The sequence below is a fragment of the Asterias amurensis genome, chromosome 17, assembly GCF_032118995.1.
Source record: "Asterias amurensis chromosome 17, ASM3211899v1".
In the NCBI taxonomy this organism is placed as follows: Eukaryota; Metazoa; Echinodermata; class Asteroidea; order Forcipulatida; family Asteriidae; genus Asterias; species Asterias amurensis.
In genome coordinates, this window is record NC_092664.1 from 12,578,261 (window position 1) to 12,647,564 (window position 69,304).

The 69,304-nt window shown below is 38.6% G+C and overlaps 7 protein-coding genes and 1 long non-coding RNA gene across 14 annotated transcripts in view; 6 read left to right on the forward strand and 2 right to left on the reverse strand.

The window, feature by feature from the left end:
• The window catches only part of LOC139949755 (perivitellin-2 31 kDa subunit-like), a 17,155-nt gene extending 14,328 nt beyond the window's left edge, over window positions 1-2,827 (forward strand). The window contains exon 3 of the mRNA XM_071948290.1: window positions 1-2,827. This exon is cut by the window's left edge and continues 574 nt beyond it. Within this exon, the coding sequence (XP_071804391.1) occupies window positions 1-252 (252 nt within the window). The 3' untranslated portion in view covers window positions 253-2,827.
• Window positions 2,828-7,705: 4,878 nt separating this feature from the next.
• Window positions 7,706-13,139, forward strand: LOC139949770 (uncharacterized). Its single transcript, XR_011787571.1, has 3 exons — window positions 7,706-7,791; window positions 11,245-11,508; window positions 12,361-13,139. It is a non-coding gene; the product is annotated as an uncharacterized lncRNA (long non-coding RNA).
• A 2,712-nt stretch (window positions 13,140-15,851) lies between these two features.
• On the forward strand, window positions 15,852-17,275 carry LOC139950128 (uncharacterized). Its single transcript, XM_071948755.1, has one exon. The coding sequence runs from the start codon at window positions 15,852-15,854 to the stop codon at window positions 16,686-16,688; it is 837 nt and encodes a 278-aa protein (XP_071804856.1). The 3' UTR covers window positions 16,689-17,275.
• A 7,251-nt stretch (window positions 17,276-24,526) lies between these two features.
• Window positions 24,527-28,690, forward strand: LOC139949752 (uncharacterized). 2 transcript variants are annotated; one of them, XM_071948285.1, is made up of 3 exons: window positions 24,527-24,651; window positions 25,897-25,999; window positions 26,806-28,690. In XM_071948285.1, exons 2-3 carry the CDS (start codon window positions 25,980-25,982, stop codon window positions 27,653-27,655), a joined length of 870 nt encoding a protein of 289 aa, XP_071804386.1. In that variant the 5' UTR covers window positions 24,527-24,651; window positions 25,897-25,979; the 3' UTR covers window positions 27,656-28,690. The 2 variants fall into 2 exon arrangements, with proteins under 2 accessions (XP_071804386.1, XP_071804388.1); XM_071948287.1 differs by lacking the exon at window positions 24,527-24,651 and having other exon boundaries at window positions 25,688-25,999.
• A 199-nt stretch (window positions 28,691-28,889) lies between these two features.
• On the reverse strand, window positions 28,890-40,251 carry LOC139949749 (ubiquinol-cytochrome-c reductase complex assembly factor 1-like). 2 transcript variants are annotated; one of them, XM_071948280.1, is made up of 10 exons: window positions 40,146-40,251; window positions 39,731-39,788; window positions 37,688-37,879; window positions 36,161-36,265; window positions 35,386-35,458; window positions 34,356-34,413; window positions 33,378-33,486; window positions 32,079-32,156; window positions 31,445-31,558; window positions 28,890-30,645 (listed from the first exon to the last, which is right to left on the reverse strand). In XM_071948280.1, exons 1-10 carry the CDS (start codon window positions 40,244-40,246, stop codon window positions 30,481-30,483), a joined length of 1,053 nt encoding a protein of 350 aa, XP_071804381.1. In that variant the 5' UTR covers window positions 40,247-40,251; the 3' UTR covers window positions 28,890-30,480. The 2 variants fall into 2 exon arrangements, with proteins under 2 accessions (XP_071804381.1, XP_071804382.1); XM_071948281.1 differs by lacking the exon at window positions 40,146-40,251 and having other exon boundaries at window positions 39,731-39,928.
• Window positions 40,062-46,805, forward strand: LOC139949751 (lipid droplet-associated hydrolase-like). Of its 3 annotated transcripts, none has more exons than XM_071948282.1 (6): window positions 40,062-40,210; window positions 42,349-42,550; window positions 42,979-43,116; window positions 43,737-43,835; window positions 44,473-44,702; window positions 45,119-46,805. In XM_071948282.1, exons 2-6 carry the CDS (start codon window positions 42,394-42,396, stop codon window positions 45,452-45,454), a joined length of 960 nt encoding a protein of 319 aa, XP_071804383.1. In that variant the 5' UTR covers window positions 40,062-40,210; window positions 42,349-42,393; the 3' UTR covers window positions 45,455-46,805. The 3 variants fall into 3 exon arrangements, with proteins under 3 accessions (XP_071804383.1, XP_071804384.1, XP_071804385.1); XM_071948283.1 differs by lacking the exon at window positions 40,062-40,210 and adding an exon at window positions 40,325-40,469; XM_071948284.1 differs by lacking the exon at window positions 40,062-40,210 and adding an exon at window positions 40,325-40,465.
• A 717-nt stretch (window positions 46,806-47,522) lies between these two features.
• On the forward strand, window positions 47,523-51,714 carry LOC139949918 (carbohydrate sulfotransferase 11-like). 2 transcript variants are annotated; one of them, XM_071948491.1, is made up of 4 exons: window positions 47,523-47,656; window positions 48,715-48,884; window positions 49,699-49,748; window positions 50,788-51,714. In XM_071948491.1, exons 2-4 carry the CDS (start codon window positions 48,776-48,778, stop codon window positions 51,706-51,708), a joined length of 1,080 nt encoding a protein of 359 aa, XP_071804592.1. In that variant the 5' UTR covers window positions 47,523-47,656; window positions 48,715-48,775; the 3' UTR covers window positions 51,709-51,714. The 2 variants fall into 2 exon arrangements, with proteins under 2 accessions (XP_071804592.1, XP_071804593.1); XM_071948492.1 differs by having other exon boundaries at window positions 48,755-48,884.
• A 195-nt stretch (window positions 51,715-51,909) lies between these two features.
• On the reverse strand, window positions 51,910-59,799 carry LOC139949919 (mediator of RNA polymerase II transcription subunit 30-like). 2 transcript variants are annotated; one of them, XM_071948495.1, is made up of 5 exons: window positions 58,463-58,562; window positions 57,975-58,173; window positions 57,160-57,309; window positions 55,515-55,622; window positions 51,910-54,773 (listed from the first exon to the last, which is right to left on the reverse strand). In XM_071948495.1, the coding sequence occupies exons 2-5, from the start codon at window positions 58,155-58,157 to the stop codon at window positions 54,666-54,668; spliced, it is 549 nt and encodes a 182-aa protein (XP_071804596.1). In that variant the 5' UTR covers window positions 58,158-58,173; window positions 58,463-58,562; the 3' UTR covers window positions 51,910-54,665. The 2 variants fall into 2 exon arrangements, with proteins under 2 accessions (XP_071804596.1, XP_071804594.1); XM_071948493.1 differs by lacking the exon at window positions 58,463-58,562 and adding an exon at window positions 59,699-59,799 and having other exon boundaries at window positions 51,920-54,773.
• Window positions 59,800-69,304: the final 9,505 nt, after the last annotated feature.

Below are 69,304 nucleotides of genomic sequence, written 5' to 3' on the forward strand. Positions count from 1 at the left end.
GACTCGGATACCAATGGGTCTGGCTGGACACACGTAAGTGGACTGCTGAAGTACATCAGTTCTTCGGATATGATCTACGGAGTTAATTCTGACGATGACATCTTCTATCGTCAAGGAGTATCTGCCTGTACACCGACAGGTACGGGGTGGCAGACCATACCGGGGGCATTGAAGCAGGTCGAATCCCTGTCACTTGCTGTGTGGGGGGTCAACGCTGCAGACAACATTTTTGTGAAAGAGAACGATGATTAGAAATGAGTCTGGGGGAATTCTGTAAGATGTCTCAGCAAAACCACTGAATTAATAATTTAATAATCAAGTTCCATTCCATTGCAGTTCACATCAGATGATCATATTGAAAGCACCACTCTCATAATTGACAGTCGACAATAACACATGGTTGTTGAAATAAGTGTAATAGCCAAACGCATACAATGTAGTAGTCTTAAGATACCTTAATATTGGATATTGTTACCTTTCTGTGAACTGATCAATTCTTGTATTGTACTATTATTTTTACAGCAAGAGTATGGAATAAACGTCTAAGAACTGAATTGAAATGAAAAAAAAAACATGTTACGATTTTAAAGGGTCCATGTAACTTTTGTAGGACAAAAAACACAATGTCCACAGATTTACACTAAACTTACACAGTTTGAAGATAATTATAATAGAAAGCTTCCTTGAAAATATTACGTGCTGAGGTGTTGTAGTTTTTGGGAAATGAGTAAAACAATGTCATGAAAATAATTTTCGTCTCATGAGACGAAAATTATTTAAATCATTCACAAACCTATTTTCATTACATTTTTTTACTCATTTCTCAAAAACTACAGCACCTCAGTAAGTAATATTTGAAGGGAAGCTTTCCACTATCATTATCTTCAAACCCTGTAAGTTTAGTGTAAATCTATGGACATTTTGAAAAAGTACTCAAATCCTCTTATACTGCATTCAACGTATACCCTGCGCGTGTTTCTTCACTATAGATTTCTGATTTGATTCATTCTCCAAAGTATATACCAAACGGGATATTTTGGAACGCTAGGTGGCAGCAGACATACCAGGTAAATTTTCATCGGATACATACTTGAGTGAGAATAGACCTTTCTTTTGCAACGTCAAATCAGTCTGCTGCCATCTAGTGTCTCCGAAATCCTTTCATTTAGATCACACACATTTAATTATTGGTTTGATTGGGTTTTCGGTCCATTTTAAATTTTGCGCTTACTTGTTACAACTTTAAGAAACTTGCAAAATTATTATACTCCATTTGTGAATAGGCTTCGACTTTGATTCGCATTGTTATCATATTACTTTGTTTTTTTACAAGAATCTTGCGACACGGGCGGTGTTCTTGCAAGACTGCTGGCCCCAGCGAGACAGCTTTTAGGACGACGCGTTTTGATAGAATGGTTTTTACGCAATATTATGCTCAAATTAGTAGTAAAACGCCCACTTTATTAAAATGAGTTAATATTGTTTAGTGTTAAAGTTTGCTTTACTAATAAACGATCAAATAAATGCATTACCGAAAAGTGAAAGGTCTTAATCATTTACAGTTGCAAAGGTTTTGGGTTCGAATCCAACCTGAGTAAAAAAACGTGTGAGAAGGCACACCATTTCGTACAAAATGGTGGAAACCAAGTGAATGGGCCAATACTGGTTTTGTAGCGGCACACCATTTTTGGCAAACCTTTTCTGGCTGTAGGCAGTTTGTAATGTGTGCTTATCTAGTAATAGAATCACGTGTATTTAAGGGTCCAATTAGTTATAGATTTAATATTTTGGAGGGTACAAACCAAAACGAATATTCCTCATCACCGATGCATATTAAGCTTACCATCTATCAGATATAACTAATTAATGTACTAATTACACATGTCATTGAATAATCTGGCCAATAACGGGCCAATTCTGGGCCAAGTGGCATACTGTGTTGGCCGAATATGTGCCATCATCATTGAACGTTACTGGGCCTGTAATGCGTGAGTTATGACAACTGTAATGGGCTGATTAAGTGCCGATGTGCAAAAAGTATGTTGGCCAACCTTCTGCCAGCTGTGGGGCATTTGGCCAGTAGCTGGCCAATTTATTCTGTGCCAAAAAGTGGCAAGCTATAATAGTCCAATACAGAAGTGCCAGCATCGGCACGAGCAATATTCATGGGTCTGTACTGGGTGCTTAATGTAAACCTGGGCCAATTAAATGCCAATGTGCAAAGAGTATTGCATGCTGGGCCAACCAATTCTGCCAGCAGTGAACCATATCTGGACAGATAACAGGCCAATTCTGGACCAATGGTGATGTATGGCTGTATACAGTGCCAGCATCGGCATAAACGTTATTGGGACTGTACTTGGGTGAGTTATGGCAATGGACCCTTCCCATGAAATATGCTAATCACATTCACGCATGCGTACATACACTGTTGGTTGGCAAATGCCATAGAGTTGTGCACTAAGCAGACGCGCAATTGCGTCTGCGTCACGCACCCATTAGCCGTGTACAAAACAGCGCGATGTTCCCTCATTTTGCCAACCAAAACGTTAGTGCGCACGCGCTATGTGCAATTTACATATTTCATGGGAAGGGTCTATTGTACTGGGCAGATATGTGCAAATGTAAATTAGCCAACCTTCGATCAGTAACAGCCAATACAAAACACAGTACTATTACGGTACTCGCCATGTATCGGGCCAATACAGTATGTTTGATGGGTGTCACTGCCCGCAACTATTTGTTAGCAAAGAAAACAAAAACAATTCTGTATAATTCGTTTAACTTGTTCGCTGGGGAGTGTCGCCATCGTATCGGGATAAAACAAATAGGTTACTACAATAAAAATGTAAAACACATATAAAATAAATTAAACTTATCTGAAATTACTTTGCAATTATAAAGTACATTACAATTAAGTTTAGTTGTCCATGATAAAAAAAAACAATAAATAGATGAAGAATACAGGTGTTAATGAAAACACATTTTTTAGAGTGCTGTATGTAAAACCAATCAAAATTTAAGCACCAAATAAAAATAAATTAGTACTATTCGGTTTCTCAAAATGCCGGTACCGTCAAAGTCAATAACTTGCATGTAATTCCTTTTTAAATATCAAGTCGGCTTAGTAGTTTTCTTCTTTTCTCCTTATTTATTTTACCTCAAAGGCATTTATTTTAATATATCGTCCGAAACTGCAACTAAAGTAAATCAAAATACATATCAGCTAAATGGCATAAGATACTTGAACGCGAATGAAAAACACCTGCTTATGCCCACCAATACGTCCCTTTGGGTGGTAAATTGTTTGCAACGGCTAGTTCTATTATCCAATTATAATATATTAAGTTGTATAAACTCGTTGTAACGTTTATGAGATTATCGAAAAACTGACGAGTTCAATTTTCGTCTGATAATGAAAGTTTTACTTACTGACATTTGTCTACTGGTTTTGTAGCGGCACACAATTTCGGCAAACTGGTATAGAAAACCTTTTCTGGGCCAATACTGGTTGTGTAGCGGCGCACCATTGGCCCGGCATTGAACCGACTCATGGTCATGTCAATTCCAAGGCAGGGTGTCAAAGCTGTGCCAAAAGATGGCTTAAGATTGTGACACATTTTAAAAACTGACAATTTGTAACATCATTTGTAGGGATTTGTTTACCTCCAACAAATTGTATATATTTTTGGACGAGCCTTTTTTTATATTCTGATTGCAATAATGTAATAATTTGGAATAATTGATAATCAATATCACATGTCACAACCGTGGGTACAAATTAATAATAATAATACACAAGCATTTCTATTGCGCCCTCACGAAGAACGGATCTCTTAACAAAGAAGAGGAACAAAGAAAACAGCGAATCACAGAAACAAATGAGTTTTCAATTTCCGCTTGAATACAGACAAAGACGGCGGTTCACGAAGACGAGCCGCGGTAGATGTGAAAGTCATGTCACCAGCTTTCGTGTACGATCTTTGGACAACAAGCCGGGTCCGATCAGTGGAGGAGCGCAGTCTTGGTCCGTGTTCAGCGGAACCAGTGTTCTGGAGTCGAAGGATAAGATAACTAGGGCCAAGGTTCTTGATGGCCTTGTAGACATACAGCATGAGTTTGAAAGCAGTTCTTTGTCTGACATGGAGCCAATGAAGTTCCCTCAGTAAGTCGATAGAGGGCACGTCCTGTCCACCAGCCATAACTAACCGCGCTGTTTTGTTCTGCAGGCGTTGCAGACGAGTAAAGATCGGCCTCGCGCACCCCCATTAAAGGAACACGTTGCCTTGGATCGGTCGAGTTGGTCTTGTGAAAAGCGTTTGTAACCGTTTGTTTCATGAAGTTTCGTTTTCACGAAGTAGCACTTAACTTCTGTTTTACCATTGTAATGTACGGCACGCACTCGATCGAGTCACAGAGAGGTAAAACAAAAGTGAGGTAAAGTACCACGCAACTGCGAGCGAGCGCGCGCGCTGACCTAGTTTCTGAAACACAAAATGCTGTGTTGTAGCATAGGCGAGTGCTACTTTGTGAAAACGCACAAAGACCTGTTTCGTGGTCACGAAGTAGTAGGGATCTTCTCTCGTGTCTAGTTTCATAATTAAATATTATGCAAATAAATCAAAATAAGATTAGTTTCTAAGTTCAAGTCATCAACTATCTACATTGAGAAATTTAAATGGAAATACCTCGTTTTGAAGGAAAGCGGGTTTTTCCAAAAAATGTTCAACTTCAGAGGCCGTTTTTCTTGATTGGTTTTTTTTTGCTGGTACAGCAGTGCGTGCTTATACTTCGTGAAAACGCTGAAGATTAAATGTCTACTGGTTTTGTAGCGGCACACCATTTCGGCGTAATGGTCATAGAAAACCTTTTCTGTGCCAAATTGTTGTGAAGTGGCACACCATTGGCCCGGCATTAAACCTACGCTGGTCAAATTATGTCAAGTCCAAGGCAGAGTGCAAAAGCTGTGCCAAAAGATGGCTTAAGATTGTGACAAATTTTGATAACTGACAATTTGTAGTTTCATTTGTAGGGATTTGTTTACCCCCTCAAATATTGGTAATAACTGTCAAAACACCAGTCGTCTCACTTGGTGTATCTCAACATTTGCATAGTAAACCTGTCAAAATTTGAGCTCAATTCGTCGTCGAAGTTTCGAGATAATAATGAAAGAAAAACACCCTTGCCATACGCAGTTGTGTGCTTTCAGATGCTTGAATTCGAGACCTCAAAATCTAATTCTGCGGTCCCGAAAACAATTCAATGGAAAATACATTCTTTCTCGAAAACTATGTTACTTCAGAGGGAGTTGTTTCTCACAATGTTTAATACTATCAACAGGTCTCCGTTACCCTTTACCACGTGAGGTTTTATGATACTCCAAAGGCAGTGGACACTATCGGTAATTACTCAAAACAATCATTAGCATAAAACTTTTCTTGATTACGAGTAATGGGGAGAGGTTGATGGTATAAAACATCGTGAGAAACTGCTCCCTCTGAAGGGACGTAGTTTTTCGAGAAAGAATTAATTTTCTACGAATTTGATTTCGAGACCTCAGATTTAGAATTTGAGGTCTTGAAATCAAGCATCTGAAAGTGCACAACTTCGTGTGAACATGATGCGACAACTTTTGTTCTTTCTTTCATTAATATCACACAACTTCGACGACCGATTGAGCTCAAATTTTCACAGGTTTGTTATTTTATGCATATTTTGAGTTACACCAATTGTGAAGTCGTTGACAATTACCACTAGTGTCCAGTTTTTTGTTTTGTTTTTTGAGTAAATACCAATAGCCTGCCTTTAATGTCAACTATACTGGGACTATTAAATGCCAAGTGCAAAGAGTATTGAGCCAACCTTATGCCAGCAGTGGGCCATACCTGGCCATATAACGGGCCAATTCTGGACCAAAAGTGACATACTGTAATAGCCCAAAACAGAAGTGCCAGCATCAGCATGAACGTTATTGGGCCTGTAGGCCTACTGGTTGAGTGGCAACTGTAATGGACTGACTAAATGCCAAAGTGCAAATGTAAGTGAGCCAACCTTCGATCAGTAACAGCCAATACAAAACACAGTACTATTACGGTACTCGCCATGTATCGGGCCAATACAGTATGTTTGATGGGTAAAACTGCCAGCAACTGTTTGTTAGCAAAGAAAAACAAAACAATTCTGTATAATTTTTTAAGTTGTGCGATAGGGAGTGTTGCCAACGTATCGGAATAAAAAACAAATAAGTTAATACAATAAAAATGCAAAACATATATAAAATAAATTAAACTTATCTGAAATTACTTTGCAATAAAAAACTACATTACAATTAAGTTTAGTTGTCCGTGATAACAAAAACAAGAAATAAATGAGGAATACAGCAGTCATGAAAACATTAATTGAAACAAAATCATTAAAATGCTCAGTAATTCCAATAAAAAAATAATGGAGGTATACATTTTAGCACAAAATAAAAACAAATTAATACTATTCGGTGTCTCAAATTGCCGGCACCGTCAAACCGTCAAACTCAATAACTCGCATGTAATTCCTTTTTAAATATCAAGTAGGCTTCGTATAGTTTCTTCGTTTCTCCTAATTCATTTAACCTCAACCTCAAAGGCTTTTTTTTTTTTTTTTTTTTATATTGTTCGAAACTGCAACTCTCGTAAATCAATATTATACAAATCAGCTAGATGACTGTACTTGACTGATAAAATGCCAACGTGCAAAACTGAGCCAACCCTCGAGTCAGTATTGAGCCAATACAAAACACAGTATTAATATGGTACTCACCAGTATCGGGCCAATACAGATAAATGTTTCTTTAACAACACTCTTGAGGCTATAAGAGATATTCACATGGTGTTACGCAAAGCAAGTTCTTGATAATTTTACCGAGACGAAGTAAATTATCAAGAACCAGGCCTCGGCGGGTTTAAACCACTATAGTTGAAAACCGATTCAACACACATTGAAAAGGTAAGGCCCTTGGGTAAACAATTCTACATTAGGAGATTGCTGTGCGCGTCGCACGTATCGCGTGATGTGGCACAACTGTTTCAGCCGTTGCTCTCGACCAATAGCAATGAAGAAACTGTCCCGCTCACAACCGGTCATAAACACTTGTCATTACGTGACACGCTCTCCACCAATAGGAACAGCGAAACTGTCTGAGGTACTTATGGATCAGTTTTAAACCATTGTCTTACGATCCACAAAAGATTTTTTTTAGCATTTAACTTTGAATGCCTTTTCTTCTTGGAGATTGCCTGGAACTGGTTGCCCGTAAATTGCCTCGTGTGACATGCCCTAAGGATACAGACAGGTATGCCTACTTGCTTTTCAGAACCAGTGAATTAATTGGAGATAATGATTTCATTTGATAAACGTGCAATGACATCAGCTTTCCATATCTGTGTTTTGATTGGTCCGAGGTGATTTGGGTGCAGCTATGACAAACATCATCTCGCTCAGATCAATCAAAACACACAGATAGAAAGCTTAGGCCATGTTCGAATTGGACGCACGTGCAGGGCCAGAGGGCCAATCAAAGTGGTCCATGCCAAAGTTGTCGACGTCATACCAAATATTGTGCGTGATTGGCTGAAATCGGTTGGTGTGGATTCATGCAAACATTATTAACGACTGAGAGGTGTGTTTATATAGAGCTTTCTTGCACAGTGGATCGGCATTCTGACTTGAGCTACCATTCTAGCTAACACCATAGAGCTAGGCCTGCGAGTAGTTAGAATCTGCTGATGTAAAAACGTCCGACCTTTTTCAATATCGGTGAGTAGTTTATTATCTATTATTTATTATAAATAAATTTTGAGAAAACGGTAAAACAATATAAATTCTCGTTAGCGAGAATTACGGATTTGTTATAAACACATGTCATGACACGGCGAAACGCGCGAAAACAGGAGTGGGGTTTCCCGTTATTTTCTCCCGTCTCCGATGTCCGATTGAGCCTAAATTTTCACAGGATTGTTATTTTATATATAAGTTGTGATACACGAAGTGTGGGACTTGGACAATACTGTTTACCGAAAGCGTATAATGGCTTTAAGCGAAATTGTTTGCTTAAGCAGCTCTATAAAATTGGGCCCGGGTCTTTAAATCTCCCTTACAACACAAACAACCTACAGCGTAATGCACTACTAATACAGTATAACATACACCGAGTGTTATAATGCAGTTCAACTTCCGATGAATTCGTACTCACGAATGTGATATTGATTAGCAACTGTTCTATAATATTACATTATTGCAATCAAAATATATAAACTATTGCACTTCAAAAATTATCTAAACTATTCTTCTATAATTTATACAACAAAAATCCCAACAGATTGTATTACTTTGTCAGATTACATATTATATTTGCCACATTTATTAGCCCATTATTTGGAACAGTTTTGACACCCTGCCTTCAAATTTGCATAATCAATGACGGTCCAATGCCGAGCCAACGTCGGCATACTATGCTGTGACATTATGTCAAAACGAACGTCGGCAACACGTCCACATCAAGCACCAATGCTAGGATAAAACTTGCAGCACAGCCATCCCTAAATTGTGTACATTTAGTCAAATTACCTAAACTTTACTGATAAACATTACTCACATGTATTTCTAAAAACAAATTTACAATGATTTCTGTAATCTCGTTCTACAGGTCATATTATTTGTAAATATACAAACAAAACTTCTAAAACTACCTCAAACTTACTGAGAAACATAGCTCATGTATTTAAAAAAAAATAATAATCAGTGAATTGTACGTTATTATTCTATAAGATTCTGTAATAATACACAAACAAATGAGTAAAATTACCTAAGACTTTTGAAAAACATTACTTATGATGTTTTACAAACAAATTTACAAAGATTTCTGTAATCATTCTCAAAGATTTGACGGCAAATTTTTAAAAAATTACCTAAAATTCACTGACAAACAACTATCACCTACTTTTACAATCCAATTAACAACGATTTCTGTACACTGTAAAAAAATTCCCGTAAAATTTACGGGAATCGGTTGTGCAGCGAGATGCCAACCGATTCCCGTAAATTTTACGGGAATCGGTTGTGCAGCGAGATGCCAACCGATTCCCGTAAATTTTACGGGAATCGGTTGTGCAGCGAGATGCCAACCGATTCCCGTAAAATTTACGGGAATCGGTTGTGCAGCGAGATGCCAACCGATTCCCGTAAATTTTACGTTGCAAACCGTACACGAAATTACGGTGTGCCGTGATTTTCACGGTGAGAAAGCTGTCAGTTTACGGTGTAAACCGTACACGAAGTTACGGTGTGTCGTACACGAAGTTACGGTGTGCCGTGATTTTCACGGTGAGGAAGCTGTGAATAAACGGTGCAAACCGTACATGAAGTTACGGTGTGGCGTGATTTTTACGGTGATAAGGCTGTCAATACGGTGTAAAACCGTACACGAGGTTACAGAGTGCCGTGATTTGTACGGTATATTACACGTTGATATTACTGCCATGGGACCGTATTTGAAAAAGTGGAAACTGACCGTAATTGTAATGGCTTATTACAATAGTATAATTACTACAATGGTATTGTATTTTAAAAAATGGAAAATAACCATATGTTAAAGGTACGATACAGCTTTGGTAATTATCAAAATAATTTGGCAAGAAATATAATTCTAAATAATTTTCATCATAAAACTGCAAATGAGATAATAATCTCCCTTCAAAATAGTTCCATCTTAAATGCTGATATTCAAGAAAAGTTCTGAACACCATCAAAAGGCAACAACTGCTTTCGATTTACACTGATCGAATTCAGCCGCTGCATTTAGTGGTCTTCATAACACAATATAAACATCCACATAGAATAACTGATGAAATAGAAACCTTAACAGGATACCAATGATGGGTGTTTTGAAAACTAGACGACTGGAATTGGAATGAACTCATTTTTTCCAGAACCAAAACCAATGATGTATCATACCTTTAAGTAATACACCATGAGCACGGGATTGTACAATAGAGTACAAAAAGTGGGTAAATCTAGTTACTCTAGTCGCCCCGCCTGAACTTCCTCATAAGCATTGCGCGTGCGCGATGATCCCTAGAGTTCTTTTGGTGTGCCCAGATACGGATTTTGGCCGTAAAAGGCTGGCGAGCAAAAGCGAGAATGGTAATTCACCATCGAAATATACACATTTCTCACCGTAAATTTACGGTAATTCCTTTTAGACAATCCCATGGTGCATTGCGAGCACGTATTAACGGGGTTACACCGTAAAGTCAAGGAAGTTGTTTTTTATATAAAATACACCGTAGATGTTTGCGTACTTTTCACCGTAAAAATTACGGTGATTTTATTTAACAATCCCATGGTGCATTGCGAGCCATTATTTACGGGTTCCACCGTACTTTTCACCGTAAAAATGTCGGTAATTATTTTTAAACAATCCCATGGTGCATTGCGAGCCGGTATTTACGGGGTTGCACCGTAAAGTCATTGAAAAATGTCGTTATCACCGTAAAAATTACGGTAATTTTTTTAAACAATCCCATGGTGCATTGCGAGCCGGTATTTACGGGGTTGCACCGTAAAGTCATGGAAAAATCTCGTTACGGTAAAACACCGTAGCTATTTACGTACTTTTCACCGTAAAATTACGGTAATTTTTTACAGTGTAACTGTACGGAAATTGTCCCTTTTTATCGTATATAAATATACATTTTCTATTCTAGTTTTTTGTTTTTGGAGGTGCTTGCCTGCAGAAAATAAAGGGTTTTTTACAGTGTGGGCTCAATGGCAGATTACTGGCGTATTAAATTCACGAGCCTCAAAGTGTGACGTCTGTGCGGCACCTAAATGTAGCCCGAGCCCTAAATGTAGCCTGACCTAAATGTAGCCCCAAACATGTACCTAAATGTTTGGGGCTGCATTTAGGTCAAGCTACATTTAGTGCTCGGGCTACATTTAGGTGCCGCACAGACGTCACAACATTAAGGTCATTTTTACTTTGCAAAACCTCGGAACATAATGATTGATATACAATAAAGTACTTTTAAGCTACTTAAAAAAAAATGTTTTTTTTTTATCTATGAACTAAACCACCAAACATAAAATATAAATATAAAATATAAGCTCTGAAGAAAGTACGGTTCGGATCGAAGCTAAGGCAATCTACCGTAATCATTTAATTAATGATAATTTATATTTTTTCATGAATCTTATTTTTATTTCACAAAGGACTGGTGTACTCAGACTAAACAACAGGACCCCGTCACTTTGGTCATAAATTCCCTATTGAACCGTGAGGTAGTCTACGTTGCTCAACTATGACCAGTCCGTGCGCACCGTGCTCGATAATGAAGCATAGCGCTCGATTTCATTTGCAGCGAGAGCTGGCCTCGGACCCCTTCGAGATTTCGCGTGAAAATGCGAGCGTTCCGACACTGCTCCTTCAAACCGATGGGAAGTACATTTCCGTCGGAGTTAGACCAACATGGTGGGGTAAGTAGCCTTCTCGACAATCTAACGTAGATTTAGAACCCAATTTTTACCGAATTTAACCTTCTAAGACATTTATATTTTCAACTGAAGTGTACTTAAGTTTTCACACTTTTCGAAGAATAGCCTCACATTTTTGGTGAACTTGACTGTTTCGAGCATAATGGAGACAAATGAGGTCGATATTATGGTAGACGAAGGGTTTCCGGTCCTATTGATGGTACATTCATTTCTGCACGTTCAACCGTTGTCGTGTTTTCGGCCTCGTAATTTCACGAGAAATCACAAATTTCTCCGTTGTTGCGGCACTCATTGTTGCGTGACGTCACAGTAAACACGATTTTCTGGGGCTGCTGTTTAGTTGTTTTGTCTTTCGTCGTCGTCGTGGCATGTATTTATAAAACATTTTTTTAAATATCAGAAAGTAGTACTAGTAGGGACCTGGTTTAACTTTAAACATTGTTATAATTATACCATGGAGGAAGAAATAGACCCTCCATGCTCGTACTACACAGTGAGTCAGTGACAGTTCTAGGCTATTTTGGACATGATATTTACAATACACAAGTTTTTGTCTTCAACTTGCACTTTGTTTTATTGCATTAATATATTTGTTTCTTTAGTCATGTTAGTTGTCATCTTATTATACAAAGTTAAATTTTTAATAACCGGATGTGTTTATATCGCAAACCTTATATTAGCGTGCTACGGAGTACAGTGCCCCCAGTTTAGGTCCATATACAATGAGAATTAGCCTGGTTATTTCTGTCAACCTTTTTTTAAATAACTATATGATGGGATCTAAACAATGTAAAATTAAAATCTTATGATACTTTTTTTCCCTCCAAACCTCAGGCCTACCCTTGATGATCTACCGTTGTTTCTAGCTTTTGGATAATTCCGTCACAAAGTACTTGTCGGAGAACGTGAAGTTGAACATTGACTGGTTTCTTCCTGATGTTGTAACCCAGCCAGATTTCTACGGGGTGTTGTAATTATGACTGTTCGGGAATGCCGTGCTCAGAGATGTAGTTGGTATCGCTAGGCTTCCGAGATGAAAGGTGTCAGGACACTTCGTACCTTTGCCTCTTCGCACCCTAGACGCTTCGTACCTTTGCAAGGTACGAAGTGACTATGGGACTCATCGTACCTTGGACACTTCGTACCTTGGACACTTCGTACCTTCTTACAAGATACTTTAGTACCTCGTACTAAATAAAAGGTTTTGCTGGGTTTTTTTTTCTCAAGCTAACAGACCCCGAATTGAGTTGAAACTTTTGCATGCTTGTGAATTTATATTTCTGAATATTTTTTTAATTTAAAGTTTAAAGTCTTAAGCCTGGTTCATACTTACTGCGAATGTGAATTCGATATGGATTTTACTTGAATTTTACATCACAACTCTGTTTTCGTTGCGATATTTGCACAATGCAATATTCGCACAATTCAACCTCTGCAAGTTATTTGTGAACTTTTGGTATCAACATTGGTATCGCATTCACATTCGCAGGAAGTGTGAAGCTTCATTTCAGATCAGAGACAGAAAAAATAGTTCAAATGTGAACTTAACGATCAGTAAGCTTTTCAACGAAAAGATCTTTGCCAATAGTATTGTACAATAACTTTAAGATAAAGAGTAAGCATTGTTCAATCATTGCTTTACAGGGTTCCCATCAAGATAAATTACATTATTTTAATCAATATTTATTGGCAGACAAAAATAGTACTTAATGTTGTATTGCAAGTTGCTTGTGATGTTTATAGATAATAGGGAAAATAAGAAACTAGTTGAATTAGAAAGTATAATTTCCACTTTATATGTTTACAGATCTCCTAATACCTGGGTGTTCCTGTAACAACTTTTTTTTAATTTTTCTCCGAGCTGACCTAGCATTAAACAATTATTTAAATAATTAAGACTCTGTAAAGGAAAATGTGGATAATTGCATGAGACATTCCTGCAGCTGAAAGAATCAAATAAATAAATTAATAAATGAAATAAGAAAAGAATGTTGCAGTGTTTAATAAAAAATATGTTGTTAACAAATTGACCAATCCTCACAGAATAAAAGCATGAAAATGGGCAAGTAATGGTGGACCCTTGAAATGCAATAGTGTTTCTTTCATCAAGGTATAAACCACGGCGAATATCTAATACTATTTTCGGTGGAATGGCATATTAAAAAGCTTCAAAAAATAATTTTAATGGATTTAGCCATTGTACGGCAGACCTTCTTTAAACGAATCCCTTTTAGACAAATGCACAATCCTTTGAAAAGCCTGGTACCTCAATGTTTACCCAACACCGCATTAATCAGTGTAACGTTTGAAGTAGGGAACCAGACATGACTGAAGTGTACGGAAACGCTAGGCAAATGACTAGCGTTTCCTTACACAGCAGCTGATTGGTTACACTAGTTACATAGGACATTGAGCATGGTCCATGTTTTGACCAATCACGTGTGGGCTCTCATTTTACAAGCGAGACATGGCGGATTTCTCGATTCTGAACGGTCACGCTGACGAAGACGGATTCTTTTGGTGAACTTGACTGTTTCGAGCTATCTTGGAAATAACGAATACAGCGAAAGACTACATCAATAGTTTACCTAACAGTCCATCTGTAGAATTCTTCTGCACAATTTGGTTAAATATTAAAAAGATGACGTTTTTGAAGACCATTATTTCTGCACAAAGAGGGTAATGTTTTTTGTCTCATATTTCTTATTTTTGGATACATAAAATTATGGAATAATTTTTGTAGGTACAAGAAAACATTATTACTCCGTTTTATGAAAGTTTTTGTCTGTTAGAGTATTTAATACTCCCGAATTGGATTTTTTAAAATGCGTCCTCCGAGCTCATTATATATTCATAGCCGCGACGGTCATGAATATCTAACAAATGAAATGAAGGGGTTTTCTGACCCTTGCGCACTGACTGTGACACGATTGCTAAGTTGGTAAGTTTTATTTTAACGGGCACCATCAATTGTAAGCCAGCATTGGACGGTAATCACGTAGACTGGTCCCCTGTCTCTCACACACTGGTCTACCACGTCAAAAGATGTCATTGGATAAACGTACAATGACGTAAGCTTTCCAGATGTGTTGATTGGTCCAAAGTGATGTAGCGTCAGCTTGCACTTTCAACCGTCTGCAGTGAATCATGGTGTGTGCATACCGTTGTGTGCAATAATTTGTGGCGTTGTATGTGAAATACATGTATGTGTACAAGTAATTGTGAACTGACTCCGAATCTCCAAGTGAAATTAATGCAAGTTCAGATCAATGATTCAAGTTTGAAAAACTAAGGAAAGCAACAAACATAGAGCCAAAAAAAACCAGATACGACAGTGTGTATCAATGTTACACAAAAACAATGTTACACAATTAGTTTTTCATTAAAATGTTTGCAATCAATAAGGAAATTGAGTCATATTTTATTACGAGTTTAAAGTGACTTTTACTGTGTAAAGAAACAATAATTTCCAGTGCTTTTCTGAAAGATTCGCATGGAGGTTTAAAGACAGTGGACACTATTGGTAATTGTCACAGACCAGTCTTCTCACTTGGTGTATCTCAACATATGCATGAAATAACAAACCTGTGAAAATTTGAGCTCAATTGGTCGTCGAAGTTGCGACATAATAATGAAAGAAAAAACACCCTTGTCACACGAAGTTGTGTGCGTTTGGATGGTTGATTTCGGGACCTCAAGTTCAAAACTTGAGGTCTCGAAATCAAATTCATGGAAAATTACTTCTTTCTCGAAAACTACTCCACTTCAGAGGGAGCCGTTTCTCACAATGTTTTATATTACCAACCTCACCCCATTACTCGTTACCAAGTAAGGTTTCGTGCTAATAATTATTTCAAGTAACTACCAATAGTGTTCACTGCCTTACACAAAGCAAACTCCCACTCATGACGTCAAAAGTAATTTCATTTTGACGCACGCTACAACGTACGGCAAAAGTGTTTCTAGTTTTTCAAAACCTTGAGTCTGGGGCCTGCCGTCGATCTCACAAAACTCTTCCTAACTTAAGACTAATCTTAGGACTTAGGACAATTCCCAACCCTGCACTGTAGCATGCGGAACTTAAGATTAATCCTAAGTTAAGACGAGTTACTCGTCCTAACTCGATACAAGACGAGTCCTAACTCTTTGTGAAATCGACCCCTGATTTTTTAATCGAAAAAAAAGTGTACAAAATTTAATATCAAAATTACATTTAATTCTAAACAAGTTTAAACAGCACTCCCGTCAAAAACAAATTCACTCATTGTACTTCTTCAACACACTTTGTATCAATGATTCAATTATTTCAGGTGTTTTAATGTTTTATGTTGACTAGCTTGGTGATGGTGCTGTTGGTCATGCAGGGAGCCGTCCCAAGTTCTGCTGAACGTCTCTGCACCTGCAAGGGGGGTTCTTGGAGACAGATTGTCGGGTCACTGAAGCACGCATCGGTCGGTCGGGCTGGCATGTGGGGTGTCGATGTTCATGACCACATCTATTACAGGGTGGGAAGCTACGACGACGAAACGAATACAGGCGACTCATGGGTGCAAGTTGAAGGAGCACTGAAACAAGTTGATGTTGGGCGTGATGTAGTATGGGGTGTGAACAGTGCCGATGCCATTTTCTACCGACATGGCATAACCGCTGGCACACCGGACGGGACGGGCTGGGTGTTAGTAGAGGGATTGTTAAAGCACATCAGTGTCAGTCAAAAGGGGCATGTTTGGGGAGTAGACGCAGAGGATCACATTTATCATCGTAACGGGGCATCCAACTGCAATGTTCGCGGTAACTCGTGGCTACATATCTGGGGATGGTTGAAGCAAATCTCGGTGGGTAGTGGGGGCGTATGGGGCGTCAACTCCGCTGATAACATTTTCTACAGGGAAGGAACTTTTGGTGATCCTGACTCGGATACCGATGGGTCTGACTGGACACACGTAAGTGGACTGCTGAAGTACATCAGTTCTTCGGATATGATCTACGGAGTTAATTCTGACGATGACATCTTCTATCGTCAAGGAGTATCTGCCGGTACACCGACCGGTGCGGTGTGGCAGACCATACCGGGGGCATTGAAGCAGGTCGAATCCCTGTCACTTGCTGTGTGGGGGGTCAACGCTGCAGAAAACATTTTTGTGAAAGAGAACGATGATTAGAAATGAGTCTGGGGGAATTTTGTAAGATGTCTCAGCAAAACCACTGAATTAAAAATTTAATAATCAAGTTCCATTCCATTGCAGTACACATCAGATGATCATATTGAAAGCACCACTCTCATAATTGATAGTCGACAATAACACATGGTTGTTGAAATAAGTGTAATAGCCAAACGCATACAATGTAGTAGTCTTAAGATACCTTAATATTGGATATTGTTACCTTTCTGTGAACTGATCAATTCTTGTATTGTACTAATATTTTTACAGCAAGAGTATGGAATAAACGTCTAAGAACTGAATTGAAATGAAAAAATACATGTTACGATTTTAAAGGGTCCATGTAACTTTTGTAGGACAAAAAACACAATGTACACAGATTTACACTAAACTTACACAGTTTGAAGATAATCATAGCAGAAAGCTTCCTTGAAAATATTACGTGCTGAGGTGTTGTAGTTTTTGGAATTGAGTAAAACATTGTCATGAAAATAACTTTCGTCTCATGAGACGAAAATTATTTTAATCATTCACAAACCTATTTTCATGATTTTTTTTTACTCATTTCTCAAAAACTACAGCACCTCAGTAAGTAATATTTGAAGGGAAGCTTTCCACTATAATTATCTTCAAACCCTGTAAGTTTAATGTAAATCTATGGACATTTTGAATAAGTGCTCAAATCCTCTTATACTGCATTCAACGTATACCCTGCGCGTGTTTCTTCACTATAGATTTCTGATTTGATTCGTTCTCCAAAGTATATACCAAACGGGATATTTGGAACGCTAGGTGGCAGCAGACTTACCAGGTTAATTTTCATCGGATACATACTTGAGTGAGAATAGACCTTTCTTTTGCAACGTCAAATCAGTCTGCTGCCATCTAGTGTCTCCGAAATCCTTTCATTTAGATCACACACATTTAATTATTGGTTTGATTGGGTTTTCGGTCCATTTTAAATTTTGCGCTTACTTGTTACAACTTTAAGAAACTTGTAAAATTATTATACCCCCATTTGTGAATAGGCTTCGACTTTAATTCGCTTCGTTATCATATTACTTTGTTCTTTTACAAGAATCTTGCGACACGGGCGGTGTTCTTGCGAGACTGCTGGCCCCAGCGAGACAGCTTTTAGGACGACGCGTTTTGATAGAATGGTTTTTACGCAATATTATGCTCAAATTAGTAGTACAACGCCCACTTCATTAAAATGAGTTAATATTGTTTAGTGTAAAAATGTGGTTTACTAATAGACGATCAAATAAATGCATTACCGAAAAGTGAAAGGTCTTTATCATTTACAGTTGCAAAGGTTTTGGGTTCGAATCCAACCTGAGTAAAAGTGTGGGAAGGCACACCATTTCATACAAAATGGTGGAAACCAAGTGAATGGGCCAATACTGGTTTTGTAGCGGTGCGCCATTTTGTGCAAAATGATAGATTACCTGCACGGATCCAGTACTGGCTTGGGCCACACAATTTGGCAATATTGAAGAAAACCTGCATTGGGCAAATACTGGTTTTATTTGGGGGGAACGTTGGAAGATGTTGGAAGATGTAGAGGCGTACCATTTTGCCAAAATGGTATACTACTTGCATTTATAGTCCAATACTGGTTTTGTAGCGGCACACCGTTTTTTCCCAAAATGGTATAGAAACCCTACAATGGGCCGATGCTTGTGTTGTGGTGGTGACGCACCATTTGGGCAATAAGTTAGACAACCATTAGGCTACTGAGCCAATACTGGTTTTGTGGAGGCACACCTATTAAGCAAAATGGTAGAAAACATTTCTTGGGCCGATACTGGTTTTGTATCTGCACACCATTTCAGCAAAATGGTATAGAAATCTTTTCTGTGTCAATACAGGGTTTTTAGCTGCACACCATTTTTGGCAAAATTGTAGGGCCTATATAAATTTTTCTGGATCAATACTGGTCTTTTTAGCTGCACACCATTTTAGGCAAAAATAGAGAAAACCTTTTTTGTGCCAACACTGGTTTTGTAGCGGCACACCATTTTTGGCAAACCTTTTCTGGCTGTAGGCAGTTGGTAATGTGTGCTTATAGAATCACGTGTATTTAAGGGTCCAATTAGTTATAGATTTAATGTTTTGGAGGATACAAACCAAAACGAATATTCCTCATCCCCGATGCATATTAATTTTACCAAAAAGTATGTTGGCCAACCTTCTGCCAGCTGTGGGGCATTTGGCCAGTAGCTGGCCAATTTATTCTGTGCCAAAAAGTGGCAAGCTATAATAGTCCAATACAGAAGTGCCAGCATCGGCATGAGCAATATTCATGGGTCTGTACTGGGTGCTTAATGTAAACCTGGGCCAATTAAATGCCAATGTGCAAAGAGTATTGCATGCTGGGCCAACCAATTCTGCCAGCAGTGAACCATATCTGGACAGATAACAGGCCAATTCTGGACCAATGGTGATGTATGGCTGTATACAGTGCCAGCATCGGCATAAACGTTATTGGGACTGTACTTGGGTGAGTTATGGCAATGGACCCTTCCCATGAAATATGCTAATCACATTCACGCATGCGTACATACACTGTTGGTTGGCAAATGCCATAGAGTTGTGCACTAAGCAGACGCGCAATTGCGTCTGCGTCACGCACCCATTAGCCGTGTACAAAACAGCGCGATGTTCCCTCATTTTGCCAACCAAAACGTTAGTGCGCACGCGCTATGTGCAATTTACATATTTCATGGGAAGGGTCTATTGTACTGGGCAGATATGTGCAAATGTAAATTAGCCAACCTTCGATCAGTAACAGCCAATACAAAACACAGTACTATTACGGTACTCGCCATGTATCGGGCCAATACAGTATGTTTGATGGGTGTCACTGCCCGCAACTATTTGTTAGCAAAGAAAACAAAAACAATTCTGTATAATTCGTTTAACTTGTTCGATGGGGAGTGTCGCCATCGTATCGGGATAAAACAAATAGGTTACTACAATAAAAATGTAAAACACATATAAAATAAATTAAACTTATCTGAAATTACTTTGCAATTATAAAGTACATTACAATTAAGTTTAGTTGTCCATGATAAAAAAAAACAATAAATAGATGAAGAATACAGGTGTTAATGAAAACACTTTTTTTTAGAGTGCTGTATGTAAAACCAATCAAAATTTAAGCACCAAATAAAAATAAATTAGTACTATTCGGTTTCTCAAAATGCCGGTACCGTCAAAGTCAATAACTTGCATGTAATTCCTTTTTAAATATCAAGTCGGCTTAGTAATTTTCTTCTTTTCTCCTTATTTATTTTACCTCAAAGGCATTTATTTTAATATATCGTCCGAAACTGCAACTAAAGTAAATCAAAATACATATCAGCCAAATGGCATAAGATACTTGAACGCGAATGAAAAACACCTGCTTATGCCCACCAATACGTCCCTTTGGGTGGTAAATTGTTTGCAACGGCTAGTTCTATTATCCAATTATAATATATTAAGTTGTATAAACTCGTTGTAACGTTTATGAGACTATCGAAAAACTGACGAGTTCAATTTTCGTCTGATAATGAAAGTTTTACTTACTGACATTTGTCTACTGGTTTTGTAGCGGCACACAATTTCGGCAAACTGGTATAGAAAACCTTTTCTGGGCCAATACTGGTTGTGTAGCGGCGCATCATTGGCCCGGCATTGAACCGACTCATGGTCATGTCAATTCCAAGGCAGGGTGTCAAAGCTGTGCCAAAAGATGGCTTAAGATTGTGACACATTTTAAAAACTGACAATTTGTAACATCATTTGTAGGGATTTGTTTACCTCCAACAAATTGTATATATTTTTGGACGAGCCTTTTTTTATATTCTGATTGCAATAATGTAATAATTTGGAATAATTGATAATCAATATCACATGTCACAACCGTGGGTACAAATTAATAATAATAATACACAAGCATTTCTATTGCGCCCTCACGAAGAACGGATCTCTTAACAAAGAAGAGGAACAAAGAAAACAGCGAATCACAGAAACAAATGAGTTTTCAATTTCCGCTTGAATACAGACAAAGACGGCGGTTCACGAAGACTGGTCGGAAGTTCACGAAGACGAGCCGCGGTAGATGTGAAAGTCATGTCACCAGCTTTCGTGTACGATCTTTGGACAACAAGCCGGGTCCGATCAGTGGAGGAGCGCAGTCTTGGTCCGTGTTCAGCGGAACCAGTGTTCTGGAGTCGAAGGATAAGATAACTAGGGCCAAGGTTCTTGATGGCCTTGTAGACATACAGCATGAGTTTGAAAGCAGTTCTTTGTCTGACATGGAGCCAATGAAGTTCCCTCAGTAAGTCGATAGAGGGCACGTCCTGTCCACCAGCCATAACTAACCGCGCTGTTTTGTTCTGCAGGCGTTGCAGACGAGTAAAGATCGGCCTCGCGCACCCCCATTAAAGGAACACGTTGCCTTGGATCGGTCGAGTTGGTCTTGTGAAAAGCGTTTGTAACCGTTTGTTTCATGAAGTTTCGTTTTCACGAAGTAGCACTTAACTTCTGTTTTACCATTGTAATGTACGGCACGCACTCGATCGAGTCACAGAGAGGTAAAACAAAAGTGAGGTAAAGTACCACGCAACTGCGAGCGAGCGCGCGCGCTGACCTAGTTTCTGAAACACAAAATGCTGTGTTGTAGCATAGGCGAGTGCTACTTTGTGAAAACGCACAAAGACCTGTTTCGTGGTCACGAAGTAGTAGGTATCTTCTCTCGTGTCTAGTTTCATAATTATATATTATGCAAATAAATCAAAATAAGATTAGTTTCTAAGTTCAAGTCATCAACTATCTACATTGAGAAATTTAAATGGAAATACCTCGTTTTGAAGGAAAGCGGGTTTTTCCAAAAAATGTTCAACTTCAGAGGCCGTTTTCTCTGATTGTTTTTTTTTTTGCTGGTACAGCAGTGCGTGCTTATACTTCGTGAAAACGCTGAAGATTAAATGTCTACTGGTTTTGTAGCGGCACACCATTTCGGCGTAATGGTCATAGAAAACCTTTTCTGTGCCAAATTGTTGTGAAGTGGCACACCATTGGCCCGGCATTAAACCTACGCTGGTCAAATTATGTCAAGTCCAAGGCAGAGTGCAAAAGCTGTGCCAAAAGATGGCTTAAGATTGTGACAAATTTTGATAACTGACAATTTGTAGTTTCATTTGTAGGGATTTGTTTACCCCCTCAAATATTGGTAATAACTGTCAAAACACCAGTCGTCTCACTTGGTGTATCTCAACATTTGCATAGTAAACCTGTCAAAATTTGAGCTCAATTCGTCGTCGAAGTTTCGAGATAATAATGAAAGAAAAACACCCTTGCCATACGCAGTTGTGTGCTTTCAGATGCTTGAATTTGAGACCTCAAAATCTAATTCTGCTGTCCCGAAAACAATTCAATGGAAAATACATTCTTTCTCGAAAACTATGTTACTTCAGAGGGAGTTGTTTCTCACAATGTTTAATACTATCAACAGGTCTCCGTTACTCTTTACCACGTGAGGTTTTATGCTACTCCAAAGGCAGTGGACACTATCGGTAATTACTCAAAACAATCATTAGCATAAAACTTTTCTTGATTACGAGTAATGGGGAGAGGTTGATGGTATAAAACATCGTGAGAAACTGCTCCCTCTGAAGGGACGTAGTTTTTCGAGAAAGAATTAATTTTTCACGAATTTGATTTCGAGACCTCAGATTTAGAATTTGAGGTCTCGAAATCAAGCATCTGAAAGTGCACAACTTCGTGTGAACATGATGCGACAACTTTTGTTCTTTCTTTCATTAATATCACACAACTTCGACGACCGATTGAGCTCAAATTTTCACAGGTTTGTTATTTTATGCATATCTTGAGTTACACCAATTGTGAAGTCTTTGACAATTACCATAAGTGTCCAGTTTTTTGTTTTGTTTTTTGAGTAAATACCAATAGCCAAATGTCAACTATACTGGGACTCTTAAATGCAAATGTGCAAAGAGTATTGAGCCAACCTTATGCCAGCAGTGGGCCACACCTGGCCAGATAACGGGCCAATTCTGGACCAAAAGTGACATACTGTAATAGCCCAAAACAGAAGTGCTAGCATCAGCATGAACGTTATTGGGCCTGAAGGCCTACTGGTTGAGTGGCAACTGTAATGGACTGACTAAATGCCAAAGTGCAAATGTAAGTGAGCCAACCTTCGATCAGTAACAGCCAATACAAAACACAGTACTATTACGGTACTCGCCATGTATCGGGCCAATACAGTATGTTTGATGGGTAATACTGCCAGCAACTGTTTGTTAGCAAAGAAAAACAAAACAATTCTGTATAATTTTTTAAATTGTGCGATAGGGAGTGTTGCCAACGTATCGGAATAAAAAACAAATAAGTTAATACAATAAAAATGCAAAATATATATAAAATAAATTAAACTTATCTGAAATTACTTTGCAATAAAAAACTACATTACAATTAAGTTTAGTTGTCCGTGATAACAAAAACAAGAAATAAATGAGGAATACAGCAGTCATGAAAATATTAATTGAAACAAAATCATTAAAATGCTAAGTAAAACCAATAAAAAAATAATGGAGGTATACATTTTAGCACAAAATAAAAACAAATTAATACTATTCGGTGTCTCAAATTGCCGGCACCGTCAAACCGTCAAACTCAATAACTCGCATGTAATTCCTTTTTAAATATCAAGTAGGCTTCGTATAGTTTCTCAGTTTCTCCTAATTCATTTAACCTCAACCTCAAAGGCTTTTTTCTTTTTTTTTTTCTTTTTTCTTTTTATATTGTTCCAAACTGCAACTCTCGTAAATCAATATTATACAAATCAGCTAGATGACTGTACTTGACTGATAAAATGCCAACGTGCAAAACTGAGCCAACCCTCGAGTCAGTATTGAGCCAATACAAAACACAGTATTAATATGGTACTCACCAGTATCGGGCCAATACAGATAAATGTTTCTTTAACAACACTCTTGAGGCTATAAGAGATATTCACATGGTGTTACGCAAAGCAAGTTCTTGAAAATTTTACCGAGACGAAGTAAATTATCAAGAACCAGGCCTCGGCGGGTTTAAACCACTATAGTTGAAAACCGATTCAACACACTTTGAAAAGGTAAGGCCCTTGGGTAAACAATTCCACATTAGGAGATTGCTGTGCGCGTCGCACGTATCGCTTGATGTGGCACAACTGTTTCAGCCGTTGCTCTCGACCAATAGGAATGAAGAAACTGTCCCGCTCACAACCGGTCATAAACACTTGTCATTACGTGACACGCTCTCCACCAATAGGAACAGCGAAACTGTCTGAGGTACTTATGGATCAGTTTTAAAACATTGTCTTACGATCCACAAAAGAATTTTTTTAGCATTTAACTTTGAATGCCTTTTCTTCTTGGAGATTGCCTGGAACTGGTTGCCCGTAAATTGCCTCGTGTGACATGCCCTAAGGATACAGACAGGTATGCCTATACTTGCTTTTCAGAACCAGTGAATTAATTGGAGATAATGATAGCATTGGATAAACGTGCAATGACATGAGCTTTCCATATCTGTGTTTTGATTGGTCCGAGGTGATTTGGGTGCAGCTATGACAAACATCATCTCGCTCAGATCAATCAAAACACACAGATAGAAAGCTTAGGCCGTGTTCGAATTGGACGCACGTGCAGGGCCAGAGGGCCAATCAAAGTGGTCCATGCAAAAGTTGTCGACGTCATACCAAATATTGTGCTTGATTGGCTGAAATCGGTTGGTGTGGATTCATGCAAACATTATTAACGACTGAGAGAGGTGTGTTTAAATGGAGCTTTCTTGCACATAGGATCGGCATTCTGACTTGAGCTACCATTCTAGCTAAAACCATAGAGCTAGGCCTGCGAGTAGTTAGAATCTGCTGATGTAAAAAGTCCGACCATTTTCAATATCGGTGAGTAGTTTATTATCCAAAATAGGGTTTTTTCTGGTAAGTTTTGGTCAAAAAAAAAGAATTATATTTCATGACTTCGTGATTTTGCAACCGTCATTCAATTTCATGTTGAGATATTTGGAATACTTATAGAATCCTACTCTTTTATTGTACCTTTGTAGGTAGTATGAAATCAACCTTCAACCAAAAGTAAAGTGCATGGATTTGCACAGCTGGGGTTGTCTACAAAAAAAGCTGTTGTGCAAATTGTATGCTAAAGTTTTCGGTAACACCGTCATTTATGAACATCCCTTTTTGAGCAGTGTTGGTTCTGAAAATAACCGGTGGTTATCGACTAGTTTAAGGCACTTGACATTATTTGGCAGCTGTCGTGACAAAACGGCCGACCGTGTTTGTTCGCAACTAAAGAAGAAAACCTCTGCTACACATCAACACATGATGACGCAGTAATCTAGCCGTAGCCATAACTGTAGCCGACACTTCGGACACGTCCTTCTGTTTCGGTCGTCTAGGTCAGGCTACATTTAGGGCTCAGGCTACATTTAGGTGCCGCACACTCGTCTGCTAAATGCAGTGTGCATCGACGGTGTTTTATGAGTATACTCTGGCATGAATGTTGTTATGATTTGACTGCGTACTCACATACATTCGTTTCACATGGAAAATATATCGACACGGTTCTCCTGTACATTTTTTATCATGCTTGTTCAATAATATTTTGTCAATTTTAAATTGTAGTTTTTCCATCTCCTTTGTGATTTTGTTTACTTTTTAAAGTTGTTTTCTTCGGTTGTTTGCCTGTAGTTGTGCTTGTCCCTTGTCTTTATGTTTTTGTTGTGTAAACAAGGGTCCCCCTTTAGTGGGCCTGTGTGCCTGTTCAGGGTCTCCCTTTTGCATCGATGTCATTTTTTTGTGCAATGAAGGTAATTACAAAAAAAGGATTGTCGCAGTCTCAATCCCTGGCGTATTAAATTCACGAGCCCCGAAGTGTTACGTCAGATCATTCAGGCTATTTATTACTTCGCAAAACCTCGGAACACAATTATTGATATACGATAAAGTATACCTCTTATAAGCTAATTTTAAAGAAATTGCATACCCTATAATTATGTACTGTACCATGCAGTGCATGTCAACCTATACATTCGTATTAATGTTAATGTTTTATTTATTTATAAACCAATAAATATAAAACATAAAAAATAATATATATTTTTCCCGAACTCTTATTTTCATTTCACACAGGTGTACTCAGACTAAACAACAGGACCCCGTCACTTTGGTCATAAATTCCCTTTGAACCGTGAGGTAGTCTACGTCGCTCAACTATGGCACGATTTCTAAGTTGGTAAGTTTTATTTTAACGGGTACCATAAAATGTAAGCCAGCATTTGAAGGTAATCATGGGCCTTAGCGGCCGATTTTGTGCTTACTGTGCAATTTCTATTTCATAGCGCTGCTAATCGTAAGCACACGAAAAGGCATGCTAACTTTCCGGTGCTTACTGCTCGAAAATAAAATAATGACGTCACAATGCAAATCCATGGTACACACGCAATATGGCCGCCCAATTTTCTTCTTACCTGTGCCCAATTTCATAGCGCTGCTTAACGGTTAGCAAATTTGCGTGCTTACTGAAGCAGAACAATTTGCTTAAGCCTTAGCGTTTTTCACAGGTTAGCAGAAAAATTGGGCGGCCATATAGCGTGTTTACGCGAAGGCGAGCGCCTTTATCACACGGCCACGGCCGTGCAAGGTGTTAAACTGCAGTTTAAGAACGAGTCACTACATACTACTCTATTATTCCCATTCTTAGTACTAATTTGGTTGGTTATTTTATGACTGAGACAGTTTTGGTATAGCCGCTCCGTTGAAGCGTGGATGCTATGTTTAATCAAACAAAGTGCCACACATGACGTCATGGGGTTGTCAGTTTGACTTACGCTGTCAAGCAGAAGGGTTTCTAGTTTTTCAAAACCTTGAGTTTGGGGCCTGATATTTTTAGTCGATAATTAGGGGGGGAAAGGTAATCAAAACCAACATTACATTTAAATTTGAACACATTATAAAAATTCACTCAAGTGCTTCTTTAACATCTACTTTGTATCAATGAGTCAATGGTTTCAGGGGTTTTAATGTTTTTATATTGACTAGCTTGGTGATGGTGTTGTTGGTCTTGCATGGAGCCGTCCTCAGTTCCAGCGACAATTCCGCTGAAAGTCTCGACACCTGCAACAGGGGCGATTGGAGGAGCATTAATGGGCGTCTGATTCACGTATCGGTCGGTCGGGCTGGCGTGTGGGGTGTCACTATTGACAAACGCATCTGGTACCGGTCAGGAAGCTACGAAAACGAAACGTATACAGGCGACACATGGGTCCCGATTAATTGCTGCTGGGAACAAGTTGATGTTGGGCGTGATGTAGTATGGGCTGTGCCGACCAATATAGGTAAAACTTACTACCGACAAGGCATAACCGCTAACACACCGTATGGGTTGAAGTGGGTGCCGGTAGTGGGATCGATGACGCACGTCAGTGTAAGTCAAAAGGGGCATGTTTGGGGGGTCAGCTCCAACAAGAATGTTTACCATCGCCTTGGGGCCAGCGTCTGTAGTAGTATGGGCGCTGAATGGCGTCGTATCGGTTCTGGATTGGTGCAGATCTCGGTGGGTAGTGGGGGTGTATGGGGCGTCACGCCCGGTGGTTACGTTTACTACAGAGAAGATACTTTCGGGGATCATGACTCGGATGCCGGTGGTAGCCACTGGTCACAAATATCTGGACGGCTGCTGAAGTACATCAGTTCTTCGGATATGATCTACGGAGTTAATTCTGTCGATGAAATAGTCTATCGTCAAGGAGTATCTAGTTTTACACCAAAGGGTGCCGGTTGGCAGGTCGTACCGGGGTCATTGAAGCAGGTCGAATCCCTGTCACATGTTGTTTGGGGGATCGACGCTCAACTGATGGTTTTTGTGAAAGAGACCGATGATCCGATATGAGTCTGCCCACGTGTTCTCTAGGATGTCTCAGCAAAACCACTGAAGAAATAATCATAATTCAATAATCAAGTCCCGTTTCATCAGATAGGATCATATTACTCTCATAATTGTTAGTCAACATAACACATATTATCTGTTGAAATAAGTGTAATAGCCAAACGCAAACAAACTAGTGAGTAGTCTTAAAAGACCTGAATTTGACTTTGTTACATTTCTATATACTGATCAATTCTCATATTGTACTATTTACAACAAGAGTATGGAATGAACGTCTAAGAATTGAATTGAATTGAAAAAATGTACAGGGTCGTTGACATTAATAATGTCAAACACGAACATTTACAAGCCTATTAGTTTAAACTTCAGTAGGATTTGAAACTTTGCATGGTGGAAATAAGATATAGAAGAGTTTGCGGTAACACCAGTTTACACTTCACACGTGTGTTGGCATTTGCTACGGGCATTCTTATACTGGATTCATCTTATACCCTACACGTTTAATAACTAGACTTCTGATTTGATTCAGTACGGGATATTTTGGAACGCTAGGTGGCAGCAGACTTACAAGTTTTCATCAAATACATACCTAAGTCTGCTGCCACCTGGTGTCTCCAAAATCCTTCCATTTAGATCACACACATTTAATTCTTGATTTGTTTGGGTTTGGGGGCAATTTGACTTTTCGCGCTTACTTATAAATACGAAGTTACAGCTTTAAGAAACTTCCAAGAATATTGTTCCCTCATTTGAGAATAGGCTTCGACTTTCATGCTTCGCTTTGTATTCCTATTATTTTTGTTCTGATACTTAATCAATGGTTAGACTCTAGCACAAGTCGTTTAATGTTACTGCTGGCCCCAGCGAGACATACTGCTCTAGAGACTACGTGCTTTGATATAACTTGTTTTTACACAAGATCATTAACAAATTAGTAGTAATGCCCGCTTCATTAAAAGTAATGAATAATTACCGTTACAGTTTGCTGAACTAATAAACCATCAAATAAAAGCATTACACAAAAAAGTGAAAGACTCTCTTTTATATAATTGCAAAGGTTGTGTTTGAATCCCACCCGAGTAATATGTCTGGGTTTTTTTCTTACAAAACTCGGCAAAGTGGTGTCGAGTAAACAATGCTAATAAACACCAGTGTATACGGGTAAAACCAAACAAAAATAGTCTTTATTATTGTTTCCAACAGGGCAAAATTAAGACAAGAAAAGACTCTCGTGCAGTTTTAGGTTATAACAACTTTTAGTACGCCATTCTAAAATAATCCAACGATTTTTACATGTGGCATTGTTGGTGTGTTCATATGGTTCTGGGGTATAACTCTTAAAGACACTGGACACTATTGGTAATTGTCAAAGATCACTCTTCTCACTTGGTGTATCTCAACAAATGCATAAAATAACAAACCTGTGAACAATGGAGCTCAATTGAACGTCGAAGGTGCGAGATAATAATGAATGAAAAAACACCCCTCATACGAAGTTGTGTGCTTTCAGATGCTTTGTTTCGAAACCTCCAAATCTAATTCTAAAGGTCTCGAAATCAAATTCGTTGAAAATCACTTCTTTCTCTAAAACTATACTTCAGAGGGAGCCGTTTCTCACAATGTTTTATACTATCAACAGCTCCCCCATTACTCATTACCAAGTAAGGTTTTATGCTAATAATTATTTTGAGTAGTTACCAATAGTGTCCACTGCCGTTAGGAGAATTCTAGGGGTCGTTTTCTGTACAAAGGGGAAAGAGTGTATTAAAGTATGGGAACATTGGGGGACACCCTCTGCCACATAACTGCCATGGTTAAGAGGTAACAGGTTTAACCATTCATGGTATTAAAAGTGAGTAATTACCAGATTACTCCAAATACATACAGAGTTAAAACATATCCAAACGAGATATTCACATGGTGCATGGAGGTAGGTGTTACGGCAATTTTCTCCAGATTAAAGAAGTATTCAAACAAAAGTCCCCATCTTTATGAATAAATCAGATTTAAGTTTGTAGGTTTTTTTGCTTTAAAAAATCAATCATCTTTAAACAATAATGTACATGCTAACTCAGGGGGTTATTCAACACATGGAACCCATTATCACCGTCTTGTATTCTTGTAATATAAATTGATTTTACTTTATAGAGAAAAAAAAAGAGAACAAAATAGAAAACATGAAAGTACATGTACACTCATACTCAGCGGATTTATACATTATGTACATGTACTCAACTTTTCCTCGGATCAGCTGAATTACTCTTTTATGCTTTCTCATTTGTGTCATTCAAAATTTTTAAAAACTGCACACAACAAGAGGAGTGGTAGAAGTGTAGGAGAGCTCGAAGAGGAGGGATTGAAAGAGAACAGGTGATGGCAGCGACTCTAGAAGAGCGCCCCTATTACAACTTGAGGATGAGGAGGCTAGAACGCAAGTCTTTGCCGAAGGATGATGATCACTTTGGCCAATTCATCATCGCCAAGATGCTCATGATCTGTGACAAGATCAGCAATGATATTGTTTCACAGGCCTTGATGTTCGTTCTTGAAGACAGGGCTTGAAATTAACATTAGACCGCAGGCCCGAGGCCTTGATTATAGTGTCACGTCAGTAAACTATGACCATACGAGTCTGGCAGTTTTATGTTTTGGAGTAATAGCACCTCGCTGCATTTTTAATTTAAACTTATTATTACAAATATCTTTCAATTTTGTTGAGTAATATTGAATGACCATAAGAAAATTGGGATACATACTTTCTTATTTTCAAAACCACTTAATGAGAGTTGATTGTAACATTGTTGGTCATCTGTATGTTGGTGGAAGCTTTAAGCATTAACTTTGTCAACATTGGGAAATTCTAGCTCTTCCTCGATACTGCTCGCTCTTGGGGGTGGGGCAGATTCGACTGGTACCTCGGCTCTGAATGGTAACCACTTGATACGCCCAACCTGTAGAAGCTGTGCGGTGTCTAGGGTCTCTAAGTACTGGACCTATGCAAAATGTGGGTTAAACAATAATGTCAGATCGATTTAGACAACAATAAATAATAAGGAAAACAAATAAGATCTTACATAGCAAAGCAAGTTAGCATCAAACCTCTGTATCAAAGAAAGAACCTGTAAAATGTACCAAATATAAATTCAGAGAAGGCCTGAGCGCCTAGTGACATTAGTGAAAGTGACTAGTCAAACCTCAAATTGTTGTGACTTCGACACTAGTCAAAACCAATTTTTAGTTCCCAAGATGCATTGTGGCCCAATAGTTGCCGCAGTTGCAATAATAGTAAAAATCATGCAAAAAGGATTGAAGGATAGCCTCACAGATGTCTCATTGTATTTCGCAAGTCAATTACATTGTCATGAGCGACAGAATCGATTCACCAAGCAGGTAGTTGCAATTTTTGTGTAGTAGGCATGGCTGAAGGACAAACCAAAGTAGTTGCAAAACACTAGTCACATCTCAACCGAGCACTCAATCGTTGCGAAACTAGTCACCCTTGTATAACTCCGAGATCAATAATAAAAATAACGACCAATTTTGAAACAGTGCTTTTCACACCAGAAGAACGTCTCAAAGCGCTTCTAACATTGGTCACTGGGCCTCAATTAGTTCCTTAAATCATCTCAGCTCCCTGGGAAGTAATGACCTGTGCAACACATATGCGCTACTAAACTAAATCAATCACCAGAACCATCTCGGACCCACACTCTGCTGAACAGAAGCACCAGAGCTTGAATTCGGTGCTCTTATCCGCTCAGCTACTACACCTTAGTTAATACATGAACTAACCTGTTGTCGAACATATTCAACCATATCTGCAACCTGCTCAGCCTCGATGTCCCTTTTGACAAAAATGTTGCGCCACAGAGCTCCGGCCAAGACACTGTCATTTGATAGCAAACCCTGAGGAATCCAATCAAATAAAACATAAATATTTTGTAAACGACAAGGCAGGACGAATAATCTTTCAAAAAAAAATTGCACAATGGGAGACTTTGGAGTGCTAGGTGGCAGCAGACTTACCAGGTAAACTTCCAATGTTTACGTAGTTCTGAGCATGCGGACATGACTGAGAACAATGGATTTTACCTGTTAAGTCTGCTGCCACCAAGCATCCTAAAAGTCTCCTATTGAACATTTACAACACTATACTCAGGGCCCATCTTCATGGCTCTGCTTACCACCGAATTCTGCGCTTACGACCACCATGCTACGCTATCATGCAACCGCCGAATTTATGCCCTAGATTTGTAATTGAGAGTGCTTAGTAACTGGGAGTACGCACGAGCACAAGCCAAAATTTCCCGCTAACCCGAGAATAACGCTTGACAGAGGCACAGAATTTTGTGCTTCAGCAAGCGCCTCTTCTTTGTTTATGGTAAGCAGAGCCATGAAATTTGTGGGCGAGTTTGTTAGTTCGTACCTCATCATAGCTGAATAATGCTGCATTGAACTGCTCCACCATTCTTGAAAGGCTCTCTCTCATCTTTACAGCAGGAATCTGAAAAGCAATGGGAGACTTTTTGAAAGCTCTGCCACTAGAGGGCAGCAGACCTACCAGGTAAGGGTGCACAACTCCTATAGCAAACAATGGTAAGTGCTAAAAATTCAAAAATACTCAAAAAATATTTAGAAGTCTCTCAACCTCTTGAAAATTAAATCAGATACATTGTCATACAACTAAACTTCAGATTTCTTCTCAGTTTTTGGTAGGTCAGCATTTTGGAATTTTTGCTAATTACCCTAAAAGAAACGCTCCCGAAAACTCATGCACACAGCGACTCGTGTCCAGTACGTCCTGTTCCAGAACAGTTTGGTTTATGCTGGCAATGTGTTATGAAAAACAAAATACAGTTTGGCTAAATCTAAAACACAAAATCAAAAACACGCAAAACACAAGGTATTTGCTGTCAGTGACCGTCACTCATGCTTCTCCTATTCCTAAGTTGTTGACACTACCTGGTGAAGAGCGCCCTCTCTTGGTGATTGGCAGATAGTCTAAAGTTTCCCATTCAATAATAATCTTACTCAAACTCTCATACATGTATATACCCGGTATCCACCAATGCAGGCATTCATTGCGCTTGCTAAAAAAAAAACGGCTTACATTAAAGTAACACGGTTTAAAGATAATGCTGGTAGAAAGCTTCCCTAAAAATATTACTTGCTGAGGTGTTGTGGTTTTTGACAAATGATTAATACAATGTCACAAAAATAATGTTCGTCTCAGTGTGACTATAATTATTTTAGCATGTAAAATGTACCCAACCTCTTTAAAGGCAGTGGACACTATTGGTTATTACTCAAAATAATTATTAGCATAAAACCTTTCTTGGTGGCGAGTAATGGGGAGAGGTTGATGGTAAAAAAACATTGCGAGAAACGGCTCCCTCTGAAGTGCCATAGTTTTCGAGAAAGAAGTAATTTTCCACGAATTTAATTTCAAGACCTCAGATTTAGAACTTGAGGTCTCGAAATCAACCATCTAAACGCACACAACTTTGTGTGACATGGGTGTTTTCTCCTCTCATTATTATCCCGCAACTTTGATGACCGATTGAGCTCAAATTTTCACAGGTTAGTTCATTTATGCATATGTTGAGATACACCAACTGTGACGGCTAGTCTTATGACAATTACCAATAGTGTCCACTGCCTTTAACACAATCTAGTTTGATTGTGTTAAGTTTGACTGTGTTAGTTGAAAGATACATGTACTTACCCCCATGAGTTTGCCCCTCTCTTGTACATCATGCCACATTGACATAATGAGATAATGGGTCATGTATTTGCCTTCTTGCCCCTCTTGCTTCAATCGAACCATGCACATCCTATCAACAAAGCATTCCTTGTATTTAAGTTACCTTGAGTAGTACAACTAAGTCACTGGCTGAAATTTTACACTGGACCACCGGCCTTAGGCCAGTGATACATGTGTCGGGCCAGTAAACTCAAGACAGAACAAGTCCAGTGGTCTTGGTTATTATATCAATTCAACAGTACACCTTTAAATCAAAAGAATGATGGCTTAGGCTTCAAGAGACTTTTCAGACAACTTAATCAAAAGTATGCTAGTTTTTTCTGAGGGCCAAAAAATAAGAAAAACAGACTTACAGAGCTGTGAACATTTGCATCTTACAATAAGGGATATTTTGTATGACAATCAGGGATGTATCTAGACTTAAATTCGGTATACATTGTAACAGGAGGAAAGTTTCCACAATCAGGGAGATTGTCAAATCTGTTCTTCGAAACATGGACAGATTGGTTTATTTACAGGGAACTTTCTGCAGAATCAGGGAGAGTTGACATCTCTGGACTCTAGTAGAAAGACAGGAGGGGCAAGGGCACCAAGGCATTTTCTCCTGTGGTAAAGGGCACACTATAAGGGAATTGTAAATTTCTACCGGTACTGGAGCATTTCAAGGGCACCATGGCATTTTCTCCTTGGTAAAGGGCGCCCTTAGAGGGATATGTAAATTTCTACTGGAGCATTTCAAGGGCACCATGGCATTTTCTCCTTGGTAAAGGGCACACTATGAGAGAAGTGTAAATTTCTACTAGAGCATTTCAAGGGCACCAAGGCAATGACCAAGGGGCATGAAGGCAACTGCCTCTGTTGCCTCCGTGAAGTATCAGGCCTGAGAAAGAAGATTACGCCTGCAATTTAACTGATGTGAAAAATGAGTTAATTACGTACCACACATGAAGCTCAGTTACTAGGAACCACGAGAAGAGAGTATCTGGCATTCCGCAGGCTGTAAGGAAAATTATAAAAGATATTTTACTATTTGCTTGTAAAACACTTTTTCTGTCTGACCATTACAAGGAAGGTATATGTTTGGTAACAACACTCTTAAAATGAATTGGTTAGAAGCCTAGCACAGCTCTTCTGCTAATCAGAAAAACCAGAGTGTGAATTTGGTGCTCTTAACCGCTTGGCCACAACACTTCTACAATCTAAAAGGTATTAAACTATTTGCTTGTAAGCCACTTTTTCTGTCTGACCATTACAGGGAAGGTGTACGTTTGGTAACAACACTCTTAAAATGAATTGGTTCTAAGAAGCCTAGAGCAGCTTTCAATAGTAAAAAGTACTATATAAACTTTTCTCTAAAAAGCTATTTGGTTGTAAATAAATATCTTACATGTCTTATGCCCGAAACGTAAAATCTGAGAAGCATTAGTAACCACAATAACGCTTCTCAGAATCTGTATTTCTATCTTCTCAGAATCTGTATTTCTATCAGGGAATATTCTTCCTGCATTAACATCATCATGGTTTTTATCCATATATACCGATGAGTATTAGCATCACAGTAATGTGTCTTGCATAAAGACACAAGTGTCACGACTGGGATCGAACCCTCATTCTGCCGATCAGAAACACCAGAGCTTGAGTCAGGTGCTCTCAACTGCTAGGCCACGACATGCCACGCTTATCCTGTCCTAAGTTTATAATGGCCAGAAGCTGACATTACTGGCATCATGGCTCACTGGCATCATGGCTCACTGGCCTCACGGCTCACAATGAATTAGCAACAACATGTTTAGCGTTCTGCCTTAAAAAAAAAAAAAAAAAGGAGGGCCATTTTGTTTTTCGAGGCGGCCTCTAAAAAGGAAGCGTACAGGGACGTTGAAAATACTTTTTATTTGTATAGGCCTTAATATCAGCTGCATTCCTTAATGTTGACTTAAAAATCAGAAAGGCATTTTTTAAGATGACTTACCCAAAAAAAACTTTTGACAATCCACATTATCGACACACGATGTGTAGAGGTTCAAACCAGCCACTCTGATTTTCTGAAAAGACAAAAACAATTATAGCATTCTTTATCTTGTTATTTAGGGTCTTCAAGAGCTAAGCAATCCAAAAGTAAAAATGTAAACTTGAATGAAAAAGGAGAGTTGATGCTTTCACAGAGGTTAACAATCAAGGTAGGACGAATGATTTAAGGCACTTGACTGGACACTATTTGTAATTGCTCAAAATAATAGATAGCATAAATACTGACAAGTTGGTGAGCAATGTAGGGCTGTTTATAATCACCCTTGCTCTTTATTAAGCGAGTTTTTTATAATGGATGTTAAATTTGCATCGGGGATAAAGAATATTAATTTTGGTTTTTACCCATACACCGATGTGTGTTAGTCCTTTATACTCAGTACTTTCCCGAGTCATGTGAAAAAATATCACAGGCATGTTACTCGGGTGGGATTCGAACCCACGACCCTTGCAATTCTAGAGCAGTGTCTTACCAACTAGACTACCGAGGTTGCCCGGCAGCTGAGTTTTTTATGCTAACATTTACTTTGAGTAATATAACATAGTGTCCAGTGCCTTTCACAACATGAAAAAACCTTCCTATTTTGTCACTAAATATACACTGTGTTTTACTTCAAACTGAAATTCCTATTTTCTGTTTCAAAGGGCAGATTCCTCAAATTCCATATGTTTCCAGATCACGGGTACCCAAAAGGTACTCAAAGACTTAAGAAACTTACAAATCTGTTGTATCGCATCTGTGTTGGGATTCCGACTTGCGTGAGTAGCCGTGAGATTGGACCAGGTTTTTTCTCAGGTAGCACTGCACTCCTTCGCACCAATGCCTGATTGAAAAAAAAAAGTTAATTCGCTGCATGGACCCAAAAGAAGTTTTAAAGACATTCCAAGATTATTACCCCTGGTTACTGGGTCATTTAATTCATTCCTTAAAGCCATTGGAAACTTTCGGTAAACAGTATTGTCCAAATGCCCACACTTTGTGTATCACAACTTATATAAAATAACAAACCTGAGAAAATTTAGGTTCAATCGGTCATCAGAGTCTGGAGAAAATAACGAGAAAAACCACACCCACCCATGCCATGACATGTGTTTTAAATAAACCCGTAACTCTCGTTATTGAGAGTTGATAATTGTTTTAATGTTTTCTCAAAAAGTAAAGTATTTCATGAAATAATATTTCAAGTGATGTCTTTCGCCATTACCTTTTGTAAACCCTGTAAGTTATTTGTAAATCTGTGAACTTTTTTTCTTTTTTTTCCGTTCCGAAAAATTATAATGGCTTTCTCAGCTCCCTGGGGAGTATACACCTGCGCTGTACGCAGCTAAATCAATCTAAAATATAGTAAACAGGCCAGGCAAGCTTTTAGCCAGGATTTGGTAAAGGGCTGTGAAATTGAGTGCCCAAGTTGTTCAATTACAAGTAAAGGGATTAAGGGAAGCTAGGTACACGTTCGGTAATTGTCAAAGACCAGTCTTCTCACTTGGTGTATCCCATCATAACCATAAAATAACAATCCTCAGTTGGTCATCAAAGTTGTGAAAAAATGATATACGAAAAAATACCCTTGTTGGACAAATTTGTGAGCTTTCACATGTTTCAGATAAGAATTAAAGAATCTAGCTAGAAGTCTTTTATTATTTTAGTGAGAAATTACCTCTTTCTCAAAAACTACGTTACTTCAAAGAGAGTCCTTTCACACAACGTTTTATAATATCAACAGCTCTCCAATGCTCGTTACAAAGTCAGCTTTTAAGTTAATATTTGATTTGAGTAAATAACAGGCCTGTACCTTCCCTTAAACATCTAATGACAGAGAAACACCAGTCCGTCTTTAAAACAGAGGGTGTCCAAAAGACACATGGACATCCCACTGGCTAACACTATGAGGCCAGCTGTTGATTTCACCAAACTCTTCCTGACTGACACTTAGGATTCATCTTAGGATTTACATGTAGGGCGAGGTCCAGCCTTGCACTGTGACATGTAAACCTTAAGATAAATTCTAAATAAGCACTAGTTATTTTCTTTATTAAAAATAGAGTTAATCCTAGCATTTTGTGAAATCGGCTGCAGGTACCAAGTTACTTTGTTTTACCAAGTAAATTTTTGTGCAAGCTAAAAATTAATTCGAGTACAAATAAGACGCAATACACCAGATGGTGGACTGTACTTTCACGGAAGAAGAAGAAGAAGAAGAATCTAGGGCCTTTAAACGGGTACAAATCTTTAAAAACAAAACTACCTGTGACTGAGGTGTTGTGTTTATGTGACGCTTGGTGGCATGCTGGGGGCTTGCAACCTTCCGCATATGACACCATCTTGAGTATGTCAAGTCAGCATGAGGAGCTGTCGATGAGGATGTCAAGTTGGAGGACGTTTTTCTGCTCTGGATTGCCGACGTTGTGAAACGTACTGAGAGACTCCGGCAACATGTCTATATCAACGATCAATACAAAAGTTTACAAGTGTTACAAATAAAGTAATTTAGTTCAGAAATTAAAAAAAATATGATGTAATTTCAATGTTCAGTCTATAGACCATTGATCTTTTAACCAGATAACGCCAGATTTTAGGTCAATATGTTTTAACCTTTGTACAAAAGAAATCGGTTGTTTTGTTGCCAGTTTTACGTCTACAATTCTAAGAACTCCAACGTCCCAAACACCCTTGTGGCCTCGTGGGAGCTTAGCCAAATCCCTTTTTTTTGGGGGGGGGGGCGAGGGGAGGGATCGGATGATTCAGGAACCTGATGAAAACACAAGATGAAAAGCTGCCAAATTATATCGGAAGTGAGTTACATAAAAGAACTGAAACTAGTGTTTTTATGAAAGAAACTTGTTGCAGCTTGTGTGAGTTTTGCAGAGATCCCTTTTTTGGAGAAGGGAGTTAAAACGCTGATTATACACCTATCATTGCATACTTTATAAAACAAATTTTTAAAAAGACAGCGCCCTCCAGTGGTCGTGGTGCTCACTATTAGGCACCTTAAGTACTTGTAAAAAATATTTGAATTATATCCAGTTAACATTGGATAGTTGGCCAGCAATTAACCAAATACCAAATTTCACTACTCGCCCAGCACTACTCAACCCCACAACCCACGGCCACCTCGACTTTTGCGCGATGTGTTTTTCTGCACACCGAAATTGCGACAGTTCACTAGATCAGCCAATCACGCACAAAATTTTTTATGCTGACCTCGACTTCCATGCCTCCAGTCACATCACAACACAGCCAACGAGACAGACCATTCACACGTGGTATGCACTTGAAAGCAAACTGTGGAAAAGTTTCCGTATGGCGCCACCACTTTTTCATTCGATATGAAATAATATAGTATCTAATTTACCTCAATGAGATATCCCTTTTTGTAAAAATGAGTGAAAAAGTGGTGGCGCCATACGGAAAGTTATCCCAAACTGCGCTTAAATGGTTGAGATTAGACCCTGTGGCAATTTTGGTGTACAGAAAAAAAAACGTCATTTCTACGCGCATCTCTTGGCTACCGACCTGAGGCTGTCTTAGATTATTATCCCAACTGGGAACCTGCGTTTACCGCCCGAGTACGATTACGGCCAACTCATTATGTGATGATCAGGCAGAACCATTTCCGGCTGACGCTCCCCCCGTCTTCCTGTAAAGTAGCTCTATGCGGAGCTGGAGATTGTGGACCTGACCGACCGAATGCCATACATGTTTTGGGGTTGTTGTCAGTCTCCCACACCCGCCACCCAACCACGGACAGGGCCTCCCCACTGATGTGAACTTGACGTGACAGGGGAATTCTGCGTAGCTGATGCAGGTAAATAACTGCTGTCTCAGACGTGGAAAAGTTGCGTTGCCTGTTCTTTGTTGGATGGATCACACACTGTGAATTCTAAATGGTGGACTTAATTCTTACTCGGACGTTAAGTGATATTTATGGATTCGGAATTGGGACACGCTTCAAGTAGGGCCTACAGGGCAGACCATCATGGGTCAAGGGAGTTTTAACTTTTAGAACAACTCTTTTAATTTATAACTACAATAAGAAATAAGGATCGGAAAATGGAATTACATGTTGTGAACTGACGAAAAGACTTGGGAAACGAAACTGGTGGACGATAATACGTATCATCTAATTCTAAACCATTGAGGAAGAAAATAACAATATACTACCTAAAAACAACAACAGCGATTCAAAAGCAATGAACACGGATAATAATCCAAAATCATGCAACTGATTTAGAATGTAAATGTTGTTGAATTATTTTATTTTGTAGTACGAATATTTCAATTTTTTTACCTGTATCCCACGAGACACAATTTGCACAGAACCTACGTTGAAAGCCATCGGTGCAGACCTGTAACAAACAGAGTACATTATTTGTAACTTCTCCACCTTCGAAACCCAACTGAAAAGCCAACTCAAAAAGACTTAAACAACAACCAGACAACCCAAGGCTAGCTTCGGCGCGACTCTCTGCAGCTGAACAAAAATCTGTCCCAGATAAAAATTACCTAATCACATGTACGGAACCTGGTGTTCACGCGTATATAATCATACGAACATAGCGCACATTGTAGAGCGGTGCCTGACTAAAAATGTCGGCGTTGGACCATTGTGTGAACGCATGAAACACGCTTTATTGCAACGTGACTACTCAGACTGATTACGTAATAACGTCTGATCCCCAGGTTTAATCATTAAAATGACTAACCTGGATTCCTGGATGTGTTGTTGTGAAGATGGAGGCCAGGCAGCAACCTTGGCTTGAGTTGGAAGGTAAGCAAACCACACAGCTAGATGTGTATCATTCATGGAGTGTTCTGCATGATTAGAAAGGGACAGACATGGACAGACCATGGACAGACAGAGTTTAGAAGGGCTGATATATTACTAACTTAGTATTACAAAGTATTATGTAATCAGTGTTTACACACACATTTCAATCTTTCTTGGAACATGCGAGCTGTGGTTTTGTTGTCCTTTCTTTATGATTTTACCCACCCAATGTTTAACTACCGCACTGTATTCTGTGTAAGTAAGTGTAACTCATTGTTGTGTCATGTCATTGTTATTATAAGTATTAATGTCTCACTCAAATCATGGAGATAGAATAGACCCAGTGACTGTGTGACAGGGCGCTAGATTCCTTTTTTCGAAATTTTGACATTATCTAGATGACCGATAATGTCAAAATTTCGAAAAAAGGAATCTAGCGCCCCAGTCACTGGGTCTAGAAGTGAGGTAGAAATATTTCTACCTCCCTGCTCAAATCCAATGCTCTTGCAACAAAAAACTAAGTCTCAAAGAGTCAAATTATGAACAACCTTTTGTATCTTTTGTTGTAGTCTAGACCCAGTAACTAGGGCACTGTACTCCTGAATGTCAAAATTCGAAAAAAAGGAGTACAGCGCCCCAGTTTCTGGGTCTAGTTGTGGTCTAGTTCTTGCTCATGTCGTCCTTTCCATAGTCTCTATTCATTTCTATCATCATCATATAAGACCATTTTCTAGCTAGGTATCATGTTAAAATAGTTTAATATTGGATTGGTGATTCTTAAGCTTGCTCTCTCTTGGTACGAAAATAGTATGCAATGTCCCCCAAAATCAGTTCAGAGCCCCAATGTGTTTACTGTCTTGGTCTTTCCTTCCTCAGAACCGCAATGCGTAGTGGGTAGGCAGTCGGGGCACCCGACGACCATGGTGTATGTTGTCATGCATGACTTAATTGCACATGCATGGCAAATATCGCTGTGGGGGTTCAACAGCGCCCTCTATTGATATTTGGCTATTCGCGATAAACCTTTTATGGTCATTTTTTACATCACTGTTTGTGCTAGTGTTTTTGAAATTAAACCTTTCTATTGTCTACATAGTGTAGAATTCTTCTATTTGAATTCTAGTAGAATTCTTCTATATAATTCTCTTCTACTATTTCTACCTCTATCATCTCACCAATGAGTACGTCCCACTCCTGAGGTGTCTAAGGCCTTTTCACACTGTCCAAAACCTCAGGGTCAGAACCATCTCCGAACTGGAGATTTTGTTCAACCCGTTTCACACTAAAAATTTCAATCCGCCTCCTAGCCGGACTGAAAATCTCAATCCAGATTGAAGTTGCATTTTTCGGCGTGGTTCGGTTCACGTAAAGACAGGTGTGAATGTTGCTTATCTCTGATCCGTGGCGAAAAGAAGCGAGGATGAACCGGAGAGGACCCGGGTAGGTTTCAACGCGGTTCGAAATCCTCCATGGTGTAAAAAGGCCTTGGCCGTACTTGGGTCCTCCATGGTTGTACATGTAGGCTTAGCTGGATGGTTTGGAGGTATGTCAATATTGTATAGGTTTTTTAATGGAGGTCACATCACACATTGATACACGTGACCAGGGTTGTAGCCAGACCATTTTTAGTGGTCCCGGGCAATAAATCAATTTTTTTCTCGAATCCACCAAGGGCGCCAAATAACTCACTGTTTAATTATGGGGCCATTATTGATGAAGTGCAAGCTTCTTCCAAACTGTACATTTATTGTGCCATGCAATAAGTTGACTGGCCTTTTACTGTGTTTATGCTCGGTGACATACTCCTCATTCTGTGTCTCAGATCAATGGCGGACATGTGTGCAAATGTGTTAAATCGTGGACCATGACTTTCATGGAATCGTAGAAGTTTGGGTTAGTTTCAAAAACAATTCTGGGTTTTATCATAATTAAGCCTAGATGTTTTTTTTGTTTTTTTTGTGTTTTTTAAGAAAGCAGTTTCAGCATCTACATCTATCTGCATCAAAGTCACCATGAATGTTAAACCCCTCACCGCAGAAGAAGGCTGCAAGACACCTGCGATTTTTATTGAAAAGGGTTTTTTTGAGATCCTTATATTTATAATTTATGTTGGGTTTTTTTGTGTTTTTTTAATAAAGAAAGCAGTTTAAGCGTTCGCACCAATCTGCACAATTAAAGTCACCATGAATGTTGAATCCCTCGCCCCAGATGAAGGCACCTGCAAGACCCAGTGTGTGCGTGTTAACGGCGTTCCTACTCATCTGATGAAGGTTGAGCCAAATTTAGCAGAGACAATTGAAGTTGCAGATGAGTCAGATGTTCTGTTTCTAGTTATCCCAGGTATGTGTTAAAGGCACTGGACACTATTGGTAATTTTCAAAGACTAGTTTTTTCTTGATTTGAGACCTCAAACTCTAAACCTGAGGTCTCGAAATCAAATTAGTGGAAAACTACTTCTTTTTCGAAAACTAATTATCAATAGTGTCCTCTGCTTTGAAAGGAACATTACAGAATTGTTTTTTGCTTACAAAACAGTTGCTGGCAGTGTTAGCACTTTTATGTAATTCACCATACATAAACTGACAAACCTGTAGAAGTTTGAGATCGATTGGCCAACTGGGTCACGGGAAAATAGCGAAAAACCGATTACAAATGTTTGCATGACATCAATTGTAAAAAAGATAGCTCAAGTGATAGAGCACTGGCATGTTAAAAAAAAACATTTTGTTCACCGAAAACTAAAAAGATTCTATTTCTTTTGTTTTCAGGCAATCCTGGTATAGTGGATTTCTACGAGGTATTTATGCTGACATTATTCAAGGCAAGCGGATGTAAGGTTCCAGTATGGGGTATATCCCATGCTGGCCACACTTCCTTAACTCAGAAGCTTGATGATAATACACAAGGTACGGATAATTAATTAGGGAATAACAGTGTGAGAACCCGGTCTACACTGCCAGTACCAACCAAAGAAAATTTGTTCAGAATTTTTTTGAAAATGTTGTTCTGAGTTTATGACTCAATAAAATTTCCCTGTATTTCTCCATTAGGTCCCTACAGTTTGGTGGAATGTACTTTCTCAAATTTAATTACAATAAACATTGTGGGGTGTCGTGGCTGAACTGATAAGAACATCGGACTCAAGGTCTGGTGGTCAAATCATCGGGATGTGGGTTCGAATCCCGATCGTGACACTTGTGACCTTGAGTAAGACACTTAAACCATAGCTTCTCTCCACTCAGGGGTACCTGTGAAGGCAGAGATGGTTTATGTGAATGATTTGCTTGGAGCGCGGTAACTCGCAGCACTGGCTGTATACTCCCCAGGAAGCTAAGTTGGTTTAAAGGAATGAATTATAATTATGGCTGAGGAGTAATAATGTCAGAAGCGCTTTGATACGCCATCGGGCTGTGATAAAGCCCTTTTTAAAAACTTATTATTATAAAGGAACTTGTTCAGAATTGCTTCGAAATTAGTGTTCTGAGTTTATTACTCAAGTTAATTTCCCTCCGTTTTTCTCCACTAGGTCCCTACAGTTTGGTGGACCAGATAGACCACAAGGCAGCATTTATACGAGATTTCGTTCCTCCAGGCAAGAGATTAGTTCTGATCGGCCACTCCATAGGTGAGATCCTATCATGATTCATGATTAGCAATCGACTAGTTACATGAAACCCCCAAAACAATAACTTGATGACAAACTGAGAAGCCAAGAGCTGCAATAATCTGAAGATCTGAATATGAATCCACTCACCCTCTGATACAGACATCTTTTTACTTGCACCTTGACCTCAGTCTGTATCACATTTTGTTGATGTTTGACGATGACTAGAGCAAGTTAGTCAAAACGTGTAGCTGAAGTAGTACTCCTGGCCTATATTTTCTTTACCATCCGCTCGGGTAAGTTTTTAATAAAGCAGGACAGTTCTTTTCAGAACTGAGAGGTCTCCTGAACACCCGAACAATCTACTCCGCGAAATACAGTTCTCAAAGAACAAACTCTACCTGGCAAACACACATGGTGTTACCGCAAACCAGATATATATTGATACCTCACCATGCAATGCCTCAAATTCTATATTGATATTTGTTCCCGTGACCAAGCACTTTTGCACCAAAGTAGGACTATACTCCTGACGAGTCCTCTGGAGGGATGTACTATTATTGGAAGATAGATAGACAGATAGAAGAGGGTTATAAAGTACCCATTTGTAGTAAAAGTGACTTCCCTTTCTCTATCACCCTCTCCCCGTCTCCTCAAGGTTGCCATATTATTCTACAAGTCATGAAGAGCAACCCGTCCCTCCCCATCCTGAAGGCTGTGCTGCTCTTCCCCACCATTGAGAGAATGTGGGATTCACCCAACGGCACGTTCCTAGCCCCATTGCTCTGCTACTTTCGTTGGTTGGCTGTCTTCGGTGTCTTTCTCAGCTCCTATCTCTCCGACTGGGTCAAGTGGAGAGCTATCAATTGGTTTTTTCGAGGAAGAAAGGTATGGTTCCCTATTTTTATTTATTACATGCTCATTTGTTATTTTGGTTTTACACTGATTTGTGTATTGACCCAATTCACCTGACGTCATCATCAGAAAATCTTGGAACCGCCATACTGGTGGGCAAAGTAACTGTGTGTTATTCAGTGAAGAGCGCCTGTTAGGCGACGCAGCATTTACACCAAAATGGTGAGCGTGGCACAGTCGCCTCGTGTGACGTGCCTGAAAGGGGTCAATACTCTGTAGTACTCCAAATCATGTGACATAGCAACTGTCTCGATAGTCCGAGTTATTTCAAAATTAAGTGGCAACTTGTGATCAAGCACGTCTATGTACCAGACAATATTCAAATCTAACACGCAAATGCCTTATTGATTGTTGATGAATTTATCTCCCGTCATGTCTGATCCACACAGGTCCCACCGTGCACCTTTCATGCTGCCCTGAATCTCTTCAACCCAAGTTGTACAAACAATATCATCTTCATGGCAGCTCATGAAATGCGAGAAGTCATGGAACCAGACCTAGATGCCATCGCTCAACACTTGCCAAAGCTGCTGTTCTACTATGGCGCCAAGGATGGCTGGTGCCCCGTGGACTACTACTATGACATTAAGAAACTGTTTCCAGAGGGCGACATTCGACTGTGCAAGCGCGGAATCGCACACGCCTTCTGTTTAGAATCGAGTGAATTGATGGCAGATCTTACATGGAACTGGTTAGGACAAGATATACAGATTCAAGTTAATTGAAGACATATTGAGCGTCTCGCATTCCGTTCTTAAATTGTTCCTTCCCCAAACCCATCCAAATTAATCTATACCTTAAAGGCAGTGGACACGTTTGGTAAACACTCGTGATAAGTGTTAGCATAAAACCTTTCTTGGTAACGAGTAATGGGGAGAGGTTGATAGTGTAAAACATTGTAAGAAAAGGCTCTCTCAGAAGTAACGTAGTTTTCGAGAAAGAAGTAATTTTCCACGAATTTGATTTTGAGACCATAGAATTAGAATTTGAGGTCTCAAAACCAATGCATTTCAAAGCACACAACTTCGTGTGACATGGGTGTTTTTTCTGTCATTTTTTATCTCGCAACTCCGGCGACCAATTGAGCTCAAAACTTTCACAGGTTTGTTATTTTATGCATATTTTGAGATACACCAAGTGAGAAGACTGGTCTTTGACAATTACCAATAGTGTCCAGTGTCTTTAAAGTGTCTGTATACATTTGGTAATGACTCTCAAATTAATGGCAATAACAATTTACTTGGTAAGAAGATCAGCAGGTTTGGATAGTATAACACATTTTTTGAAACTCACTTTGAAGTCATCCCTGCAGTTATGGAAAAAGATATCACTTTTTATCCCCCAAAAATTACTATTATTTTTATATGATTGGTAAAATTATACACATTAATGAATGTACATATTTTCATATTATTGTTATAAAATTACAAACAAATTATATTTATATAAACAGTGACTCTCCTCAAACTGTGTGGAGCCTACTGGGGCTAATCTAGTGCCCACAGAACTGTGTCAAAAATTAAAATTCAATTTGGTCTCCGCCAGGCCCACTGTACTCTGCCTGCCTTACCTCTTCAGTCATAGTGCAAATCAACAACAGAGTCATTTTGAATAATAATAATATAGATGAAACAGCATTTATATAGCGCATTCCGGATCACAGATCCCTTGATGCACTTTGCAATTTAAAAAGGCTGTATTATTTACAAAGATACACTACATACAAAATTTTTGTTTACAATTAAAAATGTAAAACACTAAAGTGAAGAAAAAAATTCTGCAAGATCAAAAACCACATTGAAAATACATGACTTCATTAAAAACCTGACCAGAAAAGTGACAAGCCAAGATAATCAACACACTAGAAGCTTAGTAAATAAACACACCAGTAATTAGCAAGACCACAAATAGGGATTTTCTATTCGCATGACTTGAAAACTACAAAAAACTCCCCTTGTTGCATAGCTATTCATATCAATGTTTTAATAAATACAGCTTTTATTTAGTATCATGCTGATAAAGCATGACCTTGATGCCAGTTTTCTATCAATCTTAAAAAGATGTATTTTTAAATTAAGTGTCTAAAATGAATTAAAACAATATTAATATTATGACGTTGTGAGTTTGTTTACTTTTTCATGCCCTGGGTAAGACTTGGAAGCAAACGTTTAGTTTACAACAGATAAAGTTGGTTCTAATAAAGTAAACCTGTCTTTACCTTTTTTGTAATTGAGCTAATACGACAAACTGTAATTGTTTATTTAGTGGCCATGATGAGATGGGTTTTTGCAGGGTTAAAAACGGAACATGACATTGATAAGCATTCATAATCAATCATAATCAATCAAGCAGAACGCCTGTTATTATATTGTTAAAGGCAGTGGACACTATTGGTAATTACTCAAAATAATTATTGGCATAAAACCTTTCTTGGTGACGAGTAATGGGGAGAGGTTGATGGTATAACACATTGTGAGAAACGGCTCCCTCTGAAGTGCCATAGTTTTCGAGAAAGAAGTAATTTTCCACGAATTTGATTTCGAGACCTCAGATTTAGAACTAGAGGTCTCGAAATCAACCATCTAAACACACACAATTCTTCGTGTGACAAGGGTGTTTTCTTCTTTCATTATTATCTCGCAACTTTGATGACCGATTGAGCTCAAATTTTCACAGGTTAGTTATTTTATGCATATGTTGAGATACACCAACTGTAAAGGCTAGTCTTTGACAATTACCAATAGTGTTCACTGCCTTTAAGTGGGCCTAATATCTATTGAACTTAATACTGTGACCATGACACATGATCTATACGGGTACGATCACTACACAAAATGGTTACGACGTGGCTTCACCAACGCATGCACTAGCTATGGTTGGAGATACTGGAACTATATTGCAAATGCACAACGTTTCAATCCTGAAGTGTAAGTTGTAGCCTTTTTCCTCTTTTAGTCCTAGTATGGAGGTACATGCATGGAGTATGGAGGTAGAAATATTTCTACCTCCATCTTCATGGCACATGTACACATATATGTCACAGCTAGCTTTGCTCTGGAACATAAAAACCGGCTAGTAGTCCTGTTACTTTAGTGCATTCCTTGCTCTATGTTTAGTGTGACTATTCTTTTGGGTGGTACAGTATTGTTCCCCAAAAATTGTTAATGTTTATCCTATTTCCATATCCATGCTTGTTGGATCATGGAGGTAGGAGCTAATGCAAAAAAACTACACAAAAATGACATCGACTCATTGAGCACACTATGATACGATGCTACGCACTAGCAGCGTAGATCGATCATGGAGGTAGACTTGTGGACAAGTCGTTATAGCATGTGTCAATATTTGTATAGGCGCTGTACGCACAGTGTACATTGTGAATAACGTGAATTGTTTTGCGATTACGAAATGAAGAAAATTTGGTTTGCAAGTAAGCATTTTTGAACGAATTTTGACAGATTGGATGTGCAGTGTGCTATTTAAAAATGAAAAACTTTCCCGCACAAGCCCACGGACAATGCAAACACTAAAGGCCAAAATCATTGGCGTCTCCCTTTTTGAAAAAAAGGGACGAGGTTTTTTTTTTCTTTTATTTAATTGCCGCCCGTAAAATGTTAAAATTATAAAATTGGTCAGCTTTTTTTTCAAAATGCTTTTGCCATGCTGAGATAGTTTTAACTATTTTGTTTATTTTCTTCGGTGGGAATAAACGAAATGTCATGTAAGACGGCCTCTAAAAAGGAAGCGGGGAAAATGCAATGGCTGATCCGGACGCGAGGTAATACTGTCGGGGTCCTGACAATACAAAATAATTTTAGCTGAAAATCATTGTCGTTTTTCTTTGGGGAGCGGGGGATACCCTATAAAAAGCATTTCTTTCTCGAATCTTTTACAATTTGAAAGCTAGTTTTCGTTTAAAAGCGGAAGCTTGACTGCTTTCATCATAGTTGTGTTTGGTTTTGAACTAGTTGTAATTTTTTTTTAGAAAGCTATCAGTTTGAACTTGAACCAATACACGCAGAGAGAGAGAGAGAGAGAGAGCGACGATGGGATTTCTACCTAAACGAATCCACCATGCAGCCTGTCTGGCCTTCGTGGTCCTGGCAACCCTTCTGGTTTTACAGATCTTCACCTACCATCAAAACGCCACAAAGAGTGAGTTTTTCAAAATATTATACACTGTGATGTCACCACCGCTGATTGTAACAACTAGATTCCCGACCGCGGGGATTATAATTCACGGGGGTTTATGCATGTTTACGCGAGCAAAAACATGGAAGAAAATTGTGTCGTTAAAATTCCACGTTTTAGAAAAAGTGTGAACTTAAACAATTTTTCTGACGTTCACGTATGCTCGCGTTACATGTGACCTCAACGCAGCATGAGGCGCCCTTCTCAAAATTACACCATGTGCATAGACCTTATCGCAAATACCAATGCGCAAGCGCAGACTGTTGAATGAGGTGCATTGTGGGATAGATACGCATCAAGTTTTGCTACCAGCTAGACCACAATGCACCTAATTCCAAGCTTTACGCGCGCGCCCCAGTATTTGCGAAAAGGTCTATCATGGGATCTATTACCTTTTTTGATATCACAATTAGTTTGTATAGTAGGAGGTCATCGTATATACAGTCACGCAAAAACAATAATAACACACTTCCCCAGTATTCACCCGATTTGCAAATATTATAATTTTGGTTGCGCCATTTTGGGAGTCAGTTAATCCCTGAAGTAAGGCCACTGGGCCCGATTGAACAAAGCAATTAAATTACCCACAAAAATGATGCCATTTTTAACCGGAAGATAGTCAACCTGTGTACCGCAGATGTGCGCGAAAGTAAGACTTGACATCAACTTTAGCGTTGATACGAGTAGCAAATTTGTTAGTGGTTATAGTTTTTGCTGTTTTCGCGATGAATGTTTCGGATTTTGTGTCATTAATAATTTCTTGTTCTGTTTGATTTAGGCGATGATGACAATATGATGAAAAACAAGCCAGACAACGCCAAGTTAAAGGTAAGCATCGATGTCTGCAGTATGCCATTTTGAACGAGACGCGCCATTTTTCATAATACCCTTTTAATTAGGTTTTGTTTTTCGACACGTGACTTGGAATATGAAGGCGCGCCAATGCTTGATGTTAAAAGTCTTGCGTGCACAAAGCTTGAGTTTTATATCGTGTGACAAACTTAATAGTCCCCATGCAGCTTCAACAGTTTATTACGTAAAGTGGTTGACAGTTAAACGTAAAAGCTTTTAAGGGTTTTCGTACCTTTTGTATATCAGGTTGTTAGCCATGACATGATCATGAATCCTCATCACTATGAACGAAGATGTATGTAATGTAATTTACCAGCACATTCCTTGAAGTTCTTGAAGTTTTGAGGGGGGGGGGTTGAAAATCAGAGGGCATTGTTACAGGATCGAGGAGAGTCTCGTAAAATCTGTTTTACAATAGGCCTATTTAGATCATTTTTGTCTCACTGAGATGAACATTATTTATCTGAAACTGTTTTACTTATTTCTTAAAAACTACAGTACCTCAGGTCCACATCAAGTAATTATTTTAAGGGAAGTTTTTTACCATCATTATCTGTTAACAATGTAGGTTAAAGACACTGGACACTATTGGTAATTGTCAAAGACCAGTCTTCTTACTTGGTGTATCTCAACATAATATGCATAAAATAAACCTGTGAAAATTGAGCTCGTGGTCGTCGGAGTTGCGAGATAACTATGAAAGAAAAAAACAACATTGTCACACGAAGTTGTGTGCTTTTAGATGCTTGATTTCGAGTCCTGAAATTCTTAACTTGAGGTCTCGAAATCAAAATCGTGGAAAATTACTTCTTGTTCGAAAACTACGTCACTTCAGAGGGAACCGTTTCTCACAAAGTTTTATACTATTAACCTCTCCCCATTACTCGTCCCCAAGAAAGGTTTAATGCGAATAACTATTTTGAGTAATTACCAATAGTGTCCACTGCCTTTAACCCATGTTATTGCTTGTGAAATCGGCCCCAGGTATCTTGCAATTCTATTATTACGTCCACAGGCGAAAATAAAGCCAAGTCCAACATCCAAAGCCGCACATATCGACTTCATGAAAAACCAGACGTCAGTTCAATCCAAGAGAAAGGTCATACTTCGGGAGACATGCAAACGCCGCGGGTTGGCCTCAGAGAAAGAACCACCCCTTTACACGAAGACACATACATTGGTCGTGGACAATTTTAAAGTCATGTACTGCTTCGTGCCAAAGGTGGGAAACAGCAACTGGAAGCGGATCATGATGGTACTCAATGGGGAAAAAGATACCGTAGAGGGCCTCACTTCGGAGGAGGTTCACGTCAAGGCAAAGACCCGCTTCTTGAGCTCCTACACCCCTGAAGAGCAACAGCATCGACTGAAGAACTACCGCAAGTTCTTCTTTGTCCGCGAGCCACTCGAGCGCATCATGTCTGTGTACCGTGACCAATTTGAAAACACCCGCTACTACCGTGGCAACAAGCCTTTCCACGTCTTCGGGAAACAGATGGTAAGGAAGTTCAAGAAGAAACCTTCCGCGGAAGCGGTCAGGACGGGCGAGAACGCCACCTGGACGGAGTTCGTGGACTACCTGACTCATCCCTCGGAACGTGCCGAGATCGAAAACGAGCTGACGTCAAACCCTAGTGATCACTGGAAAGAGATGCACAACATCTGCTCCCCCTGCACAGTCGACTATGACGTCATTGGTAAACTAGAAACCATACATGATGACGCAAAATATGTTTTTAAGTTGATAGACGCACCTGGTAAGGTAAAGTATATTGCTTCATCAGCAGGCACTCACCCTACCAATAGCTCGGACGACGGAACTTTCCAAAAATACTTGTCTCAGCTGGACAAGAAGAAACTCACGCAGCTATGGGATCTTTACAAACTGGATTATGAGCTGTTCGGTTATTCAAAACCAGCAATAATTCCTGACTAGTGATAACTAGTAATGACTTGTAATAACCATTGCTCTATGTAATAACTAGCTACAACGCAATTTACAAAACAGATGTCTTGCGGTGTTCTTTTTTTCTAGTCTTAAAAGCACTGAACACTATCGAAAATATACTCAACATAATTGTTAGCATAAAACCTTACTTTGAAACGAGCCATGGAGAGCTAGTGATAGTGTATACATGTATATAACACAGTGTAAGAAAAAACTCCCTCTGGAGTAATGTAGTGTTGAGAGAGGTAATTTCTCACTCAATGTATAAAAAGACTTCAGGCATGAAGCCTTGCATTATATGCGTCAGAAACCACACAAATTTGTGCAACATGGGTATTTTTTCGTCATGATTTTCTTGCAACGTCGATGACCGATTGAGTCATACAGTAAAATACTGGTCCTTGACAGTTGGCAAAGGGGTCCAGTGCCTTTAAAGGCAGTGGACACTATTGGTAATTGTCAAAGACTTGCCTTCACAGTTGGTGTATCTCAACAAATGCATAAAATAACAAACCTGTGCAAATTAGAGCTCAATCGGTCATCGAAGTTGCGAGATACTAATGAAAGAAAAAAACACCATTGTCACACGAAGTTGTGTGCGTTTAGATTATTGATTTCAAGACCTCAAATTCTAAATCTGAGGTCTCGAAATCAAATTCGAGGAAAATTACTTCTTTCTCGAAAACTATGGAACTTCAGAGGGAGCCGTTTCTCACAATGTTTTATACCATCAACCTCTCCCCATTACTCGTCACCAAGAAAGGTTTTATGCTAATAATCATTTTTAGTAATTACGAATAGTGTCCACTGCCTTTAAATTATTTTTGCTTTTTAGTCAACTAGGCCTATATAGAACATGGAGCTCTGGGGGTCATTTGTTGGAGTCGGTCACACCCGAGTGTACGACAAAGAAGAGCAGGTATTGAACCTTCAACCTCTCAATCAATGTTGCAATGTTTATAGAGCTGTTTTGGCGGCCTCCCTATTTTGTGTTGATACTTTTGTTCAGTAACAAATTGCTACTCATCGTTTTGAAAAAAAAAATGTTAGAAGTAATACATAGGATGTTGTATTCATTTCATTTTTTAATAAGAAATGTTAAGTCTACCTTTTCAAAGGCGAACCAGTAATAACTGTATTTACAAATAGAGAGATGTACACTCAGAAAGTATTAAATGAAAGGGGCTCAGTCGTCATGATTAAAGCATGGCTGTCGCTGTACATTGAAGTAGGAACTCCCATACAGTTACTGAACATGTGAACGTTCTCAATAGATATGGTATGATAATACAATGTACAACCACAAACCTGGGCCCAATGTCATAAAGCCTGTATGCACAAAAACTTGACAAGCACAGTCAAAGTATTTCTTAGCAGAAATGGTTACCAGCCAAAAGTCCTTAAAGTTCATATTGTTGTGACTGGTCCCCCACCCCATCTTGCTTAGCATAGAAATTTGCTCAACAGTATGTTCTGCCTAACAGCTTTAACGGCTTTCTTTGCTTAAACAGCCAGCACAGAAACTCAGCGCTTGCCGTTCAAGCAAAGAATCTTACGCCGAGAATTCCTCGGTAAGCAGAGCCATGAAATTGGGCCCTACTTTGATCTTGACCAACAGTGCCCCCTCTAAAGCCTAGATAAACATCATTGAGCCATTGCAAAAATGTATTTTCTAATAACAGCACTTTTAATATTACAAGTAAGACCAAAAGAACCAATATATTATTGTGACTGACTCAAATAGTTTTGAATCAAAAAAATATAGAAAGAGTATAAAAATTCAAAATATTTTTATTTGAATAAAATAGACTAGCTTGTTGCTATTTAAGACAATGGCAGTAAACATACAAGTAAATTATCATTGTTTACGCGGGACGACTTTCGGAGCATGCGCACAAGAGAATGGATGGATTTACCTGGTAAGTCTGCTGCCACCTAGCATCACCAAAAAGTCTCCCACTGTATACAGTACCTTGTCTTTCAAACAGATTGAATGTGCAAATATTTTTACGCAATAGATCAACAAGTTAATTATAAAAAGTTAAGGTGGCAATAAAAGTATTCTTGAAAACTTGTTCTGTCTGTTAAATTATTTTTGATCAGCATGGTTTCATCATGGTATTCGTGGAGTTAAATGCATTTGACTCAAGCTCTGGTGTTTCTGTAGAGCTAAGGTTCAAGTCCCAGTCTTGACGCTTGTGTCCTTAGTTAGCTATCAACAACTGTATTTCAGTCTTTTGTTTTAATAAGCGTGCACACAATTGGAAGCAATCAGGGTTCTGTTCAAGTACATCCATACCAGGGGTTAGTGACAACAGGTATCGATACAACACATTGCTCATGTTACTGTAGCAAGGCTGAGTCAGGTTTAGCTGTAGTGTGTTAATGCTCCCGAGTCTGGAAACTTTGACTAGCCTTGAGTTCTACAACACTGATTGATAGTCAGGCTCCCTGTAGTGTGTTGTTGGTACCAAGTCTGGAGACTGAGACTAGTCCTGAGTCTGGAGACTGAGACTAGTCTTGAGGTCTACAGCACTGATTGATAGTCAGGCTCCCTGCAGTGTGTGGTTGCTCCTGAGTCTGGAGACGGACTAGTCTTGAGGTCAACAGCACTGATTGATAGTCAGGCTCCCTGTAGTGTGTTGTTGCTCCTGAGTCTGGAGACTGGGATAGTCTTGAGGTCTACAGCACTGATTGATAGTCAGGCTCCCTGCAGTGTGTAATTGCTCCTGAGTCTGGAGACTGAGACTAGTCTTGAGGTCTACAGCACTGATTGATAGTCAGGCTCCCTGCAGTGTGTAATTGCTCCTGAGTCTGGAGACTGAGACTAGTCTTGAGGTCTACAGCACTGATTAATAGTCAGTCTCCCCGTTCTTGAGCACTGTTCTTGAGCACAGACAGTGTTTGTTGTCATTAGTCTAGGTACCAAACCTCTTCCTCCATCTTCATGGCCAAGCTGTATGTCTCATTGCCATCATAGTATTGATATCCCAGATTACAGATCTTAACCTCTCTATCAGCTGTTGAAGCTGTTGGTTCTTGGCACTCACTTTCTGTTGAGTTAATTCAAATAAAAACCCTAGTGTAAACAAATACTTATGGTAATGAAAGCGGGTTCCAATTTCAAAGAGCTACTTAAAAGCATTTTACAAGATTGGTAAGGATAAACAATATAATTGTTTAATACTTGTCTGAAAGTTTACCAAGTATGATTTAATCCTAGAAACATTTGTTCTGGTTCTGGACCAACAAACACTGGTTCTGGACGTGTATGCGTTCGGGACAGCCACTGATTCTGAACCAATGGAATTGTCTAAAGCTTTATATCTGTCTTCATGAGTTATTGTTTTACTTTGTTACCAAACTAAATCTGTGCATTTTTGGGTCCCAAAACACGTGTTCAGGACATACCCACTTAACACGTTTGGTAATTGTCAAAGACCAGAATTCTCACTTTGTGTATCCCAACATATACATAAAGTAAAATATCTGTGAACATTTGATTGATTAATCAAAGTTGCAAGAGAATAAGGAAAGACAAAACACCAAAGTTGTTTCATTACTTTGTGTGCTTTCAGAATCTCTGATGCATAATAAAAGGCTTCAGCTGAATTATTTTATGATTTGAGTGAGAAATTACCTCTTTCTCAAAAACTATGTTACTTCAGAGAGAGCTGTTTCTCACAATGTTTGACACTATCAACAGCTCTCCATTGCTCATTACCAAGTAAGCTTTTTGTTAACAATTCTGTTTTAGTAATAACCAATAGTGTCTTAAAAGCTTTTCAACCTACCTTCATTAGTTCTTGTTTTTCTTTGTTAGCAAACTGAATCCTGTCTTCAGACCCGAGACCCGAGAGATCACTCAAGCTATCTTGACCATCCTTCCAAGGAATCAACTCCTGAAAACATTGTCAAATTACAGCTTACATAAAACACAGTATCTTCATTCAGTTTCTTTGAGAATAATACAATACAAGCAATACAATACAATTGATACATAAAATTATAGACACACTTACTCATCAAAAGATGGTTACACAGCGCTTAAAGGCAGTGGACACTATTGGTAATTACTCAAAAAAATTATTATCATAAAACCTTTCTTGATTACGAGTAATGGTGAGAGGTTGATAGTATACAACATTGTGAGAAACAGCTCCCTCTTAAGTGACGTAGTTTTCGAGAAAGAAGTAATTTTACACGCATTTGATTTCGAGATCTCAGATTTAGAATTTGAGGTCTTGAAATCAAGCATCTGAATGCACACAACTTCGTGTAACAAGGGAGTTTTTTTTCTCTCATTAATATCTCATATCTTCGATGACCAATTGAGCTCAAATTTTCACAGGTTTGTTATTTTATGCATATACACCAACTGTGCAGACTAGTCTTTGACAATTACCAATATTGTCCAGTGTCTTTAACAAAGTCTAGAAAAACAATTAATAATAATAAAAATACATTTAAACATGAAGTCATTGTTCAAAAAGATGAGTTATCAGAGGCTTCTTAAAAGTGTCCATGGAGGGGAGCAGCAGATGCACTGTGGAAGCTCATTCCAGTGCTGAGGAAAATGTGAAGAACATTTTTAAAGACAGTGGACACTATTGGTAATTTTCGAAGACCAGTCTTCTCACTTGCTGTATCTCAACGTATGCGTAAATTAACAAACCTGTGAAAATTTCAGCTCAATCGGTCAAATGAAACAAAAATCACCCTTGTCACACGAAGTTGTGTGCTTTCTGATGCTTGATTTCGAGACCTCAAATTCTAACTCTGAGGTCTTGAAATCAAATTCGTGGAAAATTACTTCTTTCTCGAAAACTATGTTACTTCAGAGGGAGTTGTTTCTCACAAGGTTTTATAGACGACGATGTGACCTATGTTTACATTCCAACCGCCGTCTGTTGACAAAACACTGTACTCAATTATTTTGAGTAATTACCAATAGTGTCCACTGCCTTTAAAGAGGAGCTCCAAGGTCAAATTGAGTTTTGTGATGCACCCATTTCCGATAGATAGACACCTTGGGGCAATGTAATAAAAATCTCTTTCCTCTTGTAAATGTAAAATATCATTTGATTTTACATTTTTTTGAACAAAATTTGAAACATGATGTCACCAAACAGAAAACACAAATTGGGTATGTACATTACATTGTGAGGAAAGATGTATGTGTCATTCATACCATGTAGCTCAAATTCAATGCCGTTATTATAGAATACCATCACAATTCAGTAATGAACAGAAAATTATCTAAACAAAAGTGTACTGAACAATAGTATTTGAAATGTAACATTACAACATCAACAACTATGTTGAACGTTGACAAAAAAAATGCACTTTCCTTAGTCAGTCTAAAGCACACTACCAACTGAGCTTTCTAGCCCCCCAAAATGGCGGCACTCTCCCTGAGATCAATTTGTCTTGACTTACCTCTGCGTTGCTTTGGTCCATACCTCCTGACAATAAATTACATTTATCATACAACAAACGGAGTTTCTTGAACTGACTCTGGACGTTTCGAATTAAATCTTGTAGCTTGGTTTGGTGTTGTGGATTGGTGTTAGACACACCATTTGGCAGCTGAAATAAAAATTTAAAAATCAGTATTGCTGATTGATTTACTGCAACTTAGACTCACCCATGTTTTTTTTTCAAAGCTTGTGCCAAATTTCATAAAACTGCTAAGCACAAAAATCTTCATTAATACCCACAGGATTACCAACCAAATTTTCATTTGTTGTATATTGCTTGTTACTGGTATTCAGCTGTTGTTTGCTTATCCTGAAGATCACGTGTAAATATGATTGGTAATCCTGTTTTTACAAGGCAAAAATGTCATGCTTAAGAAAATTGTTGTGCTTAGCAGGACTATGAAACTAGGCCCTGGTGTAAAGACAGTGCAATTTATTGGGCAATTTTAGATGTTTGGATGTTGCGGGGGGGACAACATTTGAACTCATAGTTTGTTGTAAACCCCGTTCTACTACTCTTAGGAGGATCAAGGCTTGTGACTATAGATCCATTGCACAAGGTGCAGCGCACTTGCGTCTCCTGTCCGCCATTTTGGGTGACAAAAAGGTGCACAAAAGAATAGTACACGGACAATGCGCTTCAACCAGTTCCTGCCTATTTGGGGAGTCCATTCCTTTTGTGCGCGTTTTGACACCCAAATTGCCAAACAGGAGATGTGCGTGTATACCGTGCCCTGCGCATTGTGCAAAGGATCTATTGTTAAAAATTTCTACCTGCATCGCTTTTAAGACTACGAAGATCTCATTGGTCTTTGCTACGATGTCTTGCACAGTTTCTTGTCCCAGTCTGCAGAGTGATACACAGTTGACCTCCCGTTGACCTTGTAGTGTTGGGGTTGGGGTGTGAGTCGGATTACTAGCAGGAGTTACATTGGCTTGGGTACCAGGTGTCGCCATGGTTCCAATAAAAGCTCTGAGGAGGGGAAGAAGTACCAGTAGTAACAAATTTTTTAAATTCCATATTTAAGGCAACTGACAGGAGTGGACACTATCAAATTATCAAATTATATTGGTAATTTGTCGAAGACAAGTATTCTCACTTGGCAGGGGTCAAAATTGCCACCAGCGCGTGGCCACGTGACACTACAGTTACAGCCAGGCTGTTATGCAAAAATCAACATCACAAACATTAATGAACTGTTCTGAGGATATTGTAAAATTAAAACACTTTCCATGACCAATTTGTACCAATTTGTACTGACATTTTTTCCGGCCACAGACATAAGAGAGGTTTTTGTAGTGCCGTTTGTGACTCTGATGATTTGTTTGAGCGATTCCAATTGATTGGCAGACTTTATTTGTAATCAGTTCCCGCAAAGGGCCGTATGGCGCCATCACTTTATCACTCCTTTTTACAACAACAAAAAGGGATATCTCATTGAGGTATATAACACTATTATAATTATTTCATATCGAATGAAAAAGTCGTGGCGCCATACGGAAACTTTTCCCGAAGGGTCGAGCGGTCTCAACTCTGTCGTCTGTCATTGTCTGTGTCGACATGGTCGAGTTATCTGAACGGACAAGTTGTCTGACGACTGTAAGTAGTGTTACTAGCCCCACTTGTGTGGCGAAGGCTAGCTGAATCCTAGGATTCAGCTAGCCTTCAGCTAGCCTTGGCCACACAAGTGGGGCTAGAGTAAAGTCATGAGGGGGCTGGTCATCTCGCCACCTAGCAAGCTCGCCACCAACAAAGTCGCCCCCTGCAAAGTCGCCCCCTAACCGGCTCGCCCCGAGTTGTTACAAAGTCGCCCCCTGACAATGTCGCCCCCAAACAATGTCGCCCCCTAGCAAAGTCGCCCCCAGCCAATGTCGCCCCCTAGCAAAGTCGCCCCCAGAAAATAGTTAGGGTTAGGGTTAGGGTTAGGGTTAGGGTTAGAGGGTTAGGGTTAGGGTTAGGTTTAGGGTAAGGGTTAGACCTTCCACAAGCACATTATTTATATAAAAAACTATATTGTTTTACCATAATTATTGTAGCCTTAATTATTTTCCGAACAACATCTGGGGCGACTTTGCTAGGGGGCGACATTGGCTGGGGGCGACATTGTCAGGGGGCGACTTTGCTAATGCTAGGGGGCAACATTGTTTGGGGCGCCATTGCCAGGGGGGCGACTTTGTTTCAAATCGGGGCGAGCCGGGTAGGGGGCGACTTTGTTGGTGGCGAGCTTGTCAGGTGGCGAGATGACCAGCATTCAGTCATGACATCCGTACCGTAGCGCTGGAAACGAACTCACACAAGCCTTAGTTAGTTAGCCCTGGCGTAGGACGTCAGTCAGTGCCGTGGTGCCACCGTCGCGTTGCCTGCAACGGAGGAGTCCAACCTGGGCTAAGAGGCAAGCCTTAGCTAAGAAATAAACCATCTCCGGTCTGTGTTTTCTAACAAAAATCGACGTTATAATCACATAAAAATGTAGCAAATGTAAAAACGTTATTATTACCTGCAATATTGTCACTAACAACAGCCGCAGAAGTGGCCTTTTTGTGAGGCTGTGGATGCAATAGCGTGAGCGAAATTTTGTCAAAGCGGTTAGGGATAGCGCCCTCCAGCGGCGATGAATTATTGAAAGACTATGGCCCTTTTCGAAAACACTGATCTCTATTTCCTCAGGGCCAAATAAAGTAGCTATAGTTATTATTTATAAGCAAATAAAAGTTATGCTTACCAGGGAATACCAGAATAAAATATGGTTATCAACCAAACTAAAACGTCAAAAACACAATTTTGTGACTGATATTCTGTCCATTTCTGCTTAGCAGACAATAATTGTTAATTCTCCCCTGTTTCGGCTTATAGTTTGATTTAGCTTCAGAGGTTCGTTGCCAAAACAACTGCGAGCCCCAAGCCAGCCTGAGCCCAAGCCAAAGCCATTGTTTTTTTAAAGGGTCATTATTCACGAGCCTCAAAGTGTGACGTCATATGTTCAGGCTAGCTCAGCACAGACCAACTCGACCTCATACTCAGTACTTTCCCGAGTCCTGTGAAAAATACATGCATGTATACTGTGGTGGGATTCGAACCTATTATATATATCGTAGCGGTACCCGCTGCCAAAACATAAGATTCGAACTGCCTCTAGCTACCGGGCAACCTCGGTAGTCTAGTTGGTAAGACACTGCTCTGGAAATACAATTGTCATAGGTTCTAATCCCACCCAAGAACATGCCTGTGATATTTTTTTTCACAGGACTCTGGAAAGTACTGAGCGCACCCTCTGCTCAACAGTTATGATAGGGCATGGACCGAGTCACAAGGCATGTGTAGTTACCCCCCTCCTAGCTAGACCTTCACTTGGTACATTCGGCCGCCGTCGTAATTAATTTCCAAAACTTGAGAAACTTCCTACCTACCACTCTTTGCAAATAGCCTAGGACCATCAGTGGTTTTATCCAAATTACCAGTTGGAAGTCATCAAACCCCCAGTCCACACTTTTGAGGAAAAACACTGAAACTTTATCTCTCTACTAATGGCTTTATCCCCCTGGATACACTAGGCGGGCCTTCAACAAGGGTTGACATATTAATATCTTGATCTGCCAGTGCAAATGCATGCTGCTGTCCCCCGCTCAGAACCATGGCCCTTCACCTCCTTGTCTCGCTACTAGTTATAATAAACCCCTAAATATTATGTATTTGCCCCCCCCCCCCCCCCCAAAAAAAAAAAAAAAAAAATTAATAAATAAATAAATAAAAAATAAAAATAAATAAATAAAATAAAATAATAATAATAATAATAATAATAATAATAATAAATAATAATAAATAAATAAATGACTAAATAAATAATGCCAGAGAGTGGCCTTTAGCCAGAATCAATCCCCGCCCATTTGCACCTTTCACGTAGCATCATATGCAGACGACTGGAAGTTCAGCTTCACCTCGGACCAATCAAAGCACACAGAGTGCTTACGTCCCTTATCGTTTATCCAATGAAATTACTGTATCAAATGAAATCGCTGGTTCTAAAAAAATAAGTATATGTTATTATCCTTAAACAGGGGACCAGTCAACACGAACTCCCTAAAAAAAAAGGCCCACTTAAATCCATGCATTGTTATGCTCAAAGTTTCACGGACAACATTTCCGAGACCGCAGAACGTTAAAATCCTTTCGCGCACCGTGGTGAAAGTAGTGCACCTTTGGTGTGTAAACATTCGAAAACAAAAGACAGACACATTCAAGTTTTTCCGAGTTATTTTATTTGAAGAAAAAAATATTCACGTTTATTGAAAAATGTATTTTGTTTAGATTTTTCAACAAGTAAGCACCTCGCGTAGAAATATAATCACGGGTAAGCGGTCCGCAAAGACAATTTTGTTTTTTCCACTTGGTGTAATTAACACATGTAGAATGGAATGTTGCAACCTTGCGACTCCTTCGGATTTCGCTGTCCTAATTAACGGCAATTTTCACATTTTTGCCAAATTTGGTCAAACCATGGATTCAAGTGGACGCCATAAATGACATAGACCAAATGTAAACCATTTGAAGCTGGAACTGGACGAATAAAAAGGCTGAATTTCGGAAGTGAAAATGCTGCATCATTTCACACTTTTTCGTCGCACGTGTGCCGCGTGCCAACCAGCGGCTTTTCTGTTCTCCAGCTCTTCGAGAAGTTGAGACCGTACAGCTACGAGCGTATAGTCACTGTTGCTAGACGGCGAATGTGGTGCTGAAACTTGCTAGTGCAACAGCTTTTGTGAAACAAGAAACTCAGTTTTACTCCTAGAAGAATGAAGAAGACGGTCAAGCCTGACCAGGAGGGGGTGAGTCGGTTCTTTTTAGAACCACCAGTACTAAGTAGGGCAAACAACTCTCATGAACATAAAGATATTGTTTAATTTTTGTATTTATTTGTACTGCAAGTCTCTGTGAATAAACAAAGTTCAGCTTTGTGTTGAAAACCCTATTTTATTTTGTCAAAACGCTAATAAAATGTTGTATTAATAATATTATGTGTACACAGATTCACCAGCAAATTCCTCTCGAACTTTAGTTTTCATTCATGCTCATGAGGGTAAAATAAAATGAACATAAAACAAATGCTCGTAAAATAAATTGTTTTTGCAAATGGTTGTTTTCTCAAAAATAAAAGCACCAAACAAAAATTCTTCGTGACGATGAAAATGATTGATACATGATGTACTTATTATTTTGCATGAATTTATAGTATATCTGACTGAAAATTAAAACTTATCTTGTATCAAAATAGGAGGTTCGAACAAAAATTGTAACAGATAATAAAAAGTTAAAAAGGGATAGTATTTCTTTTATACATGTATGACAGGGTATGTATTAAACCAAATGTCTTGTGAAGTTAATCTGTTAAAGCCAGTGACAATGATGTATATTTTGCACAATGTATCCATCTGCTTGTTATAACTTTAGCCAAAATGTTAGAATAAAATAGAAATATGTTCAACGTATTTGATTCAAACAAAGGTTGCTTTTGGAGCCATAAAAATATAGCCCGAGTGGAATGTGCTCAGCTATTGTTGAACTCGCAGTACACCCACCTGTTCACACACGAACTGACCAATGAGGCGAAAGGTCGTGATAGCTTCCAGCACACGCAACAACTTCACTCGGACTGATGTCATTCAATCCATCAACAAAGAAAATAGTAATACAATTTTCAAAGGAGATGCGATAAAGAAGAAAACTACATTGATCTTCAATGCACCTAGAAGGATTATAGAGTTCTATTGAATTGCGTAACTTTAAATGGCTTTGGGAGAAAGCAGACTTCAGAACATTTCAATGCGATGCAAAGGCAAAACTCAACACCAACATTACTGACCAAACAATCCACCACACGAACATTAAATTATACACACCAAATAAATAAAAGATAAATGCTCCTAAGGGAAGTTTTAACAACTGGAAAATTAAGTCCTTTTATAAAATGAAGAAAGTAGTAATAGGAAGGAAACAAGTGAATGGGTGCTCCAATTAGATTTTTTCTCATAACTCAAGTTCCAAGTAGTATAGAGTGAATGATTGAGATAACAATTTTATGAATATGTGGCCTCCTGGAGAGGGAATGAATGTTTGTTAAATGAGTGGATACACGAATTATAATGAAATAAAACGACATAACACAATTAATTGCTTAAAGAAGTAGAGTTATGAAGTAAATAAAAGTATTGCATTCTTAGGCTTAGTGTTTGTAGTATAGAGTGAATGATTGAGATAACAATTGGATGAGCGAACCCCCTAGAGAGGGAATAGATGTTTGCTATGAGTGGATACAGAAATTGTTATGAAATAAAATAGCAGAACAAAAATTACTAACGTAAGCAGAGTTATGAAGTATATTAATTTAAACCAAATTAAGCTTACAGTATTTTAGGCTATGCACAAGAAAATTACAGTTTCTCTCCTCATACTGCAGTATAAATTTTCAAGCTACTGCATTCAAAGTCTAGCTTTGAAACCTTTCCACCTCTTTTTCCACTGTTGATGTCCTTACACTCAAGTTCATGCTGTCTTCCGCTGTCCTCCGTGGATTTATAAAAAACACATCATTTGTCTTGGCTCTGAGATCATCAACTCACAGTATCTTTGTTCTGTGATCACGTCTCATTCATCATCACATAAGGAAATCATTATTAAATAAGTCAAGAGATTAACTGTTGTTTGTAAACGTTGGTGGTCTGCTATTGATGTCTTGAAGTCATGAAGGCTCAGATGGAATTTTCTCTCTGCACTCTTCCTGCGATGGTTCTTACATCAGTCTAGTCTCTTGTTTGAAGAAACTTTGGTGGTCTGCCAATGATGTCTCGAGTTCATGAAGACCCAGTTGTAATTTTCTATGTCTGCCCTTTGTCTTAATCAACATAACACTCTGATTGCGTTGGTTCTTACATAGAAATTCATCATGTGTTGCCACCATCTATTTTTCTTGTTTGAAGAAACTTTGGTGCTCTTGTGGTCATGAAGATCCAGTTGTCATTTTTTCTGTCTGCTCTTTGTCTTAATCATTATAACGTTTTTCTTATGTTGATTGTTACAATTTACGTTTCTTCGTGTAAATGGTTGCACAAATTTTCAGTGCCCCCTATATTTTATCTTTTAAAGTCCCAATGAATGAAGGTAAGTTAACACATGAATCTGATTTAAATAAAAAATCAATTTTCGTCCTCATAGGTTTGTTAATCTGGTGGGATTATATTTTTGAGAAAGTATTCATGGTACAAGTTTAAGTAAGTTGCAAGTAAAACAATTCCTTAGTTGTAATTGTAATTAAGATCAATTCAATTTAAGGTGGTTTTTACTCTGTGACACCCCAAGACAGCTTTTTACAGCCGTCCTTCGCACCTGTGGCAAATCCTCCCACAGCCCCCACCCTTCAAACACTTCTGATTTCCTCATCTCGGAGAATCTCTCTGCCTATAATCCTCAATCTCTTTTTCTGAGACACACTCTCCATCCCAGGACATTTTTGTCGGGGATAAGGTAAGTGTCTGGACAATGTTTACAGTGTGTCAGAAATATGTACAACTTCTTATGTCTTTAGTGGTAAAGATTGTTATAAGGAGTTTATAAGGAACTTGTGTTTTAGTGAGCATGGTAATTAAGTAAGTAAAGGCTATGGTGCAAACTATTGTTTATGTTGTATGTTAGTTTTTGGTGTACTTTTTAATTTTTCTGTCTCACCCCCACTTTACTATTGTTCCATTCATAAAGACAGATTTTGGGCTGTCATGTCACTGTCAGCGTGGAAAACCATAATTCTTATAAAATTTAATTTTCCATACACCCTCATGACAATCTGTTTTGTCGAGTATAACAAACTCAAGGTAAGTTTCTGTACAGGTATGGTTAAGGTTACCAGTGACAGAAATGTTTACTATTATGTCTTTCTGGTATGTGTGTTCTACGTACAAATTTGTAGTAGCAAACACTAGTAAGTAGATAACACGGTGTAAGTATATCAGTAAGCGTGCTAAATGGGTTATGTCTTACAATCGAGTAATATCTTTGGTGTGCTCTTATTATTAAACATTGGTGTGTTCTAATTATAAAACATTTAAAGTATGGGGGTTAATAATTATTGTTAGTAGTTTATAAGGTGCAAGTATTAGCATGATAAATGAGTAAGTGTAGCATGTGTTGCAAGTAATATGGTTTAAAAAAAACATTTGGACACTTTTCCTTTTTCGTCCATTTGTCTCTTGTTCTTAACCAACTGATGTGATGTACTTATAATACATTTTCTTTGGGCTACCATCTCCCCTTGGAAATCCTTTCCCTTGTCCTATCTTGGAAAACAAATTCTCTTCTCTATCTGTGCATGGGCCCTTGATCTCTTTGTTTAAGATGCAGTCACCATCCCACGACAATCTGTTTTGTATGGGATGACCAACTCAAGGTAAGGTTCTGTATGTATGGGTATGTTTAGGGCCTAAAGTTTCAGAAATATGTACAACTATGTCTCACTGGTGTATTCTGTTACCAAGTTTGGTAGTGATAATTTTTTTGTAAGTAGTTAAGGTACAAGTAAATCAGTAAGCGTGTTAAATGAGTTATGTCTTACATTTTGGTAGTATCTAAGGTTATCTGAGTATCAAATATTTAAAGTATAGGGGTTGATCATTTTTTAAGTAGCTAATAAGGTACAAGTATATCAGTATTAGCGTGGTAAATGAGTAAACGTAGTATAAGTATGTATTGCAAATAGTCGGGTTTAAAAATGTTTTTCTCCTTTGGACACTTTCCCTTTTTCGTTCCATTTGTCTCTTGTCCTTTACCCATTGATGTGATGTTGTTATGGTACAGTTCCTTTAGGCTATCATCTCGTCTTGGAAATCCTGTCTTTTGTCTTATCTTTTAAACACATTCTCTTCTCTGCTGTGTATGGACTTTGGGTCTCTTTGTTTAAAATGCAGTCCCCATCCCATGAAATCTGTTTTGTATGGGATGACCAACTCAAGGTAAGCTTCTGTATGTGTGGTTATATGTTTACAGTGTCAGAAATAATAATGTACAACTATGTCTCACCGGTAATGTGTGTTCTGTGTACAAGTTTAGTAGTGATAATTTCTTTCTTAAGTAGTTCATTATAAGGTCAAGTAAATCAGTAAGCGTGTTAAATGAGTTAGTTCTTACATTTTGGTAGTATCTTAGGTGCTCTGAGTATAAAATATTTAAAGTATTGGGGTTGATAAATTTTTAAGTAGTTAATAAGTTACAAGTATATCAATATTAACGTGTTAAATGAGTAAACATAGTATGTGTTGCCAATAATCTGGCTTGAAAATGTTTCCCTTTTGGACACTTTCCCCTTTTCTTCCCATTTGTCTCTTGTCCTTTACCCATTGATGTGATGTTGTTATGACACAGTTTCTTTGGGCTATCATCTCGTCTTGGAAATCCTGTCTTTTGTCTTATCTTTTAAACAAATTCTCTTCTCTGTGTATGGACTCTGGGTCTCTTTGTTTAAAATGCAGTCCCCATCCCATGAAATCTGTTTTGTATGGGATGACCAACTCAAGGTAAGCTTCTGTATGTGTGGTTATATGTTTACAGTGTCAGAAATAATAATGTACAAATATATCTCACCGGTAATGTGTGTTCTGTGTACAAGTTTGTGATATTTTTTATAGTTCATTATAAGGTTAAGTAAATCAGTAAGCGTGTTAAATGAGTTATGTCTTACATTTTGGTAGTATCTTAGGTGCTCTGAGTATAAAATATTTAAAGTATTGGGGTTGATAAATTTTTAAAGTAGTTAATAAGTTACAAGTATATAAATATTAACGTGTTAAATGAGTAAACATCGTATGTGTTGCCAATAATCGGGCTTGAAAATGTTTCCCCTTTGGACACTTTCCCCTTTTCGTTCCATTTGTCTCTTGTCCTTTACCCATTGATGTGATGTTGTTATGACACAGCTAGTTTCTTTTGGCTATCATCTCATCTTGGAAATCCTCTCTTTTGTCTTATCTTTTAAACAAATTCTCTTCTCTGTGTATGGACTTTGGGTCTCTTTGTTTAAGATGCAGTCCCCATCTCATGACAATCTGTTTTGTATGGGATGCCCAACTCAAGGTAAGCGTGTGATGGGTATGTTTACAGTGTCAGAAGTATTTACAAATTGTTATATTTTGACTTACTGGTTATCTTAGGTGTGTAATGTGTAAAAGTAAAGTGATAAACATTTATGTAATTATTTCATAAGGTATTAAATTAGTAAGTGTAGTCTACGGTGTAAATTATTGGGATTTTTATTTTGTTTTAGGAAACTTTTCCTTTATCACCACATGTCTCTTGTCCTTCTTAGCTTATCGGTGTGAGATAGTTGACGAGACAGCTTCGTCTTATCGTTTATTTCGTATCTTATAAATGTCTCTTCTCTATCTATAAACTCTGAATCTCTTTTTTCCAAGATTCAGTCCTCATGCCCTGACAATTTGATTTTTGTCAGGGATAACCGACTGCAGGTAAGTGTCTGTACATGGTGGGTTCACATAATTATTGTCTCCCACTGGTAATAATAGGTGTGTATAAGTTCAAATTGGTAATATTTGTTTAGTAGTTTATAATATATACAAGTATATATAAATATCAAGTATATCAAGCGTGATAAATGAATAAGTTTAGTATAATGGTGCAAGTTATTTGTTTACTTATTTACTGCTTTATTTATGGCACACTTCTTTTTTCATCCATGTCTTTTGTCCCGAACGGTCGGTCAGTTTCTTTGGGCTTTCACCACACATATATCCTTAGCTTAATGTTCACCATATGTTTTCACAAATTCCTAATTACGTCAAAAAGGGTCTTGCTCTCTTTGGCTCCTATATTAACTCCCTACTTCCCTGGTTTCCCTGACCAGTCCCCTTGTAGAAACAAGTACCTGTCTTTCAAAGGTAAGTGTGTGCACCTGTCGGTTGCCACATCCATTTAATAACAGTATTAATAGTAATGTTCACTTTGATGATACTGTGCGGGTACATTGTGTAAAGGTCATAAATGTAGTAATTGCGTTATGTGTATGCATGTTACCGTTAGTAATAGGAACAACGGTACATCATGAAGATTACATTTATTTTCTACTTCTATTCTCTCTGTTAACTTTTCAACCTATCACTGACATTCCTTTCGCTTCGTAAAAAGTGTCTATTTGGTTGTCGAGTCCTAAAGCACAAAATTACCGCGTGATTGTAAAACACATCTTCATGGATGAGAATTAAGAAATACAAAATAGATGGTGCACAATCTATTTTGATTCTCAATTCAGATTCCTTTTCTCTCCCTTTTCTTTCGGTCATTACCAAATCCTTTGCCTTTTCGTGAATCAGGTAAGTGTGTACAAATAAAGGAGGATACTAAACACAATAAATGACACACTTATAAAAAGGAAACGGAGGATAAAGCAAACATTTTTAGACATGCTCGTGTCAAGAAAGATATTTGTTTGTACGCCAGGGAGGTACTTGGAAACGACGAGGGTAAAGGACAGCGATAACTCTGCTATATAGGATCACTACTTAGAAGAAATCTGCATTGCACTGTTTTCTTTAAATAGTTAATTAGAGACATAAAGAGACATACAAAGATGATAAGGGCTGTCAGGTTGGGGTTATGTCTTTCCTTGCCTTCCACCTCCAGCACCCTGGTTCGAATCCCACCGGGGTAGATTTTCAGTCCCTGACTGCATGCCTGTCTTTTCCCATGGATTCATTTTACTTCTAAAACTGAAACTTCCTTCCTTCCTTGTCTTTTTTACCGTTAGGCTCTTTGCTATCATGGATTGAATTAACTTTTCTTAGCTTCATAGCCAGTAAAAGAAAATGAATTGAGAGTCTGAGGAATTGATGTAGATTTCCTCAACTGCTCTTGTCTGGTCAACTGTTTTGTGCCGTGTGATGGGCCCTGTTGCACTGTTTTTGTTTTTTGTTTTTAAGTTAAATAGAGACTTAAATTATTTAATGTTTGCATAACTAAATAAGGTCGCAAGTAGTTAATTTGTCGAGTAATAGTAAATTAATTAAATTAATTGAGGAGTGAATTAAAGAGCATGTGAATTAATGGATGCATA

Bases quoted from the DNA above. Each gene is read 5' to 3' on its own strand.
- LOC139950128 (XM_071948755.1), top strand. From the start codon at position 15,852: ATGTTGACTAGCTTGGTGATGGTGCTGTTGGTCATGCAGGGAGCCGTC.
- LOC139949752 (XM_071948285.1), top strand. From the start codon at position 25,980: ATGGCACGATTTCTAAGTTG. The intron at 26,000-26,805 runs GTAAGTTTTATT...TATATTGACTAG, and splicing joins ATGGCACGATTTCTAAGTTG to CTTGGTGATGGTGTTGTTGG.
- LOC139949749 (XM_071948280.1), bottom strand. From the start codon at position 40,246: ATGAATGATACACATCTAGCTGTGTGGTTTGCTTACCTTCCAACTCAA. The intron at 36,266-37,687 runs GTAGTTTTGTTT...TTTTTCAATCAG, and splicing joins ACACAACACCTCAGTCACAG to GCATTGGTGCGAAGGAGTGC. The intron at 32,157-33,377 runs GTAAGTACATGT...ATTGCTTTTCAG, and splicing joins AGAGGGGCAAACTCATGGGG to ATTCCTGCTGTAAAGATGAG.
- LOC139949751 (XM_071948282.1), top strand. From the start codon at position 42,394: ATGAATGTTGAATCCCTCGCCCCAGATGAAGGCACCTGCAAGACCCAG. The intron at 42,551-42,978 runs GTATGTGTTAAA...TTTTGTTTTCAG, and splicing joins TCTGTTTCTAGTTATCCCAG to GCAATCCTGGTATAGTGGAT. The intron at 43,117-43,736 runs GTACGGATAATT...TTTCTCCACTAG, and splicing joins GCTTGATGATAATACACAAG to GTCCCTACAGTTTGGTGGAC.
- LOC139949918 (XM_071948491.1), top strand. From the start codon at position 48,776: ATGGGATTTCTACCTAAACGAATCCACCATGCAGCCTGTCTGGCCTTC. The intron at 48,885-49,698 runs GTGAGTTTTTCA...TGTTTGATTTAG, and splicing joins CCATCAAAACGCCACAAAGA to GCGATGATGACAATATGATG. The intron at 49,749-50,787 runs GTAAGCATCGAT...TTACGTCCACAG, and splicing joins CAGACAACGCCAAGTTAAAG to GCGAAAATAAAGCCAAGTCC.
- LOC139949919 (XM_071948495.1), bottom strand. From the start codon at position 58,157: ATGGCGACACCTGGTACCCAAGCCAATGTAACTCCTGCTAGTAATCCG. The intron at 57,310-57,974 runs GTAGAAATTTTT...TTTTTATTTCAG, and splicing joins TAGTCTTAAAAGCGATGCAG to CTGCCAAATGGTGTGTCTAA. The intron at 54,774-55,514 runs GTAGGTTGAAAA...TTAACTCAACAG, and splicing joins AAAAACAAGAACTAATGAAG to AAAGTGAGTGCCAAGAACCA.